The 72,089-nt window shown below is 45.6% G+C and overlaps 1 protein-coding gene across 2 annotated transcripts; it reads left to right on the top strand.

Annotated features, from left to right (window-relative positions):
* The first annotated feature begins 20,019 nt into the window (after positions 1 to 20,019).
* On the top strand, positions 20,020 to 65,560 carry LOC130126434 (leucine-rich repeat and fibronectin type-III domain-containing protein 5-like). Of its 2 annotated transcripts, XM_056295948.1 has the most exons (9): positions 20,020 to 20,222; positions 32,305 to 32,433; positions 32,782 to 32,962; positions 37,892 to 38,047; positions 39,103 to 39,362; positions 42,123 to 42,590; positions 63,334 to 63,607; positions 64,559 to 64,879; positions 64,955 to 65,560. In XM_056295948.1, the coding sequence occupies exons 1-9, from the start codon at positions 20,026 to 20,028 to the stop codon at positions 65,558 to 65,560; spliced, it is 2,592 nt and encodes an 863-aa protein (XP_056151923.1). In that variant the 5' UTR covers positions 20,020 to 20,025. The 2 variants fall into 2 exon arrangements, with proteins under 2 accessions (XP_056151923.1, XP_056151924.1); XM_056295949.1 differs by having other exon boundaries at positions 64,559 to 65,560.
* Positions 65,561 to 72,089: the final 6,529 nt, after the last annotated feature.

Below are 72,089 nucleotides of genomic sequence, written 5' to 3'. Positions count from 1 at the left end.
AGGGGGGGAAAGTAGTGTTTTAGTCCATCACACACCCTCCTCGTTATGGATGCTGCACCATGTATGTGTTGGTGGATGACTGACATGCTTTGTTAACATCTAAACTGGGAGTTCATCTGAAACAAACTGCATATGGACTACTTTACATTAAAATAACTACACAAAAATAAACCCCATCATGTAGCGTATCAGCACACCCGTGCTCCGCTGCTCTATAGACAGGTGGAGGTGCTGCACTGGTAGCGAAACAACACCGCACATCAGATATTGTCTGCTGGCTCTGATGGTAGTGAAAAAAACCTATTTTCACTATTTCCTACCCGTTTTCTATTTTCCTACCCGTTTTCTATTTTCCTACCCGTTTTCTACTTTCCTACCCGTTTTCTATTTTCCTACCCGTTTTCTATTTTCCTGCCCGTTTTCTACTTTCCTACCCGTTTTCTACTTTCCTACCCGTTTTCTACTTTCCTACCCGTTTTCTGTTTTCCTACCCGTTTTCTACTTTCCTACCCGTTTTCTGTTTTCCTACCCGTTTTCTATTTTCCTACCCGTTTTCTACTTTCCTACCCGTTTTATACATGTTTTCACGGTTTCACTAGTGGCTGTGGTGGTAGTGGAAAACCCTGACGTAGCGTACCAGCACACCCGCGCTCTGCTGTTGCACAGACACAGGTGGAGGCGCTGCACCGGTAGGGAAACAACACCGCACATCGGATATTGTGTGGCGGCTGTGGTGAACGTGCCGTTGTGCGTGTTGCGGGGTGGTGGTAGAGATGTGATGTGCTGAAACAGCCTCATGAACAAGTCGTTATCGGATAGCCGGTGATGTGCGCGCTCCCGTGTGTTGTGAAGAATACTTAATGTGATGTAATGGCACAGAAATGGCTTTGCAAACCAGATATTACACCGTGCCGCTATGAATCACACACTTAATGCAGCGCCGGAAAGCTCTGGCGCTATGGATCTCCCATTACACATCCCTCTCCTCCTCCTCCTCCTCCTCCGTCTTCCTCCTTCTCCATCTTTCTCACACACATTGCCAACCTCTGCCCTCTGCTCTCACATGACAGTAATCTCTCTCTTTCTCCTCTCCCTCTCTCTCCATCTCTCCCCCTCTCTCTCGCTCCCTCTCTCCATCTCTCCCCCTCTCTCAATCTTGTTCCCTCTCACTCTCTCACTGAGTCTCTCTCTCCCTCTCTCTCTCTCTCTCTCTCTCCCTCTCTCACACACACACACGTACGTGTATTGTATGCAGAAGCGGATATGAAGTCAGTACTGGGGACTGCAGAGTGTTTACTTACACACTTTGCTGCATGTGGAAGTTCAATGCAAGTGTGTCCTCATGTGCAGATAGTGTGTGTGTGTGTGTGTGTGTGTGTGTGTGTGTGTGTGTGTGTGTGTGTGTGTGTGTGTGTACATGTTTTGCTATCCTTGTGCGGACCAAATGTCCACACAAGGATAGCAAAACCTGACAGCCCCTACCTTATGCGCACCTTTCACAAGAAAAGGGTCTATTTTAGGGTTAGGAGTTGGTTTTAGGGTTAAGGTTAGAATTAGGGTTAATATAAGGTTAGGGTTAAGGTTGGGATTACAATTAGGGTTAGGTTAAGGTTAGGGTTAAGGTTAGGATTACAATTAGGGTTAGGTTAAGGTTAGGGTTAAGGTTAGGATTACAATTAGGGTTAGGTTAAGGTTAGGGTTAAGGTTGGGGTTAGGTTAAGGTTAGAATTAGGGTTAAGATAAGGGCAGGGTTAAGGTTAGGATTAGGGTTAGGTTAAGGTTAGGGTTAGGTTAAGGTTAGGGTAAGGGTTAAGTTAAGGTTAGAGTAAGGGTAAGGGTTAAGGTTAGAGTAAGGGTTAGGGTTAGGCATGTAGTTGTGTGGGTAAGGTTAGGGTTAGAATTAGGGTTAGGTTAGGGTAAGGGTTAAGTTAAGGTTAGGGTTAGAGTTAGGGTAAGGGTTAAGTTAAGGTTAGGGTAAGGGTTAGGGTTAGGCATGTAGTTTGTGTGGGTAAGGTCAGGGTTAGGAAATGAATGTAGTCAATGAGGGGTCCACACAAGGATAGTGAAACACCACTGTGTGTGTGTGTGTGTGTGTGTTTGCCGTCCTCCCATTCCAATTGTCCCACTGACCTTGGAAGTGGCGGTGTCGTATTCCTGCCGGCTCGTGTGTCTCTAATAAATCATACACACATGCAGTGTGACCGACCGGTCTTGGTTTTGACACTCTGAAATCACGTCTGTCCCAGAGAGGAGACGCAGAACCAGGGAAGGAGACGCAGAACCGGGGAAGGAGACGCAGAACCGGGGAAGGAGACACAGAACAGGGGAAGGAGACACAGAACAGGGGAAGGAGGCGCAGAACCGGGGAAGGAGATGCAGAACAGGGGAAGGAGCCGCTGAACTGGGGAAGGAGACACACAACAGGGGAAGGAGACACAGAACAGGGGAAGGAGACGTAGAACAGGGGAAGGAGACACAGAACAGGGGAAGGAGACGTAGAACAGGGGAAGGAGACACAGAACAGGGGAAGGAGACACAGAACAGGAGAAGGAGACACAGAACAGGGGAAGGAGACACAGAACAGGGGAAGGAGACGTAGAACAGGGGAAGGAGACACAGAACAGGGGAAGGAGACACAGAACAGGGGAAGGAGACACAGAACAGGGGAAGGAGACACAGAACAGGAGAAGGAGACACAGAACAGGGGAAGGAGACACAGAACAGGGGAAGGAGACGCAGAACAGGGGAAGGAGACGCAGAACAGGGGAAGGAGACGCAGAACAGGGGAAGGAGACGCAGAACAGGGGAAGGAGACACAGAACAGGAGAAGGAGACACAGAACAGGAGAAGGAGACACAGAACAGGGGAAGGAGACACAGAACAGGGGAAGGAGACGCAGAACAGGGGAAGGAGACACAGAACAGGGGAAGGAGACACAGAACAGGGGAAGGAGACACAGAACGGGAAGGAGACGCAGAACAGGGGAAGGAGACACAGAACAGGGGAAGGAGACGTAGAACAGGGGAAGGAGACACAGAACAGGGGAAGGAGACACAGAACAGGGGAAGGAGACACAGAACAGGAGAAGGAGACACAGAACAGGGGAAGGAGACACAGAACAGGGGAAGGAGACGCAGAACAGGGGAAGGAGACGCAGAACAGGAGAAGGAGCTGGGCGGAAGAACAGACTGTTTCTTTAAGCCGCCAGGCAGCACAGACATGGGCTGGGTGAAGGAGGTGCAGCTCAGTAGGATGTGGGGGGTTTTGTGGGGGGTTTTGTGCGCTCTGTGTAATGGCTGTATGATGCGGATCTTTATTTAACTTGGAAGTCTTGGTCCGAATCTGTGGACCCAAGTCCCCATTCAGTGTCACCACATATGTGTGTAGTATATATGTACTATATTGTCACCATAGTATGTGTGTAGTATATATGTCCTATATTGTCACCATAGTATGTGTGTAGTATATATGTACTATATTGTCACCACATGTATATATGTACTATATTGTCACCACATGTATGTGTGTAGTATATTGTCACCACATGTATGTGTGTACTATATTGTCACCACATGTATGTGTGTGGTATATTGTCACCACATGTATGTGTGTGGTCTATTGTCACCACATGTATGTGTGTGTGGTATATATGTACTATATTGTCACCACATATGTGTGTAGTATATTGTCACCACATGTATGTGTGTGGTATATATGTACTATATTGTCACCACATGTATATATGTAGTATATTGTCACCACATGTATGTGTGTGGTATATATGTACTATATTGTCACCACATAGTATATATGTGTAGTATATTGTCACCATAGTATGTGTGTAGTATATTGTCACCACATATGTGTGTAGTATATATGTACTATATTGTCATCACATGTGTGTAGTATATATGTCCTATATTGTCACCATAGTATGTGTGTAGTATATTGTCACCACATATATGTGTGGTATATTGTCACCACATGTATGTGTGTGTGGTATATATGTACTACTATACTGTTCGGGGGGAGGGGGAACTGGGGGGGGGGGAGTAGTGTGATCCTCCCAGGTGCTGCTGTGGTGTCCAGTGATACAGAGAACTCTCAGCAGCACTCGGTGAGACGAGGATCCTTCAACATAAGACTTCTACTGGCGAAGCAGCAAAGTGTGAGTCAGGTGTGCAGGGTGACTGGGAATCAGACCGAAGCCTCCCCCTTGTCTTTAGACCGTCTACACATCTAGTCAACAGTCTGCTGGCGTCAGTCAGCGTCCTGCTGTTAATCAGGGACCTCGGTGATCAGGACATGTTGGCGGAGCAGGAGCCTCTCTATCGATGTCAGGAGGACATCAGGAGGTCTTCAGTCCTCCCCCTTTGACAGCCTAATGGTTGTCCTGACATGCTGCTACTCCTGCTGCCACCGTTTCCTGTGTAGTGATGGTCACACTCACATGATGGGATGTCACTTGTCCTACTTTTGGGCATAAACAAGTTTATCCTCTACCGACCTTATGTCCTGGTTATATGGCCTTGTGCTACTTGCCACACTTGTCTGTCCCTCTAGTCACATGACATGGCCGATACCCACATGTGCCCTTACGTACTACCACACTACGTCCCCCTGGGGAAATTGTCCGGATACAATTGGGGAGAAAAAAGGGGGACAATCCCCCCCCCCAAAAAAGGACACTAACTTGTAAGCATCATGTAGAAGGCTAGTGTACTGGTTTGTGTGTATATGTGTGAGGCTCATCATATATGTGTGTGTGTGTGTGTGGTTTCTTCAGTACCACATATCTGACGGGACAGACTCCATCGCCAGCATATTCAGAGTCAGTTGTGTGCAGCCAGCTGGCTCCGGGAGTGTAAATGTGTTCCTTTGAGTGTGTGGGTGTGTGGTTTTGTGCATAGGTGTGCGTTTGACACGTGTGTGTGTGCACACGGCAGCTTCTATGTGGCTTCCAAGTCTGTGTAAAAGAAGCACTTGTATAAATGACGGTCTGCAGAAGTGCATCTGCTGGTGTGTGTTGTGTGTTTGCTCGCCTCCATAGCTTTGCCTGCACGATCGCACACTAGGCATGGTTTGCGTACCTGCCTGTTTGTCTGCATGAGTGTGTACAGTGTGGTTGTGGCCACACGCCTGTGTGTGTGTGTGTGTGTGTGTGTTTGTGTGTTGGCCTTACTGTGTGTGTGTTGGCCTTTCTCTTACACCGCGGTGTGTAAACGTGCTAATTGTATAAAGAGTAATTGTGATGTATTTAGGCAGCAGCTGACCCGTTATGCATGTGAGTAAACCCATTAGCCAAGCCAGAGGCTTACTCTACTGGACACACACACACACACACACACACACACACACACACACACACACACACACACACACACACAAAAGAGCAGAACAGAAGAAGAAGAAGATGGAGAGGGAGGAGGAGGGGTTGCAGAAGTGGTTTCAGCGCTGGTGCTGCTTTGCATCAGATTCCTGTGCAAATGACTAAAGTTCATGTTTTAATGCAAAGACGACTACAAAAATTCTTAATTCATAAGAATAAATCAATATTGGATTTAAGAAAAAAATGACAGACAACATGGGCTGCAACACTGCCAGATTTTTCTAAAATTATCATACTACATGTAAGAAATATCAAGATCCAACAACAAGGAACTCGATGCTGCAGTGCCCTTCAGGTGCTTTTTTCTTGCACTGTACATAGGGCGAGGCAGTACTTCAGTATAACTATTTATTGTCCTTCAGTGGAATTAAATCATGATGAAATTCAGATATTGTCATATCCTGATACATCGTTTCCTTTTTTTTAAGTTAGTAACAATGAGAATCTATGAGTTGGAAACTCTTACAAAGTCCGGTCTGAAATATTTGAGGGAGTATTATTTGAAAACTAGTTTTAGTTGGATTGCTCCCTCCGGGTTGGGGATGAGTTGTTGCCTCAAGTGAAGGAGTTGAAGTATCTCGGGGTCTTGTTCAGCAGTGAGGGTAGGATGGAGCAGGAGATTGACAGGTGGATTGGTGCAGCATCAGCAGTAATGTGGACGTTGTACCGGACCGTTGTGGTGAAGAGGGAGCTGAGCCGGAAGGCAAAGCTCTCAATTTACCAGTCAGTCTTCGTTCCAGCCCTCACCTATGGTCATGAGCTTTGGGTAGTGACCGAAAGGGTGAGATCGCGGCTACAAGCGGCTGAAATGAGTTTCCTCCGTAGGGTGTCTGGGCTCAGCCTTAGAGATAGGGTGAGGAGCTCAGACATCCGGAGGGAGCTCGGAGTAGAGCCACTGCTCCTTCGCGTCAAAAGGAGCCAGTTGAGGTGGTTCGGGCATCTGATCAGGATGCCTCCTGGGCGCCTTCCTTTGGAGGTTTTCTGGGCACGGCCAACTGGAAGGAGACCCCGGGGTAGACCCAGAACTCGCTGGAGGGACTACATGTCCAACCTGGCCTGGGAACACCTTGGGATCCCCCAGGAGGAGCTGGAGGGTGTTGCTGGGGAGAGGGACGTCTGGAGTGTCCTACTTAGCTTGCTGCCACCGCGACCCCACCCTGGAGAAGTGGCTGATGATGAGATGAGATGAGAGAGTTTTGGTTTGATATTATACTTCCCATTACCAAACACTTCAGGGTGACGAACCTCATCTGGATTCTTAAACGTGGTACTTGGCACAAGTGGATGTTGTAATAAATAAGTATTGATATTGTGTAAAATTCCCAGTTCGTGCTGGGAATAACATCCAGCACTCCTCTTGTTTTTAAGTAATTCCACACACACACCGGCTTGTGTTTTTAATTTCACTCACTTCGAGAGTCGTGATAGATGTAGGTGCAGTAATATATGACAAATGTAATGAAATGTACATGGTAATCCTCACTCATCTCTGTATCGCATCACAGAAGGTTGAATCGGTTCGTCTGGACACGACGTGTATTGACAGATACGTTTCATCACTCATCTAAATGACCTCTCCGGTCTACCCCGTATCAGATGGAAGGAACTCCACGCGCATTAATGAAACCTGCCGGATTACGGGGAATAAAACCGGGCAAATGAAACAAGCTTCTTTTGCCCGAGATGTCGGGGATTTGGATCTGATTGCGTTCAAAGATTTTACTGTGGAAATGATCCCAAGGTGGTCTTTGTCTATAAAAGCGCCACCCTGAGGTCTTACTGATCAGGGCCGCCCATAAGGAGGAGGGGGTTGGGAATGCTTTCTGTGGCCCAGCCGCTGGGGGGGGGGGGGGGGCATGGAGGCCGGCAATTATCATCCATCCATTATCTGAACCGCTTATCCTGCTCTCAGGGTCGCGGGGATGCTGGAGCCTATCCCAGCAGCCCCTGGGCAGCAGGCAGAGAGACACCCTGGACAGGCTGCCAGGCCATCACAGGGCCCACACACACATATTTATACCTAGGGGAAATTTAGTATTGCCAATTCACCCACCTTACATGTCTTTGGACTGTGTGTGTGTGTGTGTATATATAGCCCCCATTACTGAGTAAATTTCTCTCAGATTACATGTATGTGTTTAGTAAGAGAGAGAGAGAGACTGAGCGCACATGCTGATATGAGTAAAGCAGATAGATTTGGGGGAAGGGGCCCATTCACTGGACCTTCTCAGGGGCCCAGCCATTCTGTCGGCAGGCCTGTTGCTGATGAGGGAGACTTCTCCTCGGGACAGCCTTTTGGTCTTGGTGGGAACAGATGAATACCAAGTTCACTGATGCAGAATTGATTGTTCGAGGAGTTTGGAGAGACGATGGGGAACTAGTGACCTCGCCTCAATCTTAACTGGCGATATGAGTTTCCTGAGGATGTCCTGAACCTGGCAGAAAGACCCTCTGTCCTGGAGGCAGGGCCAAGGGAGTCATAACAGTCTGAACCCACCCCCATTGGCAAGGCACCAGGGGCCTCCTTTGTCAGTCGTTCATATTCACGAATTTGTTCTTACATACTCATGGTATCCACCTGAAGAGTTTTTTTAGCCCTCGGGTTTGTTTCATAGAGAAGATGTAGAGCCCGGGTAGGTTTAGACACCAATCTGCTAACACTGATGTCTTTGCAAGCCTGGGTGATCGCTAGTTGCAAGAGGTACACAATAGATGTCAGGGGAAAGGGGTTACAAATAAGCGTCACGCTTTGTTTTCTCTCTGTAAGACGAATTTACAGGGTACACAATTCCATGAGTGTGTAATCACAATTTTGTACATACATTTGATCAATGAGGTCCCAGGTGTGGAGTACGTGTGTGTTTGGTAGAAGCAGATCAACAGCTATTTGCAGATGATGTCACCCTTTATGCGTCATCATATTTTGAATTCCAGTAAGAGTGCTGCTGAGTGTGATGACGCTAGCCTCATACAACCACCCTAAAGCTCGCCAACCTACTTCTATTCATTAACAATAGATTAGTCTTGAAAGGATCCATTGAGAATTGATTGAGCCTGACAGCTGACCAGTGAGCTAACTATGGAGAGGGTTTTAGATGACGATGGGCCAGTGAACAGCACTGAAATTGGACAACAATGGTGGCACTGTTCACCAGTCGTCATTAACTACACCCTCCTCATAGTTTGCCGATTTGCCCGATTCAAAACTAGTGCTCTAAACTCATACCAAGTAGTCTTTCCAGACCTATATCCGGACCGAAATCTGAGCTCACGAGATATAGCGGAGGTATTGGTGGAGGTGTTCAGATATTGTTAACTTTTATTCAGGGATTAAGCTAAAATGCAATCAGGAGACTGACCGCTGGAAAGCTGCAACCGCTTCAGAGATGCACCATTTGCATTGGACTGTAGTGATAATAAAACTTTTGATAAGCGGGTCAATCCTTGTTCTGAGTCTCAGCAACGGTCAATAAAGGCATGGAATAAAAAGGAGGAAGTTTCTCTCCAAAGCAGCAGGGCTCACCCTTGATGGCAGCGGGTGGTGCTTATCGTTTTTTTTTTTTTAGGATTTCAAAGTATTGCCACTAGACCTCCAAATAGAGAGATGCTGGGGGGGGGGGGGATTACATCTGCCGAAGGAAAGCCTTGGGATCACCCCAGGAGGAGTTGGAGGAGGTTAATGTGGAATATGGAAGTCAGGGCTGTTTTACAAGCCTTGCTTCAACTGCAACCCTCAAATGAGACGCAATACAAACATGGATGAATGGAAAACAGCTCAATATATTAAATATTAAAGCTGCACTGTGCTTATTTGGCACAGAGGCGCCATTTATTGGCTGCAAGCAGTCCTTCCTCAGTACCTTCAAAATATATCTACAGGCCCCAATGGCATATGGGTTTTTATGCCAAAACTACTTCTTTTTTTTGTGCCTCCACATATTGGCCTGTTCAAAACTACTGAAAACGTGTTAGCGCCTGTCCTTCCTTGGTGCCTGAAAGCCCTCTTTGTCACTAACAATATAGCAACACCAGAAATATATGGAATATGCGAGAAGGCCGGTTGCATCAGACCACTCGAGATTCTTGCAACAAAACTGCCCGGTGTATCTAACTGCTGGTGGGAGGAATTTGTTTAGGATAAACACAAGAAGGCTTCGTTACTCAGGAAAAACTGCGTTAGAGAAAACTAGCTAGTGGAACGTTGGTGCTGATATCCCGTTTCACTGCATTTCACTCGAGCTCAGCCTGCGTTGATTTAAGGCTGAAAGAAATACACGAGCTGACTCCTCCCTCTCATCTACATGTGTACATATATGTACACCAGTTTGACTGAACAGTTGTCTACAGGGGAAATTGAGGAAACAGTTTTTACCTTGATCCACCTGCACACTGGAATGCTTTCAACTATACTGCTCTGTGTTATTGTGTGTCTGTACATGCGTTCGCATTTGTGTTCACCTACCTTGGCAGCAACCGTTTTTCTCCCCAGTTGTACTTGGCCAATTACCCCACTCTTCCGAGCTGTCCCGGTCGTTGCTCCACCCCCTCTGCCGATCCGGGGAGGGCTGCAGACTACCACATGCCTCCTCCCATACATGTGGAGTCACCAGCCGCTTCTTTTCACCTGACAGTGAGGAGTTTCGCCAGGGGGACGTAGCGCATTGGAGGCTCACGGTATTCCCCCCAGTTCCCCCTCCCCCCCGAACAGGCGCCCTGACTGACCAGAGGAGGCACTAGTGTAGCGACCAGGACACATACCCACATCCAGCTTCCCACCCGCAGACACGGCCAACTGTGTCTGTAGGGCTGCTCGACCAAGCCGGAAAGCAACATGGGGATTCGAACCGGCGATTCCTGTGTTGGTAGGCAACAGAATAGAACACTACACTACCCAGACGCCCACGCTGGCAGCACCCTGGCTCATGATGTCCACATCGACAGTGAAATTGAAAACAGGCTTGCCAAGGCCAGTGAAGCTATTGGTTGTCTACGTGACGTGTTATAGGAACAGAGGAATTATAAACCCAACCAAACTTAAGGTATTTCAGCCTGTGATTACAACAAACCTCTCTTATGGTTATGAAACTTGGACAGTCTACCAGCACCACACTAGAGAGATCAATCATCTCCACCTGTGTTGTCTAGGGAAGATGCTGAGGATCAAGCAGCAGGACAAAATCCCAGATCTGAGGTCCTCATCCTTAACTGCAGACAGGTGGAGCATCCACTCTGCCAATGAAACCGTGGGTCAGCTAGGCTGGTCATGTGACTTCAATGCATGACACTCGTCTCCCGAAGAAAACCTCAAGGTCGGCGAAAGAGGCGCCACAAGGACACTCTGAAGACGTCCCGAAAGAGCTTCAGTATCGATCTGAAGTCTTGTTGGGAATCCTCGCCAAGGACTGGAGCACCAGGGGAATTCTAGTCAAGGAGGGAGCAGATACCCCAGAACGCACGGTGCCGTGTTGACCGAACAGCTCTTCCTGTGGAAAGTGTGTCACTTCCTCTGGAGTGGTTTGGTCTCACATTGGCCTGATTAGCTATCCGGGCGCTCACCAAAAAAGCCACCGTATCAACGGGCCGATGGAAGTCGTCCCGGTCTTCATCGCCATCACTGATGGACGAACATTGTGTTTGTATGTAAACACACACACTGTTGTGTTGAACTCTGTAAACACGGAGAAGTGTCGACACCTGAACATAATATTTCGACAAACTCCAGACACCAACTTGTTTAATATGGGTGGGATTTTCTGTGCGGAGCTTCTTTTTTTTTCTCCTCTGGTTCCCGGGGAGTCAGAAGTCGTTGGTGTGTAACGGAGACGCGGAGGTACGACTGGCTTTACCGAAGACCTCTGAGGAACTTTGTCGCCGGTGTCTCAGAGGTTCGGCGAAGCAGAAAAACAGCCTCTATGTGTCTGAAGTGGAATTATATTTTACACACCAGACAAAACACAGCTTGATTTGTCTTCCACTCCCATAATCCCCTCGGTGTGTTCACCCATGTATTTTATCCTATTACCTCCGCATGTCACAACGAACTACCCCGGTGGCATCGTTTTGCATGTATGCCCCGTGTGTGTGTGTGTGTGTGTGTGTGACATCTGACATGTGTGCTGTGTGTGGGTATTGTGTATGTGTCAGTGAAGGCCAACCACTTTGTGCGTCATGTATGAGCACTCTGCAGCCACGATGGTGCGATGCCTCCCCTCGTCTGCTGACACCATCCATTCTCCCTCCTCCCTCCTCCCTAAATGGAATTCATCCTCCTTTCATTTCACACCTCAGCACTCATTTTAATTAGCTCCCTTTCTCGTTTCTTTTTCCTCTGCCCCTCTTTTCTCTTTTAATTCACTCGCTTTCCATTTCTCTCGCTCTCCCTCACCCCTCTCTCTTTCTCTGTCAGTCTTTTTTATCTCTTGTTACAGTCATTTCTCGGTGTAATTAATGAGCTGATATTTGCTCCAGTGTCATGAGCTTTCCCTCTCTCTCTCACTCTCTCCTCCCCCTCTTGCTCACTCTCTCTCCCCCCTCTCTCTCTCTGCACAACCATGCATGCTGCATGACTCGCTGCGCTCTCTATTTAGCTGTGGTGCCATCTTTCTCTTCTCTTAAATGGAGAGAGCATATGACCCTGACACCTAAGCAGATTTCAACTCACTAATTAAACCGAGAAATGACGATAAAAACAAGAGACGTGGGGAGAGAGAGGAAGGACCACAGCTAGGCAAGGAGGGATTAATAAATCAGAAGATATGTATTTCCTTGAGTTGCCTAAACAGAAATAAACAGATAAATAAACGAGTGAATGAATGAATACAGTTTGTTGCATGTTTATTTGTTTGGTTTCAATCAGTTTGTAGTTTTAGAAAGGTGCCATTTACCACACCAGAACACTCAAATGGCATCTGGAAACTTTATCTGTTGTCATTTGTTTTTTCGGGGGTTTCTTTTGGGATTCCCCCCCCCCCCCCCCCCATTTTTCTCCCCAATTGTATCCGGCCAATTACCCCACTCTTCTGAGCCATCCCGGTCACTGCTCCACCCCCTCTGCCGATCCAGGGAGGGCTGCAGACTACCACATATTAACAGTATGCAGATGTGGTGTTAACAGTATATGTAGATGTGGTGTTAACAGTATATGCAGATGTGGTGTTAACAGTATATGGGGATGTGGTGTTAACAGTATATGCAGATGTGGTGTTAACAGTATATGGGGATGTGGTGTTAACAGTATATGGGGATGTGGTGTTAACAGTATATGCGGATGTGGTGTTAACAGTATATGCAGATGTGGTGTTAACAGTATATGGGGATGTGGTGTTAACAGTATATGCAGATGTGGTGTTAACAGTATATGGGGATGTGGTGTTAACAGTATATGCAGATGTGGTGTTAACAGTATGCGGATGTGGTGTTAACAGTATATGCAGATGTGGTGTTAACCGTATATGCAGATGTGGTGTTAACAGTATGCAGATGTGGTGTTAACAGTATGCGGATGTGGTGTTAACAGTATATGCAGATGTGGTGTTAACAGTATATGCAGATGTGGTGTTAACAGTATGCAGATGTGGTGTTAACAGTATATGCGGATGTGGTGTTAACAGTATGCGGATGTGGTGTTAACAGTATGCGGATGTGGTGTTAACAGTATACAGATGTGGTGTTAACAGTATGCGGATGTGGTGTTAACAGTATGCGGATGTGGTGTTAACAGTATGCGGATGTGGTGTTAACAGTATATGCAGATGTGGTGTTAACAGTATGCAGATGTGGTGTTAACAGTATATGCGGATGTGGTGTTAACAGTATGCAGATGTGGTGTTAACAGTATATGCAGATGTGGTGTTAACAGTATATGCAGATGTGGTGTTAACAGTATATGCAGATGTGGTGTTAACAGTATATGCAGATGTGGTGTTAACAGTATGCGGATGTGGTGTTAACAGTATATGCGGATGTGGTGTTAACAGTATGCGGATGTGGTGTTAACAGTATGCGGACGTGGTGTTGAACAGTATGCGGATGTGGTGTTAACAGTATGCGGATGTGGTGTTAACAGTATATGCAGATGTGGTGTTAACAGTATATGCAGATGTGGTGTTAACAGTATGCGGATGTGGTGTTAACAGTATATGCGGATGTGGTGTTAACAGTATATGCAGATGTGGTGTTAACAGTATGCGGATGTGGTGTTAACAGTATGCGGATGTGGTGTTAACAGTATGCGGATGTGGTGTTAACAGTATATGCAGATGTGGTGTTAACAGTATGCGGATGTGGTGTTAACAGTATATGCGGATGTGGTGTTAACAGTATATGCGGATGTGGTGTTAACAGTATGCGGACGTGGTGTTGAACAGTATATGCAGATGTGGTGTTAACAGTATGCGGATGTGGTGTTAACAGTATATGGGGATGTGGTGTTAACAGTATGCGGATGTGGTGTTAACAGTATACAGATGTGGCGTTAACAGTATGCAGATGTGGTGTTAACAGTATATGGGGATGTGGTGTTAACAGTATGCGGATGTGTTAACAGTATATGCAGATGTGGTGTTAACAGTATATGCAGATGTGGTGTTAACAGTATGCGGATGTGTTAACAGTATGCAGATGTGGTGTTAACAGTATGCGGATGTGGTGTTAACAGTATATGCGGATGTGGTGTTAACAGTATACAGATGTGGTGTTAACAGTATATGCAGATGTGGTGTGAACAGTATGTGGATGTGGTGTTAACAGTATGCGGATGTGTTAACAGTATGCGGATGTGGTGTTAACAGTATGCGGATGTGGTGTTAACAGTATGCGGATGTGGTGTTAACAGTATATGCGGATGTGGTGTTAACAGTATACAGATGTGGTGTTAACAGTATGCGGATGTGTTAACAGTATGCGGATGTGGTATTAACAGTATGCGGATGTGGTGTTAACAGTATGCGGATGTGGTGTTAACAGTATGCGGATGTGGTGTTAACAGTATGTGGATGTGGTGTTAACAGTATGCGGATGTGGTGTTAACAGTATATGCAGATGTGGTGTTAACAGTATATGCAGATGTGGTGTTAACAGTATGCAGGGTTAAGATTCTGGAGTTTACTTCAGTTTTCATTTGTGTGGCCTCCAGATTTCTGGGAGGGATTTGTCACTTATATACGGTAGTAACATTTTCAAACATTTCACGGCTTTTCGGATATTTGTGAATATAAATAATCTTCTGGGAAAATGTCTGACATTCAACGTCATTGAAATTCAACCCCCACTCGGAAAAAGTTGGGCTGGTATATTAAATTGAAATCAAAACTGAAAACAGTGATTTGTAAATTGTCTTTGACCTGTATTACACTGAAAACAATACACATTATTTGATGTTTTACCTCATGATATTTTTTTTCTAAATAAACACTAGTTTTAGTTTTGATTCTTGCAATATATTTAAAAGAAAGCTGGGGCAGTAACATATTTACCACTTTGTATTGTCGCCATTCCTTTTTACAATGCTTAAAAGACATTTAGGGACTGAAGACATCAAGTGATGAAGCGTTTCAGGTGTAATTTTGCCCCATTTTCCCCGCAAACAAGTCTTAAGGTGTGCAGCAATACAGGGTCTTCATTGTCACACTTTGTGCCTCACATTGTGTATTGGGGACCGGTCGGGACTGCAGGCAGGCCAGTCAGCACCCTCTTCTTCTGCAGCCTTGCCTTTGTGCTGTGTGTAGAATGTGGTTTTGCATTGTGTTGTTGAAATATGCATGGGTGTCCCTGGAAGAGATGTCGTCTTGAAGGCAGCATATGTTGCTCCAAAATCTCTGTGTCCTTCTCGGCATCCATGGTGCTGTCACACAAGTGTAAGCTAACTTTGCCAAGGGCACTGACACAACCCATGACAGACCCCGGCTTCTGGACTTGTTGCTGGTAACAACAAGTCCAAAATCAATATTTCAGGTCTTCCAAAAACAACCTGAAATATTGATTCATGTGACCACAATACACGTGTCCACCGTGTGACGGTCCATCCCGGATGCCTCCAGCCCAGAGAAGTCCACGGCACTTCTGGACACGGTTAACACAGGGCTTCCTTTTGGCACAGTGACGTTTTAACTGACATGTGTGGATGTAACTGTGTATTGTAGTGCTTGACAAAGGTTTGCTGAAGTAATCCTGAGCCCGCGTGGTTATATTGCTAATGCCCGGATCAGACTACACAATATATTGTCTTTCACGATGGCACCATGCCAGACTACTGCTATAAATTCATGTCTTGTCTTGGCCGCCAGACTGCAAGTATGAGCCCGACCCATCATCGTATGCTGCCGTCATCGTGTCATCTGCTGTCATCACGACCGTACGCGAGTTCATAGGTTGTTGGGGAGGCGGGTCAAAAAGTGTCAATCATGGAAGAAGCACGATGTGATGCTGGCGCCAGTGTTCTGTTATCCTATTGGTCAGCATCAGGAACACATCCGTGAGCGTCGGGTCAGGGGGTCAAACTAGACGGAAAATGCAAAAAAGTTCTGACATGCTAGACTTGTCGAGTCGGGGTCATGGGGCGTCTGACGCTGGTCATGGATTACGTCACACTACAGGAGTATTTGTCGTTCCCAACGTTCATATTCGGGCCCGACACTGAACGATGGTCGGCAGCGACGCCATCGGGTCAACATCGGCCTGAATTCGTGTAGTTTGAGCCGGGCCTAACAGATGGATGACGGTTCCTGACACAGTCTGAGGGATGGGAGAGCATGGTTATTCAGCTTAGGCTTGAACCCTCGCCCTTTACGCACTGAAATCCCTCCAGATTCCTTGAGTCTTTTAATTATGTTATGCACTATAGAGGGTGAAATGTCCAAATCCCTTCCTGTCCTTCTTTAAGGAACTTTGTTTTTAAACATTTCAGTAACGTTCTCACATTCGGTGACAAACTGGTGATCCTCTGCCCGTCTCACTAGACCTTTCCTGGATGCTGCTTTTGTACCAAATCACGATTACAATCACATCATTACTTTACCTCCTTACTAGCCCTACATTGCCCCCGTCCCAACTTATTTTGGAATGTGTTGCAGGCCTGAATGGAGGGAGTGGATGAATATCTACAAATGAAATGAAGTTGACCAGCCAAAACATGAAATGTGTTGTGTTCATGCTGTCTGCAATGAAATACAAGTCAGAGTAAATCGAGAAATCAATTATTTCTTTTTAATTTGCATTTTCCATACCGTCCCAGCTTTTTACCAGTTGGGAAAGTGATGAAATAGCAATGGTTTGAATCGAGTTACTTTCAGTTCACGTGTGCACTGTAAAGACTCCAAAACTTTGACTGTTTTAGTGCATTTTCAGAGTGTTTTAGCTTTCCATACTGTATAAAATGAATATTACTTCTGCTTCCAGTGTGGGAAGATGGCCGCGCGAATTCATGTTTGCAGCGGCCTCACCCAGTACCGGTGTGGGAAGATGGCGACGTGAACTTACATTTATGGCGGCCTCACCCAGTACTGTCCATGCAGTGTCTTTGTCCACGTCTGCATCTAAGTTTGTGTGTTTGTTCGGTGGCTGGGAGAGCTTGGTCTGCTGCGTCCTGTGGGCCCAGGGACCACGGCCCTGCCTGGCGCTGCGACCGAAAAGGAAACTCTGAGGGCGGTCTGACAGGACGCGGAAGCGGGGCAGGCTAAGCTAACTGCTAGCCCATGCAGACCGGCAGTTCTGACAGTCATCCTTGTGCTCGCTCTCTTGGACAGTGATTTTGTAGTTTGGATGTGTTTTTCTCTTTGTGTTGCACTGCTGTGGGCTGGGGAAAATTATATTTCGTTTCATTTCATGTGCACACGTGCGCAGAATGAAATGACAAATTCATGTCCCTGATTCTTGATTACAAAAACACGCAACATTGTTGACAGATTGGACGCATTGCGAATACAATAATTAAAAACTTTATACTGTCTGCTGCACATATCTTGTTTTTTTATTGGATGTTCTGTTGAATATCTGCACGTTTTAGTCCAGGCTATCTGTTTTACTGTCTCCTTGGAGTTTAGCTGATAGCTGTTTGAGATTCTCCTTTTCATGTAAAGTATGTTATGAATGTAATGCATTATTATTATAATTATCATTACTAATAATAAAAACATTGGTCGGGCATCCCTGCAGACACAATTGGCCGTGTCTGCAGGTGGGAAGCCGGATGTGGGTACGTGTCCTGGTCGCTGCACTAGCGCCTCCTCTGGTTGGTCGGGGCACCTGTTCGGGGGGGGGGGGACTGGGAGGAATAGCGTGATCCTCCTACACGCTACATCCCCCTGGTGAAACTCCTCACTGTCAGGTGAAAAGAGGCAGCTGGCGACTCCACATGTATCAGAGGAGTCATATGGTAGTCTGCAGCCTTCCCTGGGGCCTCATGTATCAATTGTTACTATGGGCAAATTTGTGCGTACACACCTATGGAATTTCTTTAGCCCTCAAGATTGTCTGACAGTCAGCTGCAAAGCATGATGGTTATTTGTAATTCCTTCCTCCTGACATCTGTTGTCTACCTCTTGTAGCGAGCCATCACCCAGGCCTGCAAGACATCAGTGTGAGCCAGCCGGTGTCTAAATTCAGGGGTGACCCAGGTTCTACACTGGTCTCTTGAGACAAACTTCAGGGCTAAAAAATCCCATGGGTGTGTACGCACAAATTTGCCCATAGTAACGATTGACATGAGGCCCCAGATCAGCAGAGGGGGTGCAGCAGCAACTGGGATGGCTCTGAAGAATGGGGTAATTGGCCAAGTCAGTGTTGTAGTCAAGTCACTAAACCTAGAGTCAGAGTCGAGTCTCGAGTCCCCAGTGTTCGAGTCCAAGTCCCCAAAGAAGAATCCGAGTCGGGTCCGAGTCAAGTCCCCATTACCTGAGTCCGAGTCATCAAGGTTGAGTCTGAGTTGAGTTCCAAGATGGGCTCCAGTGCTCCGCTCTGGCACCGTATAGAAGCCGACATACAAATAAAAAAGGTCGACAGGAAACAAAATGACTGTCACCACTTCAGAGGGAGTTTAGTTACTTTATCACACAACAGCCAAACAAGTGCACTCGCAAGCATGTGCACACATACCAGTGTTGTAGTCGAGTCACTAAACCTTGAGTCCGAGTTGAGTCTCGAGTCCCCAGTGTTCGAGTCCGAGTCATCAGTGCTCAAGTCCAAGTTGAGTCACGAATCCTGAAAATCACTCGAGTCCAGGACTCGGACTTGAGTACTACAACACTGGGCAAAGTACAATTGGGGAGAAAGGGGGGGGGGTGGAAACATTTTTTTAGTGATTGTATTTGGCCAGGTTTCATTTACTGTGGACTAAATGTGACCAAATGTGGTGTTGGCCATCACCCAGTTTGTAATTGGATATATGTTTGTGTGTGTACGTGTGTGCAGAAGTGCTTGTACTTGTGTATTTAGGCATGCATGCGTGAGTACATGCACATATGTGATCCTCTTAATCCTGGTTCTCCTCTTTCCTTCAATCCCTCATCAAGGTCGTCATTAATGAGCGCCCCCCTCCCCTCTATAGTTGCTCTCTATTTACCTTCTCCAGCTAACCACAAGGACTAATCATGACTGTATGTGTACGTGTGTGTGTTGCTGAGTAAATAACTCATTAAAGCCCCTCCTCTGGTTTGATTAGTCATGCCTGATGCTGGGTTTGTGGTTCAGGTCCTGCCCCTCTTGGTCCATCTGGTCACGTCACCTCGTTAATAACGTTGGCTGAGAATCGTTTCAGTTGCCGAATAAAACGAAATGTCCGACAGTGTGTCTGGTGATACTGGAGGAGCGATCTGTTGAATCGTTTTTACGCTGCAGGATGAAAGACTCGGGCCATGACGGCCGCACCTGAAATACAGTGCAGAAGGACATCAGAACCAGAATCAGAAACACTATTTGTCGTTTCCCTCAGCCCACAGCAGTGCAACACAAACACAAAAACACATCCAAAAACTACAAGTACACATATACGTAAACTAACAAATATATCTAAACTAAACGACAACAACAAAAAAAAACTGTCCAGGAGAGCAAACGCCAGTCAGGATGACTGTCGGAACTACCAGTCCACATGGGCTAGCAGTTAGCTTAGCCTGCCCCGCTTCCGTGTCCTGTCAGACTACCCTCGGTGTTTCCTCTTCGGGCACAGCTCCAAGCAGGGCCGTGGTCCCTAGGACCACAGGATGCAGCAGACCAAGCTCTCCCAGCAGACCCAGCACAGCTCTCCCGGCCATCAAACGAACACAAACTTAGACGTAGACGTGGACAAAGACACTGCATGGACGGTATTGGGCGAGGACGCCGAAAACATGATTTCGTGCCGCCATCTTCCCACAACGATACTGTGTGAAGCCGCTGCAAATGTGAATTTGTGCTGCCATCAACATCAGCCTACGGTTACATTGCTATAAAGCTGTTATAATGGATATAATGTACAGCTTCTGTAGCATCATACAGTCACGTGTAACGTCTGAAGTTCACCGGGGCATCTCTATTTCACTGTAAATGGCACTTGAACATTTAAAAAGAGAACCTCATGAGCATTTCGTCATCGGTGTAATTAACAGCCCCCCTCCCCCCTCCCCTCTCTCTCTCAGGTGTTGTATCCAGGTAGGGTGGTAACCATGGAGAGGCTGTTGCTGTGTGTGATGCTGGCAGTTGCCATGGCAGTGCGGGCACAGATCTGTCCGAAGCGCTGCGTATGCCAGATCCTGTCACCCAACCTGGCAACCCTCTGTGCCAAGAAGGGTCTGCTGTTCGTGCCGCCAAACATCGACAGACATACCGTGGAGCTACGGCTGGCCGACAACTTCGTCACAAGGTAATATAAGCAACATTAATACCGCCGCTGCAACATTTATGATACATTTACTCGTTCAGCAGAGGCTTTTATGCAGAGTGCCAGTCAGCATTTAGCAGACACGTGTGAAGGTTACCAGCTGGCGTCACAGAGCTACATAGCAATCAGGCCATAGCCAAGACCGCGTGTCATGTTGAGTGCATTTATTGTAAGCGTGTCTTAGAGCATCAAGAGGCGGGTGAATATGAGAATCAACGCACAAAGTAGATCAGTCAATCAAGTTGCATTTTGTACAGCGCTTTGCTAGCTGCAACAGCCACTCAGAGCTCTTTACAATTAATAAATTCACACACACACACAAATCCTCTCATATATTATCAATACCACAATGGGAAAGATCTTTTGATTTTACTATGGCAAGCAGATGAATAGCAGCAAGTAAAATAGAGTAGCAGAAAATAAAATAGCAGCATTAAAGTCAACACTTGCATTACAACCGTTGTACAAAAAAGAAAATAAGGTCGAACATGGTCCTCATATCAAGACAACCATCTTAGCTGGTCTAAATATAATATACCAGGCTTTACTTGCGGTCATGCTTGCTGTCAACACGAGCGTGGTGTTGCCAGTTACATTTCCTCCTGTAAGGTTTTCACTTGATCTGTGCTACCGTCGAGTGAGCACTATAATTTTCACTGGCAGAAATACTGTGCCTCAGTATTACTGGATCATGCATAATGGAAAACACACGTACATGTACACTGGCACACGTCAGAAGACAGGCTGCAAATCATGCTGTCAAGTGCAGCTCGATAGGTGTCAATAGTAAATAGTAATGATGTAGTTAAGTATGGGTCCAGCAGTACCAGCCAGCGCCAGAACATATTTAACAACTTTATTTATAGGTTTATAGTTTGTTTTTTTTTCTTAAGAATATACACACAACCCCCCCCTCCCCTGGATACCCAAATATGCAAGCAATACTTACTGAAATAAAAATACTCCTGTTTTTAAAACTGTTACTTTTACTACTACTGCTACATTAACTTGTAATTTTGAAACTAACTGTACATCATTTTGGAGACGGTGGCACTGATGAAAAGACAGGAGCTGGAGGTGGCAGAGTTGAAGATGATAAGATTTTCATTGGGAGTGACGAAGAAGGACAGGATTAGGAACGAGTATATTAGAGGGACCGCTCAGGTTGGACGGTTTGGAGACAAAGCAAGAGAGGCAAGATTGAGATGGTTTGGACATGTGTGGAGGAGAGATGCTGGGTATGTTGGGAGAAGGATGCTGAATATGGAGCTGCCAGGGAAGAGGAGAAGAGGAAGGCCAAAGAGGAGGTTTATGGATGTGGTGAGGGAGGACATGCAGGTGGCTGGTGGGACAAAGGAAGATGCAGAGGACAGGAAGAGATGGAAATGGATGATCCACTTTGGCGCCCCCTAACGGGGGCAGCTGAAAGAAGAAGTAGTAGTAGTAGTAGTAGTAGTACATAATTTTTGAATGGTTACAGTTCTTTTTTTCTTTTTTGGGGGGATGAAAAATACACAACGGTAGGATAAAACTGGATTACTATCGGTAAACCAAAATGAGTCTGGGGGCTGGGCAGCAAGCAGCGGGTCACTGCTGGTCAGCAGCTGTGACGATGGAGTGGACAGATAGTCAGTCGCTGTGCTAAGGCTCAATACGGGTTAAAACAAGATGTCACGTCAAGTCAAAGCTTAAAACGCACCAATCTCATTTTCGATTCAATCCTTCGGTGCTGCCATTGCATTGAGTGGTGGTTTTGTTTGGTAGTTTCACCACAGTCATTGTTGTTAATGGCACGGAGGTATTACTGCCGTGTCCCGTGCACTTGAGAGTGCTTTGATACAATCTACCAAAGCAATTAGCACAAACTACTGGCCTTGTTATAGTACAGTAGCCTCTTTTCACAGCCACCAAATATGAGTCTCATTGTACAAAGCATTCACCAATTAGAAATCAATATACTGAGGCACTTATTTGTCCACTTTCAACTAACACATGCTTACCGTAAAGCTTCTCATGTGGCCTACAGAGGGATTTGTTTGAATAAGACACTGTGTCAATTTGGACACGATGGCATGGAAATGTTAGCAGAAAGTGAGGCTGGCAAGAGAAATGTCAGAATACCATACCAGTAGTATTCACATTATACCTTTATAGGAACAGAACCACTAAATAAGTGCACCTCAAGTGCTGGATAATGGAACAAAGATTGTCAGGTGATCGATAGCCACATGTCCAGTGATGTAGTATTCTGAGTTTTTAAACTGTGATGCCATAACAAGATTAAATGATAATTCCAGTATTTTTACAGTGTTTGTCATTCCTCATATTGGTTATGACATCCTTTTACTCAGCTTAATTCAGTAGATGTTGGACAGGGGATCACCGCTGGACTCAGCTTTACATCGGTGTCTTATGGGACAAGTGAACAGGAGTCTTTAACCCCCCCCCCCCCCCAGTGTCTCGGTCAGACTGTGTCGATGACTGTCCATTATCTATGACTTCTCTGTGGTGCTGGCCGGCTAGTTGTTTATGGACGGTTACTACTCATGGATGTATAATAGTTGAACTGGATACTGGACCTAAAAATGGCGCCTGTTCATTCCTATGAGACTTGCTGTTCTGGCACATATGCCAGAAAAGTTTCTGGCTTCCGGGTTACTTCCGGGTACACGGGGCCCACTGAATATGCGCAGTATGCCTGTATGCTATGAGAACAAGCGAACCACATTCAGGATCCGGCGCTGCGTGTTCATGAATGCTATGCTAGCGGCCTTCATGGATGAATAAGACTACTACGGGGCATGTTCAAAACAAGGTCTAACAAGGGACCAATAAATCCGACGCAAAACCACAAACTCAAAATATCTTGATGTGTGAAAGAGAAGCTCAGCTCTGTGTCATATATTCACCTTTACCTCCGATTTGTGTTCATCCGAGCAGCGTCTGTTTAACCTGGCAAAGATCCTCGCTCCCGAGACACATGACCACGCGTAGAGGGCTCGCACACAGCCGTGACGTCATGCAGGGAAAAAAAGAGATTTTTCTGGGCTTCAGAAAATTATTAAAACCCCATGGCTTAAAAACATACAATACAAAGAGTGATAATTGACCATGATTATAGCTGCAGGTGTCCTGTCAACAGTTTTACAGGCGTCTCTTTTACAGTGGTGGTCTATGGGGAAAATGCTTTTTGGGCCGCAGGGGATTTTTTTCACTGCAATACCACGAGTGACCACTGGAAAGAAATTGGCTGCAAGGCTGAGCGGCGGTGGCGTATCCAGTTCTACTATAATAACATCCATGTTACTACAACCTACGGTAAGTTTTAGGCTGCCAGGAAGTAGATCAGCAGTGTCATCCACCAGTGATCATGTGGGACGTTTCAGGTGATAATTTTTAACCTTCACTTCCAAATACATGCTGTGGACAATTGGGTTAAAGGGGACTTGCTTAAATACGTATGATGCTCGTGTTTTGTGGCACCGAGAGACGCCATTGTAAAGCCGAGTCCTGTGGTGGGCCTGTGTCCAAAATCTCAAAAAGGAAGCCGGTGAGTAAAACAATATCATAACCAACATGCAAGATGGTTAAAAACTACAAAAATGAGACCCAGATTGAAAAAAAAAAGAACGTTAATAAAAAGTATTAGAAACAGATTTTGTTAAATTTCAGCGGTAAATAATCCTTAACCGTTATATCTTGAATGTTAATGACGTGGTCGTACGGCAACCTGCACACAAAAACTGAGCAAAGCAAATGTAACAAAACATTTTCGCTTTGATTCTTTTTTAAATCTATTTAAACGTTGCCTTCCGCTCATTAAGAGGGACTGCATGATGTGCTAATGTGTCCAGGAGAATAGCGCCACGGCTGCCTGGTCAGGTGATGCTCATGATGGTGCACCGTCTCCCCACTGGGGCTTCGCGAAGTCTGTCTTTGCTTTTAAGCTCCTCTCAAACCCAGCTCTCCGTTTTCAAGGCTGCAAGGTCAGCTTGGTGACGTTCTGTCTGTGCCTGCCTTTTAGCTGCTGCCAGCCCCCATAATCACCCCCAGCATACTGTTGTTCTCCAAGTATGTGAGTCATCACACGTGTGAATTAGTTTCACGGCACTTGTAAGTTGGAATAGGATGGCCATTCAAGTTTAGAACAGCATGCTGTAAAGGAGAGAGAGAAAGAAAGCGAGACACAGGTCAGGGAAAATTACATTGAATATTATTAATAACGTCACCCTAACCCTAACCAGATCATGCAGTGTATTAATCATGCAGGACTTAATATTTAAGTAACAGTATCTTGTCCGGCAGCCATGGCGTGCGGTGGATTTATATTAAACATACTGTAAGGCACAGTGGACAAAAATGCACCAAGAGTCCATACAGTTTTGGATAAACCCTTTTTAATTTGTGTTTTGGAAACTTGATATAAGCCACCTGACATTTTTGACTCACGTTTCATTAGGTATATGTGAATTATGTCCATTTTGAGTTACTTGAATCATGTACAGTATCTTGATAATCCATCAGTTATTTAAGTTTGTTCAGTGTTTAACCTTTTTGGCCAAACACGCACCAATGAAGTACTGACACAACTCTCTATTGCTCTGCATATGCCCACATGGATCTCTACATAGTTTAACTTACATTTACGCATAAGCACTACTACTGCTATGACTACACACAACTAAAACTGCTACCATTATCATCATTAAGGAAACAAATAATTTAAATAAAGTAATGATGATAATAATCATACATTTTATTGACATAGCAATTTTTCAGAGCTCAAGGACATTTTCCCAAGTGTGAGGAGAACAGAGGCAACCCCCCCCCCCAAAAAAAATCAGACAGTAACAGGCATAAAGGAAAAAGGATTTAAAAAGTATAGCTGCAAGCAGCGGTTCTGGGGTTCAAGCCAACACAGACCACTAAACACTTGAAAGCTTCAACAGCTTAATTAAAAATACCCACCGAGTTTGATGGTGTCTGGACAGACTGGCAGGCCTATGCACGTGTTTGGAACTGGCGGTACCCCTTTTCAGCGATATCAAAATAGCCTTACACGTGACTCAACATTGGCATGAAACATAGCCTGCGAGTTTTGTAATGTTTGGACAAAGAATTTCTTATTTATAGTATGATTTTTGTTATGCCACAGCCATTTTCTGCATTTATACCCCCCCAGTGGTAGATTTGAATGAAACTTTCAGAGAATGACTCGGGTACCTATGTAGACATATCCTGCAAGTTTAATAATGATTGGCCTGACAGACGTTGACTTTGGTCTCTTTGTGCTAAGCCACGCCTTTTTGAAGTTCATTGGTCAATATCTTGAAAACTAAATGAGATATCACACATCTTTATACAATATTGCTACGCTTGGTCCAATAATGATCCACAGAAAATTTGGTAGAAATTGGACCAATGGTTTAGGAGGAGATGTCAAAATTAGTTTTTCAGGGGCGTCCGGGTAGCGTAGCAGCCTATTCCCTTGCTTACCAACACGGGGATTGCAGGTTCGAATCCCCATGTTACCACCGGCTTGGTCGGGCGTCCCTACAGACAGAATTGGCCATGTCTGCGGGTGGGAAGTCGGATGTGGGTATGTGTCCTTGTCGCTGCATTAGCGCCTCCTCTGGTGGGTCGGGGTGCCTGTTCGTGGGGGGGGGGGATAGCATGATCCTCGTATGCGCTACATCCCCCTGGCGAAACTCCTCACTGTCAGGTGAAAAAGAAGCGGCTGGTGACTCCACATGTATGGGAGGAGGCATGTGGTAGTCTGCAGCCTTCCCTGGATTGGCAGAGGGGGTGGAGCAGCGACCGGGACGGCTCAGAAGAGTGGGGTAATTGGCCAAGTACAATAGGGGAGAAAAGGGGGGAATTTTTTTTTCAAAGAATTCAAAACAACAGAAAATCTAGTCAGACGGACTTTAGTAGTTCTTGGCAGCAATTTATATTGAGGGTAGATGGATATCTGTACCAAATTTCATGTAAATGGGACTTAGGGCATAGGAGTTATGACTTTAAGTTAAGCTTTAATTATAGTGCCACCATCAGGCTGATAAGGGTTATGTTTCTTGGGCAGCACTGGCACACATGTTCCAATTAATGGGCAAAAAAATCTCATGTCTACCATTTACCATCTCACAGGAATTTGTGCAAATATTTCTGAAGAAGAAAAATAATAAACTAGCACTAAAACAATAATAAAGAAAACATTACAGCAAATAAGCAGTTAAATTAAAAAAAAAACATGACAGAGGACGAGAGTTTAGCAGCTACTCCTGCTTGGACAGCTCGGTCTTTAAATATTCTGATGATCATTTCTCACGTAAAGCGGAAAAAGTCAAGACACTAATCTGTGATGCCATCAAGAGACAAAGCCTGGAGCTGCTCCACTGACGATGAACAAGAGACCCGATTTTGTGGAAATGGAAACGGCACCCAGGGTGAATTTTTGGGAATATGAGCACAGTATCTGGCACCACAACTGCAATGTAGTGAAACTCGTGTGGCGTAAAGAACAGTTTATTTTGGGCTGAAAAGAACGTTTTGTTTCTTTGACAGTCGGGCGACTCAAGGCTGTGTCCTGATGACATCACAGATGAGTATTCATTACTTCATTTCTAGCCTTCAGCAAGCATTTTTCATGCTGACAAATATTAAATGGGATGCTCAAAATACAAGGAATAAACATGCAAAATCGTTTTTACCATTTCTGTTGCCTTTGAATATTTAAGCCCACTGCCTTTAACAAAGTGTTGTAAATGGTTTGTACTGCTGATTGATGCTTTAAGGAAAATTCCAGTTTTTTTTTTTGTGGGTCTTATTTTCATAGTATTTTACATCATTCCTATCGATTGTTGTCGTATTTATAGTATATGTACCTGCCTCATTGTGGAGGTTTTTGGAGGTGAGCCCTGACACCCTGCTTTACAACGGCATTGGTGGGGTAAACTTACACAGACAAGTCCAGTCCATCTAAAAATCTCTAATTTGCAAGTGAAAGTGGAAAAAGTTGAAATTATAAATTGATTAGACAAAATTAAAAGTAAAACTAGTTAAATACTGCAACTAGAACTTGCAGAAATGAGCTAATACACTTAACCTATTCTGCACGCACACAAAATTTGTTTAGGCTACATTGGTGAGTCTCACATGGAAAATCCACATCTTATAGTGGTATAGTGGTATATAAAGTATAGTAAGTTCCTGTAAGTTGTCGTTCCTGTCTTTTAGATGAAAATCTTTTAGATGTCTGTATTGCTTTTGATAATATTCACTGACCATTTCAACTTAAATTCAAATTGGTATCAGTGACACAGTGCTAAATTTCTTACCTCTCACATGGAGCTTTCTCTGCTATGAAAGAAAACTTTCTGCTTCAATACTTTTTACTTGTGGCGTTCTTCAAGGTTCAATTTCAGGCCCCACCCATGTTTTCACTTGGCTATAGACCTCAAATGCAGTGTCACAAATAACATTTTACCAAGTGCCGCTAATTATCATTAGAGATTGAATGTCAGCTTCATAGCAAAAAGGATCAAGTATTGCAAATGGATTTGTCTGGCTCAAATTATTTTTATTTAACCTTTATTTAATCAGGAAGGTCTCATTGAGATAAGGAGTCTCGTTTTCGAGTCCTGACCAAGACAGCAGCTACACACAGACATTTAGGTTGCACAAAATACAAGGAACACAACATAGATAATCAAGGCAGTGCTGTTGAAACAATATTAAAGGCTACCGTGTAGACATGCAAGTGCTAGCAGGATCCATCACCAGTAAATTGGTGGGTTTCTTAAAGACTCCCGGTGGAATCACATTAGGCCGTTTCAGGCTCTTTTGTAGTGAGTGCCAAGCATTTGGTGTAAAAAAAAAAAAGCCTTTTTGCCAAGCTCAGTACGTACGGACTGTGGGGACCGACAACATCAAATAGTCCTGACACCGTAGCCACTGAGATTACAGGAGATGCAAACACATAGATAAGAAGGCAGCAAACCAAGGAGGGACTTGAAAATAAATGTAAACCGAAGAACAGTTGGCTAAGGAATAGAGTACAGTGATGAGTGAGGGGCCTACACCCAGTGGTGAAACTCAAGAGCACTGTGGTAAGCCGTAGCCAACATATGAAGACAATAAGCAGGGGCATTCATATAGAGCACATCACTGCAATCAAGTAGGGGTAGGAAAGTTGTATCAGCTAGTCTTTTTCTAGATTTAAAAGAGGAACAAGATTTATTTGTAAAGTAGAAGTGCAGCGTTCGCTTCATATTTTTTTTAAAAGCTGTTCAGTATGACATTTAAAAGTCAAGTGGTCACCAATGATGATACTGAGGTACTTGTTACTAGACACAAGAACAACTGCAGTGCCTCGAGCAGAGGTCACACTAGGAAGCACAGGCGGCAACTTCTTGGCATTTGTAAACATCATTTTTGTTTTGTCAACATTCATCAAGTTAAAGATCAACTTTATTGTCATGTGTTTAGAATACAATGAAATTCTTGTGCTGTGGCTCTCTCTGCCTTAACCTAGGGGACACAAGGACAAAAAAAAACAGACTATGTACAAAGAATTCATACATTATGTACACAATAACACAACAGTGTAAGGTGCATATGCATGCATCAGCTGTTCAGCAACCTGACTGCCTGTGGAAAGAAACTTGCTGAGATGGGTGGTGTGTGATTTGAGGCATCAGTCGCATTTTTTAGATGGAAAGCTCAAGAAGAGAAAATGAGCAGTGGGATGTTTTGGGCTTTCCTTTTGCAGTAAGTGGTATAAATATTATTAAGTTGTGGTAGTTCCATGGCAATGATTTGGTACTCATTTTAAAACTCTTGAGACGCCTCAGAAAATACAGTCTCTGCTGTGCCCTGTTGACAATGCAGTTGGTGTTAGGGTGTCTGTGATGTGTAAACTGAGAAATCTATAACTGTCTACAATTTCAACAGATGAAGCATTGATGGAAATAGGAATGTGTTTTCCTCTGATCTTTCTAAAGTGAAAAATGATTTATTTTGTCTTCTTGGCATTTAGAGAGAGGTTGTTATCATGGCACACCATATGGTTAAATCTTCCACTTCCCTCCCATAGGTCCTCTCATCATTGTCACTCCTAAGTCCAATTACTGTGGTGTCATCTGTGAATTTAATGATGCCATTGTCATATTTAGCAACACAGTCATGTGTAAACAGACTGTACAATAGGGGACTGAGACAGCAGCCCTGAGGTGCGCCGGTCTTAAGAACTAATGTAGATGAGTATGTTTTACCTATTCTCACAGGATGGGGCCTGCCTGTCAGGAAATCAAATAGCCAATCACAGATAGAGTTACTCAGACCAAGACCCCTGAGTTTCAACAGCAGTTTGGATGATACAATTGTATTAAAAGTGAGAGTAGCTTGTAGCAAGTCCCCATAATACAGTGCCATCTTCAAAGGAGTCATACATTGAGTACACCAATTTGAGTTGCTGTGAGTGCATGATGTTAAAAGCAGTCAACAATGACTCTAGGGCTTGAGTTCCCGTACTAGCACAACAATATACAAGTCATCAGCATATAAATACAGAGAAGTATTAGGTAAATCCAGGCCTACGCCATTTACGTAGATAGTGAATAGTGTTGGCCCCAAAACGGAAACCTGAGGCACAGCCTTGTTGACACCAAGCATACATGAAAACAAACCCTCATTTTTTACATAATGATTTTGTTCATTGAGATAATTTTCAAACAGTATGGTTAGTCAGACCAATGCTTTATAGTCTCTGTTTTAAGATAATATGGTCCACTGTACAAAAGCATTATGAAGATCAATGAAAACAGCAGCACAATGCTTTCAGAGTCCAGGGCTTCTGTAATGTCATTCACCACTTTTTGTGCAAGAGTGACGATACTGTGCTGCTCTCCGAATTCAGACTGATGGACTGATAAAATATCATTGGTGCATAGAAATTCCTTAATCTGGTTATTAACCAGTTTTTCCATAACCTTAGCTAAAACATAAATTGGAAATAGGTCAATAATTGTTCAGCACTGAGAGGTCCCCTCATTTTAGGGAGCACATGTGCAGTTTTCCAAATAGGTGGGGTAGTACTTGTTTCAGAAGTATGATTACAAATGTGGGTGACTGGAACAGTGATAAAATCTGCAGCAAGTTTTAAAAAGAATGGATGTAGATTATCTGGACCTGCTGACTTTCTAGAATCCAGTCCTTTTAAAGTTTTATGGACCTCCCCAAGGGAGGAAAGAGAGAAGGTCTGAGAAGCACCATCACGAGCACAGCTGATTGAGGAGGTCTCATGGTCAGAGTAGGCCAGTGAGTTGAACAACGGGGAGGAGTCAAACAGGGAGCTAGAGGCAATAAAATGTCTGTTAAAACAGTCTAACGTCTCAGCTATATCTGACACTGGTCCTGAATCAGCAGTAATGCATGGTGGAAGCTTATTGGTGCTTCAGAGGCTGAATCAGTTCATCTGGATACAGCGTTTATTGACAGATATGTTTTTCATCACTCAGCTAAGTGAAATCTTCAGTCTAAACTGACTGCAGGTATCCCCACCCCTTGTAGACAATTCAGTTGCATAACGACCGAAACCAACAACCGCTATCATGATCAAATTTGGGTGTGACCATTAACTAGCGTTTCGATGGCTATGTGTACTATTCACAGAGGATTGGGGAATAGTTGCAATCATAGTATTGTAAGATGGTGACAGATGTACTCTTAGCCCCCCCGGTTCAGGGATGGTCGTTCCCTCTTCACATAGATGGCCTCTTTGGCTACCTGTTCAAACCATTGTTTGTAGTACACGACCTTTGAAACTCTAGTTAAAGGTCACACCCATACTTGCATATGAAACTGGTTGTTGGTTTCAGTCGTCATGCAACTGTATTGTTAATAAGGGGTGGATACCTGCAGTCAGTTCAGACTGAAGCTGTCACTTAGTCGAGTGATGAAACATGTCAAACGTATCCAGATGAACTGATTCAACCGTCTTTAATTTTCTTACCTGGATTATTGAGCATGCATCAAGACTTATTGGTGCTTGAGTTAGCGGAGGGTGATTTTATCATTTTCCAGAATTTCCTAGGGTCATTTCTGGGCAGCCAACGAGAGATAAAAATCGGATTTAGCACTTTTAATAAGAGCTGTGCTGCAGTTGCACAGCTGCTTGAACAGAAGCCAGTCAGCCTCAGCCACTGACTTCCTGGCCTTTGCCCAGGTTTTATTTTTCCTATGAAGCAGGTCCGCGAGTTCAGGAGTAAACAAAAGGCTGTCACGACCCTGAACTCTAAATGTACATGTTTGTCAAAAAATAGATCAAGCCATCATAAGGGAATTTCTAGACCAGTTAAACATCATTAAATACATTCCCAATCCCAAAGTCGTGTAGGAAACCCTATCCAACGAACTGTTTTATGTTGCTTTTTTGTAGAAAGCAGGGTTTGGCTCTGGGAATTTTACTGTCTCTGATGGTGGCAATAATACAATGATCGCTCAAATGGATGAGTCTGAACTTTTCCAGTGAAAGAAAACCATGCATACCGCAAATTTTCCCTGAGAGTTTTATGAAAACTCACTGCTGACATCCAGATATAACAAAACAACGGGCACCACCCACATCTGTGCTAGTTGCACTTTTAATTAACTATCAAGTGTTGGCTAATCATAGTGTAAACAGCTTGCCACTAGTACACCCACTAACTAGTGGAGGTGGAGGGGCACAAGCTAAGCTGAACTATGAAAGATCCAAGTAAACAAAATTTACAAAATGTGTCATGGTTTTTTTCCCCCAATTACAAAGGCAACATTGTGGATCCTCCTCTGTTAGGTGCACATTTTAACATACAAACATGTTTAAACATATAATCTGACACCTCAAAGTTCTCATATTTAATCACTCACAAACATACACCCAAAATGTCCCAAACCACCTGAATAGCTTCATGTGTAACGAAGCCTTATAGCTGACAATGATAGATGAATGAGCTGGTGGACTCAACATGCTCAGACTTAATGCAGTTTGCCTTGTCTGATATAATCTCCATATCTATGTGTCTAGTGTGAAAAGGAAAGATTTTGCGAACATGACACGGCTGGTGGACCTAACGCTGTCGAGAAACACCATCTCCTACATCACACCTCATGCCTTCGCTGATCTTGAGAACCTCAGAGCCCTACATCTCAACAGGTATGGTGTAGATTGGTATGGGCAGAGGTGGGAGATATAGTGACATAAAATTGATCTGGTGATATGAGACTACATATGTGTGGGACTTTGGTTATGGTAGTAGCATTACAGTAAAGTGAGACAATTTTATTTAACTGTTTTAGCTGAGTGATATGAACAATGACTGTCTACCTGCTTGGTCGTCATATCCACACTACTAATGATCATTTATCAACATGTTCATTTGTGTGAATATCTAATGAAAGCACCAATAGTCATCCACAAAATATTGTCACATTATGAATATTGAGATAGCCAGTCAAAAATATTGTGCTGTTCTTTCTCTCTCTTTTATAACCCTCTTCCTAGTAACCGGTTGACAAGAATAGCCAATGACACTTTCAGTGGGATGTCAAAGCTTCACCACCTCATTCTGAACAACAACCAGCTGGTTCTGATCCACCAGGGAGCATTCAATGACCTGCTGGCCCTGGAAGAACTGGATCTCAGTTACAACAACCTGGACTCCATCCCATGGGAGGCCATTCAGGTTTGCATCACGAGGGAACTGCAGAGAGTAGCTTCAGGGTTCCCGCTCTTTTTAGGAAATAATTTTTCAGGACTTTTCAAGGACACTTTCCACGACTTTTACTTGGATATACATAACAGCTATTACTCACAGAAGGTCGTCTTATTCAGTATTAATCTCAACAGTCTCTTAATGGACTGTGTGACTTTTTGCATCTTACTGAAAATACCGACCGAAACTTCACAAACTGATATAACACCTCAACAGATAAGAACATGGATAAAAATATGCAATCTCAGTAAAAAAAATCATGCTAAAAATACACCATCTTAGTGGATAAAATTAAGATTTTATAATCAGACTACAATTTGCTCTCACCTCACTGACCACCCAGACATTTGATCAGTTGACGGGATTTTCAATCACGTTTTCCACGATGCATGGGAACCCTGAGGCTGTCCTAATCCTGTGCTCAAAGCTGCATGTGTGGTACCCCGATATTAAGTTGTTAAGTTCAAATGAACCTAAAATGACTGTAATTACATCTTCCCATTAGCTGGGGGGTTTATTTTAAAGGCTTTTCAACTGAACATAAGCCAATATAAAGAGAGAGGCTGTGTGGCTTTCAGTTATCATTGAGCCACCTGCAAATTTTTGGAAAACCCCCTGAGTAACAAAACCATTGCCATTTTTTGAAATACATCACTCCCACGCTAATGTAAAATGTTCACTTCTTTGCAACTGTAATTGCCTGAGCTATCTCTTGACCTCAATATGGGGGTCAAAAGTTAAAATACAAGGAACCCCATATACAGAGAGTATGTTTTATCAGCAATTAGAGTCACACTTCAAAATTCATGTATGACAGAATGTACTGTAGTTGCCTCGGGCCTATTAAACAGCATACACTGTAAACAGATTATCTAAGTGAAATATTTAAAGAGGATGAAATCAGTTGATGACTGCGTGGTTTCTCCTATTAGATTTAATTGGTTTTGGTTTTACAACACTGACGTTTCTAGTTCTAGATCATACAGAAAGCTGACACGCCTTGTAGCAGTCCCTCATGGGTTTCAGCATACGCAACAATCTATCCATCCATCCATTATCTGTGCCGCTTATCCTGCTCTCAGGGTTGCGGGCAACAATCTGTTGTTGGCTAAATTACTAGCTATTACCTTTACCAGACAATTTACAAGTTTCTGATTCTAAGAAAAGGCAGACTGTATTTTCAATAATTTCTATTTCTGTCAAATTGGGGTTAACGCCACCATTTCTTTGTTTTATTTATGTATTCATTTATTTTGGTTTGTTTTGAGGAGGCTATGTGGTCACTTAAATCAAATTTGATCCTAAGAAGTATTAATTTCTTCGATCAAGAAAAAGTACCAAAAAAAAAAAAAAAGCATATCAAATATACGGATCATAAATCAGATTTCCATTCCGGATTACCAAGGACCACCACCGGTACTATTAGGAGAAGGAAAGGAGAAAGGAATGTCCAGAGGCAGCAGGAGAGGAAGAAGGGTAGGAGTGTGGAGGTGAGAGTCGGAACTTTGAATGTTGGCACTATGACCGGTTGAAGAAGAGAGCTGGCTGATATGATGGAGAGAAGAAAGGTAGGTATACTGTGTGTGCAAGAGACCAGGTGGAAGGGGAGTAAGACCAGGAACATAGGAGGTGGGTTCAAACTCTTGTACCATGGTGCAAATGGGAGGAGAAATGGGGTAGGGGTAATTCTGACGGAAGAGTGTCGGACAGAGTGATGAGTATGAAGCTGGAAATCGAAGGTGTATTGATGAATGTTGGGTGTGAGGTGGAAGAGAAAGATACATTCTGGAGGAAGTTGGAGGAAGTGGTGGAGTGTACCCAAGGAGAAGAGTGGTGATTGGAGCGGACTTCAATGGGCGTGTTGGTGAAAGGAAAAGAGGTGATGAGGAGGTGATGGGTAGGTATGGTGTCAAGGAGAGGAATGTGGAAGGACAGATGGTGGCGGAATTTGCGAAAAGGATGGAAATGGCTGTAGTGAATACATACATATTTCAAGAAGAGGGAGGAACACAGGGTGACAAATAAGAGTGGAGGAAAGTGCAAAGAGGTGGACTACATCTTACGTAGAAGGCACGATTTCTGAAAGACATTGGAGTCTGTAAGGTGGTGACAGTGGAGAGCGTAGCTAGGCAGCCTCCGATGGTGGTCTGTAGGATGACTTTGGAAACCAAGACAGGAAAGAGAGTGAAGGCAGAGCCAAGGATCAAATGGTGGAAGTTGAAGAAGGGAGATTGTTGTGTGGAGTTCAGGCAGGAGTTAAGACAGGCACTGGGTGGTAGTGAAGAGTTGCTGGATGGCTGGGCAACCACTGCAGAAGTAGTGAGGGAGACAGCTAGGAAGGTACTTGGTGTGTCATCAGGACAGAGGAAGGAAGACAAGGAGACTAAGTGGTGGAATGAGAAAGTACAGCAAAGTATACAGAGGAAGAGGTTGGCAAAGAAGAAGTGGGATAGTCAGAGAGATGAAGAAAGTAGACAGGAGTACAAGGAGATGCAGAGTAAAGCAAAGAGAGATGTGGCAAAGGAAAAGGCGTATGGTGAGTTGTATCACAGGTTAGACACTAAGGAAGGAGAAAAGGACTTGTACCGATTGGCTAAACAGAGGGACCGAGCTCTGGTCCCTCTGAGGTAGAAATGTACTGAAAAGTGAGGTGAATGTGTTGAGAAGGTGGAAGGAGTACTTTGAGGGGCTGATGAATGAAGAAAATTAGAGAGAGGAGGTTGGATGATGTGGGGATAGTGAATCAGGAAATGCAGTGGATTAGCATGGAGGAAGTGAGGGCAGCTATGAAGAGTGGAAAGGCAGTTGGTCCTGATGACATACTTGTGGACGCATGGAGATGTTTAGGAGAGATGCCAGTGGAGTTTTTAACTAGATTGTTTAACACGATCTTGGAAAATGAGAGGATACCTGAGGAGTGGAGAAGGAGCATACTGGTACTGATTTTCAAGAATAAGGGCGATGTGCAGAACCATAGCAACTACATAGTAGGTATACAGTTGATCAGCCAGAGCATGAAAATATGGGAAGGAATAATAGAAGCTAGGTTAAGAGGAGAGGTGATGATTAGCGAGCAGCAGTACGGTGTCATGCCATGAAAGAGCACCACAGATGCGATGTTTGCTTTGAGAATGTTGATTGAGAAGTATAGAGAAGGTCAGAAGGAGTTACATTGTGTCTTTGTGGATTTAGAGAACGCATACGACAGGGTGCCGAGAGAGGAGGTGTGGTATTGTATGAGGAAGTCAGGAGTTGCAGAGAAGTATGTAGGAGTAGTGCAGTACATGTATGAGGGTAGTGTTACAGTGGTGAGGTGTGCGGTTGGAATGACAGATGGGTTCAAGGTGGAGGTGGGATTACATCAAGGATCGGCTCTGAGCCCTTTCTTGTTTGCAATGGTGATGGACAGTTTGACGGACATGATCAGGCAGGAGTCTCCGTGGACGATGATGTTTGCAGATGACATTGTGATCTATAGCGAGAGTAGGGTGCAGGTTGAGGAGAGCCTGGAGAGGTGGAGGCATGCACTGGAGAGAAGAGGAATGAAAGTCAGTAGGAGCAAGACAGAATACCTATGCGTGAATGAGAGAGAGGACAGCAGAATGGTGAGGATGCAAGGAGTAGAGGTGATGAAGGTGAATGAGTTTAAATACTTGGTGTCGACTGTCCAAAGTAACGGGGAGTGCAGGCAGGGTGGAGAAGAGTGTCAAGAGTGATTTGCCACAGAAGGGTACCAGCAAGAGTTAAAGGGAAGGTTTACAAGATGGTTGTAAGACCAGCTATGTTATATGGTTTGGAGACGGTGGCACTGACGGAAAGACAGGAGGCGGAGCTGGAGGTGGCAGAGTTGAAGATGCTCAGATTTTCATTGGGGGTGACGAAGAAGGACAGGATTAGGAACGAGTATATTAGAGGAACAGTTCAGGTTGGACGGTTTGGAGACAAAGCAAGAGAGGCAAGATTGAGATGGCTTGGACATGTGTGGAGGAGAGATGCTGGGTATATTGGGAGAAGGATGCTGAATATGGAGCTGCCAGGGAAGAGGAAAAGAGGAAGACTAAAGAGGAGGTTTATGGATGTGGTGAGGGAGGACATGCAGGTGGCTGGTGTGACAGAGGAAGATGCAGAGGACTGGAAGAAATGGAAATGGATGATCCGCTGTGGCACCCCCTAACGGGAGCAGCCAGAAGTAGTAGTAGAATCAGCAAACAGTACAACTCCCAAAATTTACCAGAAATAAGCCAACAACTATCACCGTTTTCTTTTTCCTTTTTCCATCTGTTTTCATCTCTGGTTACTTCTGTAAACTGTCAGCTGCCTACACAGTAGAAAAACTGTCATGATTGGCTGTATTACGGAATAAATTCTGTGATGTTTGCACCTATAAAAAGCTGCCTTTTTCTCAATGTCTGGAGGCTGAAATAAAAATACAGACACACTTTTGTTTCCAAAGCAGCCTCACTGTGCCCACCTTTTGTAAAAAAGATGCTCAGATTGGGAAACAAAGAACATTTGTCTGAGTAAAGCCTGGGGGGAATTTACCGTGTTGTCAAGACTGACTCCTCATATAGGCTTATGCTCTCGCCGAGTAGGTTTAGTCATAAAATCTAAAAAGGAAATACAAGAAAAGAAAATATAGTTACAGTAACCTGGAATACACCTTTGGATAGCCCTCCATGAGCAGTGTAAACTCTAACTCCACCCTATTACTTTACAGTCTCACTATTTTAGCGCTTCTTCTGCAGAAGTTTGACCCAGAGTAATCTCCACATCTGATCACACCATCAAGGTTATGTGGCCAAGCCAAGAATACGTTGTGATTCCACAAGTCTGTAGGAAGAATAACAATTTAATCATAAATAATGTGTCTTTCATTATCTACCTCTCTCCCACTAATAGAAAATGACAAGTCTCCATACCCTGAGTTTGGACCACAACATGTTGGACTTTATCCCAGAGGGAACCTTTTCACTGCTTCAGAAACTTAACCGTTTAGATGTCACCTCAAACAAACTCCAGAAACTACCGCCGGACCCACTTTTCCAACGAGCGCAGGTATCCGTCTGGGTTTATGACTCCAATCGGAAATAATTCGATTCATATTTTGAGTTTATGTTGGAAACCACCAACAACCTCAGGAAACCATATCCAGACCTGCTCTTCCAATGAGCTTTAGTGTGCATAACAAATATTTATCGTTTGCATATAGCTTAATTTTTAGATATTTTTTTCTGAATTTGTCAAGAGACTGGTTGATACACAAGGGCGATATATTGACATAGGTTATGTATTCACATTTGTTCCTCGTGATAATCGAGGTTAAGACCCTTCTGCAGGCCTGCTAATTAAGAGTTTATTCTGCCTTTACTGGAACTCTACTGTGTTTAAACTAAAGGGAAATGAATACACTGGGTAGTATGTCACTCAGCAACTAACAATAAGCAGATTTTAACTTTTTAAGTTATTGACATATTGTTGTCATGCTCCTTAATAAGCAAACTGTATGTGAACCTGACAGCATTAAGCAATAAAATGGAGCGGGGTAATCAACAAATGAAGCTGCTGTATATGCTGGATTAGTAAAAGTCAAAACTTGATGATTTAAAACATTCTCTTCACAAACGTTACATGAAAGAGGAACATTTTACAACTTCAGAATATATCAGCAACTCCAAACTGCACTATAAACAAGGATGAAACCATCCAGACCCACAATGCACCTGTACTGCATGTGTAGGCAAGGGAGTGTTCAAAGGGGCAACAGCAGACATCCCTCACAGGTCATCCATGAGTGAGTGACCACAATTTGCCACACATAGCCCACGGTGGCAGTTACTCGTGTGCCATGGGAAAAAAGAACTGCTCTATTTCCATGTGGTGGTAATGCATGGCTTGACACTTAAGAGCGACAGCAAAATTTTCCAACCTCTAATGCTAAATTAATATTGGGGGCAATCTGAATACGCTCAACAATTCATATTTTGAAATGAAAAGGAACAATTTGCTTTTTCACCATATTGGGTTTATTTTTCCCAAAATTGGAAACATGCCTGCAAGTCACTCAGTCAGCCTGTCCACCAACTAATCTAACTATATTTCTTGTGATACAGGTCCTTGCTACATCAGGGGTAATGACACCCTCATCTTTTGCACTGTCATTTGGAGGTAACCCGCTCCACTGCAATTGTGAGTTATTATGGCTACGGAGGCTAAGCCGGGAAGACGACCTGGAGACATGCGCCTCGCCGCCGCATCTCTCTGGACGTTATTTCTGGTCCATTCCTGAGGAGGAGTTTCTCTGTGAGCCGCCGCTCATTACCAGACACTCCCATGAGATGAGGGTCCTTGAAGGGCAGAGAGTTGCCCTAAGGTAACAATGCTATTTGGAATTTGGGGATTTACTCTTATTTTGATATGTTCCAACTCAGATCAGAACCTTGCAAAACAGACATTTTAAACTGACATTTATCAATGCAAATAGGAAAACACAATAGTGACTATATGATTAAAGCATAGTATTGTAGTGACCTACTTTAAGCAGGTTAGACAGTCACCATGTTTACCAGAGCTTGTCCCTTTAAGACAGTGGGTTTAGAAGTTAGCAGAAGGGGATTGTAGGTAGACGCGAGGGAGGGGTTTTGCTGTGTGAGCTAGCATGTCGAGCAGCCCAAAGTGATAACTGTGCACTTTGACTCCCCGTTCAAACCAGCATTCCTCCCTATCAAGGGTGTACACATCCTCATCCATGAAAGTGTGACCACTGGTCTGTAGATGGTGTAGACTGTGGAGTCCTGGCCTGACGTGTTAGCTCTCCAGTGTGGTGCCATTCTTTTGGCCAGCGTCTGTTTAGTTTTCCCAATCTACAAGTCACCGCAATCCTCCTGGCACTTAACAGCGTACACTATATTGCTCTGTTTGTGCCGGGGGACCTGATCCTCTGGATAGACCAACTTCTGGCACAGTGTGGTTTGAAAACGCGCGTCTCAGCTTTTCCGACACTCCCGCCACATACAGAATCACCACTGGTTTACTTTTAGGCAGCTGTTGTCCTTCTCCTCTCTTCGATTGGCTGGTGCACTGTTTGGGCGTCTTCCTGGCTTTGACAAATGCCCAGTTAGGGTAACCACACTTAACCAGGGCCTGTTTAATGTGGGATTTCTCCCCTGCCCCAACCGCTGCGTCGCGTACGCAGTTAAGTGCCAGGAAGATCGCAGTGACTTGTACACTGGGGAAACTAAATAGATGCTGGCCAAAAGAATGCCGCAACACAGGAGAGCTAACACGTCAGGCCAATGGCCACTCTCTCAGGGATGAGGCCATCCCTGAACCGGGGGGGGGGGGGGGGCTAAGAGTACATCTGTCCCCATCTTACAATGCTGTAATTGCAACTGTTCCCCAATTCTCTGTGAATAGTACACATGGCCATCGAAATACTAGTTAATGGTCACACCCATATTTGCATATGAAACTGGTCGATGGTTTCGGTCGTTTGGTACTGTATTGTTTATAAGGGTGGGGACACCTGCAGTCAGTTTAGACTGAAGAGGTCACTTAGCTGAGTGATGAAACATATCGTTCAGTAAACGTTGTGTCCAGATGAACTGATTCAACCTTCTTTGATTTTCTTACCGAGATTACTGAGAATGCATCAAGACAATCCTTGTTAACCCTTCACCGTTATATCTTGAATGTTAATGACACTGTCGTCTGGCGACCTGCACACAAAAACTGGGCGAAGCAAATATAACAAAACATTTTTGTTTTGAATCTTTTTTTAACATTTGTTTAAATTCTGCTTTCCACTGAAACTGTATCGTTAAAAAGGACTGCATAAAGTACTGATGTGTACAGGAGAATAGAGCCATGGCTGCCTGGTCAAGTGATGCTCATGATGGTGCACTGCGTCTCCACTGGGGCTTCGCAAAGTCTGTCTTTGATTTTAAGATCCTCAAAACTTTGCATGTTTAGTGGAGGAAATAAACGACCCCACAGCTGTGTGGTCAAAAGGAGAAGTGGTGTCCGCGGTGGTGTAGCGGTCTAAGCATCGGCTTGGTGTCGATACAGTTGCCCACTGGGGACAGGGGTTCGCGCCCCGGTCTCGTCAGATCCGACTATGGCCGGACTCGATGAAGCAGCGATCATTGGCAACGCTGTCTTCGGGAGGGGGGCGGAGTCGGCTTGTGTTCGTCATGTGAATGCGTCTCTGTGTGTGTCGGAAAAACAGTGGTTCGGCCTGGAGTCGCCTTGTCACGAAAGTGGGGAGGTGCTTTCCTTCGAGACTGCCGGCCGGAGAGATGCAGTTGGCGAACGCATGCAATACGAGGGTGGGTGTTTGAATTAAAATAGGGATCAATTGGCCACTAAATTGGGAGAAAAAAGGGAAAAATCAGAAATAAATTTAAAAAAAAAAAAAGGAGAAGTGGTCTCGTCTCCTTTCCGTCATCCTCCACAGTATGATAATAATATAAAGCACGATATACATGTAATCCATTATTATTATTAATATATGGAAAATATTCTGGCATTCTTCATTAAAGCTCTTCGGTGGAATCATGTTCCTCTATTCATCACATTTTTAATCTACTGTTAAATTGTCAAGCTCATGGGAGACAAAATTTCCTTTCATGTTTGATAAATGTCCTAAATATGATGAACGTAAAACGTCTGTCTACTCATACACATCCATTAGATTATTTGGACTAAATTCTCATTACTGTGTAATACCCCAATGTGGTTAATCAACTTTACCCCCCCCCCCACACACACACACCGCTCCACATTTCTGTTTCATGACTAAAATGGTTTTAATAAAGTTAAAAATGGATTATAAAGCACAGCCTGTCCTGAAATTTTGCTGACCCAGCGAAGGAGAATTTTTACAAGATGAAACTCGTTTTGTCTTTTTTTGGTGTGTTTTTACTCCCCAATTAATTTGCACTGGCTAAAATGGGAAAATGCCCTTAAATAGTATGAATGAAATATGGTGACAACAGCTGATTAAATGACGGCTGAATACAACTGCTGCGTCATGGATCTGTCTTCGTTTGGTCTTGGAACGTTTCAGTGTATTTAGACGTAATCGGTCTCTCCTCTAATGTTGGTCCACTTTCCTGGTTTTCTCCATCCAAAGGTGCAAGGCGCGGGGTGATCCAGAACCAGTGATCCACTGGATCTCTCCAGAGGGCAAACTGGTATCCAACACCTCCAGGACTTTGGTCTTCACAAACGGAACACTGGACATCCTCATAAGCACCGTCAAGGACACCGGCTCCTTCAGCTGCATCTCCTCCAACCCTGCGGGCGAGGCTCACCAAACCGTGGATCTGGTGATCATAAAGCTCCCCCATATCACCAACAACACCAACAACATCCAGGAACCGGACCCGGGTTCATCGGACATATCCACGTCCACCCGGGGCGGCGCCAACGGGAGCAACGTGACGGGGGATGTGAAAAGCGGGGTGGATAAGCGGGTGGTGATCGCGGAGGCCACGTCGTCGACCGCGCTGATCAAGTTTAACTTTCAGAGGAATATTCCGGGCATCAGAATGTTCCAGATTCAGTACAATGGCAGCCAGGACGACTCGCTGGTTTACAGGTAAGACTTAAAAAAAACCACACTGTTCAGTATTTTGCAGAACTGTCAGATGAGTCATCATTCAAGGGCGAAAGAAAGACGGGATGTCTTGACTAGAGGTAGGAACTTCCCCTGGACAGGGGAGAAAACATAAAACGTACTTTTATCTCATGTACTTTGCCTCGATATAACAAGTGAGATCCACATTAAGTTCTGATACTTCTTGAATAATGCTCCTGAGAGGAAGAAAAAAATGTCCATCTCACTCAAATCCAAATATAAACTCAAAATGATCTTGATTTAGTGGCACTCAAGCAGTTTTTATTTGTCTCGAAACCACTCAGTCGATAACACTAAGAGCTAAAAACAGATTTTATGGTCTTAAAGCTGACACAACACGTAAGATGTTCTCCTGAATCCTTTTGAAATTGCCCCTTTTGAGAAAAATGTGTCTGAAGCCGTGGTATAGGAGATGCAGTGTAGAGTTCAGTCATCCCTAGATAATATCTGCTGTATTACTCCAGATGGAAAAAGACCCATTAGAAGGAGGATAGTCTTCCTCTTGTGAGTGACAGGAAGAGAGAGAACATGAGGTAGTGCTGAGCAACATGGAAAATATCATGATATCTGCTTACTACTACTACTACTATTTTTAGCTGCTCCCGCTAGGGGTCGCCACAGCGGATCCTCCATTTCCATTTCTTCCTGTCTTCTGCATCTTCCTCTGCATCATGAATATGCAAAAATACCACATTCAACAATCCAACTGAAGTTGGTCACATTGTTTGTTAATGTAAAGTATAATTGCAAACCATAACTAGTTTTCCAATAAAACTCCCTCAAATAGCGGGGCGGTCTATTCCATTGCCTGCCAGTACGGGGATCACCGGTTCGAATCCCCGTGTTGCCTCTGGCTTGGTCGGGCATCCCTACAGGCACAATTGGCCGTGTCTGAGGGTGGGAAGCAGGATGTGGATGTGTCCTGGTCGCTGCACTAGCGCCTCCTCTGGTCATACAGGGGGGAGGGGGAACAGCGTGATCCTCCCACGCGCTATGTCCCCCTGGTGAAACTCCTCACTGTCAGGTGAAAAGAAGCGGCTGGTGACTCCACATGTATCGGAGGAGGCATGTGGTAGTCTGCAGCCCTCCCCGGATTGGAAGAGGGGGGGTAATTGGCCGGATACAATTGGGGAGAAAATCCCCCCCAAAAAAAACTCCCTCAAATATTTCACCCCAAATTTTGTGCGAAATAGTCTATTTATCGTTAAGTTGGCCAACAAAATACTGTACCATATGGCAATATTCAAATTTCATCCCAATACCATACCATTGAAAGACGATAAAAGACATTATTTATATATTCCCCAGGCTTACATCGAGGGCAAATGAGACAAGTGAGAACAGACTTAAGTTGCATTAATGCACAGAAATGCAAATTGCACGGTCTGTGTCTTCGCCTGCTTAGTCACTGGGATGGCCTTTACAGAAAGCAGTTCTCCACCAGTCTTTCTTGACTTTTGCCATTTATTCAGGATTATCCAGATTACATCTATCCCGCTGAGCATGATTGTTATTTGAACTAAATATTTACAGAGATGGGAGGGGATAGTGGGAATTAAAAACCACGTAGGCCATTCATAGGAACCCGGGGAGGGGGGGGGTATTATCTTCCTCTCGTATCGCTGGTAATCCTTATACATATTTCATCAATACGCATCATCAACAAGAGACAGTGAATGCAGGGGGATCAACAGTCAGTCACATGATGACGATTATGTCGTATAGGCTGTTGGAATAGTTAAGACTGCAGAAAAAAACCCACTTAGATAAAGTCAGAGTGCATGTAGCATACTTTATCCCTCTTTTTCTTTCCCTGTCAATACACAAATATATAATCACCCAACAAAGAGATGGTTTTCTAGTTGAATCCGACGCCATTATCCGGTTTTCAAATCATCCCTAATCTCCGTACATAATTCAGCCATTAACATCATTCAGAGTACACATCATCGAAAGACGGGTGCCAATGGGATTTATAGCCGTCTACCTAGTCCACATGACGTCGTAGGTTTTTAACTGCATCGAAGAGACGTGGGGGTGCATGGGAAGAAACGTCTCCCCGTCCGATACCAAAGCCAAATCAGACTCGCTGCTCAGCCAAAATACAATCAACTTAGGCTCGAAAATGTTGCACCAGTGAGCAATGCACATAAAACCCCCAGCCCCCCCCCCTCCAAAAAGCAAAGTAGTGCATTTGTATGGTGAGAAGGCCTTGTTTGTCAAATGTTATGGTCTATTTCATTAACTAAGTCATAAAACACAGCTAATTATGCCAACTCTCTCATATCTCGTACTTTAATATGACGCATCTGCACACTTGCCATTTTTATGAGCAAAGTAAACCTCCATATGATGAAAAGGATAGATGAGGGGCGTCTGGGTGGCGTGGCGGACTATTCCGTTGCCTACCAACACGGGGATGGCCGGTTCGAATCCCCGTGTTACCTCCGGCTTGGTCGGGCATCCCTACAGACACAATTGGCTGTGTCTGCGGGTGGGAAGCCGGATGAGGGTATGTGTCCTAGTCGCTGCACTAGCACCTCCTCTGGTCGGTCGGGGTGGGGGGTTGAGGATGAGGAACTGGGGGGAATAGCGCGATCCTCCCACGTGCTACATCCCCCTGGTGAAACTCCTCACTGTCAGGTGAAAAGAAGCGGCTGGCGACTCCACATGTATGGGAGGAAGCATGGGGTAGTCTGCAGCCCTCCCCGTCTCGGCACGGGTTGGAGGAGCAACCAGGACAGCTCGGAAGAGTGGGCTAATCGGCCGGGTATAATTGGGGAGAAAAAAAAAGGGGGGGGGGTAGATGAGAGAACTGCCATAATGACCCTGCATGGATTTCCAGTGTTGGAAACCTGCCGCACTGCTGAAGAAGCGTTGTTTAGCGAGACGTTGAGACCTGAGCGGCACCACAGGTCCTGCTGAGCCTGCACTCTGCCAGTCTCGGAAACGCAGCGAATGAAACCAGAGTTTCCGCACGAGAATCGATAAAATACCATTTCACTGCCACACCTTGCCCCCCTCCTCTCCATCACTCAAACTCTCGCTCTCTCTCAGCCCTCGGTCTCCGCGGAGCTGTAAGAGTTGGCCTCTCATTCTCTACATTATATTTTCTTCCACTCTATCCTCTTTTTTTCTCTGACCCAAATGGCAGGCCGTGCTTATTAGGCCCAGATGACGTGCCGCCCACAAAGCAACCTCTTCAAAATAACCAATGAACAAAGCGTCAGTATAGGAAACCGTGGGATGAGAATGCACAGGGTCCTCTTTCGTGTCTGTGTAGAGACACGCTGGGTGTTCACAGTCCCCATTGTTAACCCCCCTACAGAAGTGTTGCACACCTGCAGCTGGTTTTACCTGGCGTAAGCAGCTTTCCTGCTACAGTGGTTCGGCCTGATGTGACATCCAGGTTAAGATGGTTAAGATTAGGTCGTGGTCGACCCAGTGCATGTCCTTACAGACGGGGAAGGTTACTTTGCACGTCACATTTCCACGCTTTGGCAAAAATGTTGATATTTTACATACCAGGATGAGGATGGGCTCGAACATCATCGACAAACCAACACAGCAACGCCGCCTTCTGTCACAGGGGTCATGTGGGACTCGTCACACCTTGTCTGCCAATGCAAAGACAGAGGTGTTTGCTCCCAACCCGGAGTCCAAAGTGCACAAACAACACAGAATATATTATGAACAAACTTAACTGATAGGTGTCCGGGTAGCATAGCAGTCTATTCCGTTGCCTACCAACACAGGGATCGTCGGTTCAAATCCCTGTGTTACCTCTGGCTTGGTCGGGCATCTCTACAGACACAATTGGCCGAGTCTGCGGGTGGGAAGCCAGATGTGGGTATGTGGTCGGTCAGGGCGCCTGTTCAGGGGGGAGGGGGAACTGGGGGGAATAGCGTGATCCTCCCACGCGCTACGTCTCCCTGGGGAAACTCCTCACTGTCAAGTGAAAAGCGGCTGGCGACTCCACATGTATCGGAGGAGACATGTGGTAGTCTGCAGCCCTCCCCGGATCGGCAGAGTGGGTGGAGCAGCAACTGGGACGGCTCCGAAGAGTGGGGTAATTGGCTGGGTATGATTGGGGAGAAAAAAATCCAACTACCAAACACAAAGGTCAAGGCTGTTGTGTGTCCGCCAACAAAAGGCAACCAATTCAAGAAGCATTTCTGATAAGCATAACCATCAGTTAAGTTTGGGGTTGTTTTGGGGGGGGGGGGGTTCCCTTTTTCTCCCGTATCGTATCTGGCCAAGTACCCCACTCTTCCGAGCCATCCTGGTCTCTGCTCCACCCTCTCTGCCGATCGGGGGAGGGTTGCAGACTACCACGTCTCCTCCGATACATGTGGAGTCGCCAGCTGCTTCTTTTCCCCTGACAGTGAGGAGTTTCACCAGGAGGACGTAGTGTATGGGAGGATCACACTATTCCCCCCAGTCCCCCCCCCCGAACATGCGCCCCAACCGACCAGAGGAGGTGCTACTGCAGCGATCAGGACACGCCCACATCCGGCTTCCCACCCGCAGACACGGCCAATTGTGTCTGTAGGGATGCCCGACCAAGCCGGAGGTAACACAGGGATTCGAACTGACGATCCCTGTGTTGGTAGGCAACGGAATAGACTGCTATGCTACCCGGACACCTATCAGTTAAGTTTGTTATGCAACACTGAACAAGAAAGGGGGATCAGTTGGTTGTGTATGTTCAGTATGGGTGGCAACATCCATATTGTTATTTTCGTATGTGACATGTCTGGAGACAAAGTACTCGGATGTGTACGCGTTCAGTACTCCATACTTATGGCTCAGTTCAACCAGCAAGGGAGCAAATGTTGGCAGACTTATAACAGGAAATGCGTATATATTATCACATTTGCACAGAAGTGTTGACTTTTCATCTACTGGGACTGATGTCCTTCATTGAAATGAAGCCATACGTTTAGTAAAAAATAGTCACCGAAGTGTGCAGTTAGCGTTGAGGCACCGCAGCTGTCGGTATTTCTTGGAGTTGTTTTGCAGTCAAGAGGAGCCGATTCCCTCGTCTTTAGATAGCAGATTGATTTCCATTCGACGCCTCTGCCCGCGCAAAGCAACAACCCATTGATCCTGTTTTCATTACCAAAACACAGGGAAGGGGGGGGGGGCAAACGAGAGAGGTGAAGAGACGAGGAGCTCAAGAGAGAAGGAAAGTCAAAGAAAGAGTTGGAAAAAGAAGAAAGAGGATAGAGAGAAACAAGCCAGATGGAGCGGAAGCAATGGCGAGAACAGAAAGGGGGAGATGGAGCAGCTCTGTTGTTCTCCACAGAGCAGATATTGTACAAGTTTCACTCGGTGCTTATTGATTTCCAGCATATTGATATTTCTCAGCTTTAGTCCAGCCCTGTTCAACATAATGCGCCGACACACCTCCGAGGCCGACCGTTTGTTTCCTTTGTTCACACTATGAATTCCCTCAGCGGCTGATTGACAGTTTAAAGCTTTTCAAAAGGCACGGCGGCGTGGTCGGGGTAACTTCTCAGCGGCACACGGCGGTTGTGAACAGCACAGTGTACGGGGAACATGGCGGAAGAATTGCTGAGTATTTTATACTTCGGTTCTGGTGAAATCGCATCAGCGTTGGCAACTGCGCCACCGAGTGACGGCGGCCCTAGCTAACCTCACAACTTCACAAGCGACGTAATGCAGAAGTCCCATAGAAATGTCATGTGAAGAGGTTACCACGTTATAAAACACTGTACGCTATGTTAATGATTACTTCATGATACTTATATCTTTGTTTAGCAAGCTAAAGATTCCAGGCCGTAACGAAGGAAGGTTTTGAGAGCCAGAAATCTCAGCAGCTAGCATAGTTAGCACAGATACACAACTATTTCCAAACACATCGTTTCAAATGATGCCATTCAGCCATCCTTACCGGTATTCATTGGCCAAATGAAGAAAGTTAAACTAATACATATATTTAAATTAAGATGTCCATCATCTTATAAATCTGACATGTACTCGTGCAGAACAACGCAAAGCAAAAATGTTAACACATTTTTTTTAAAGGTCCATCTAGCAGATGGTTAAAACTGAGCTATGCTTTTTGTTTTTGAAATAAATCTGTAAAATTAGAGACTTTCAGTCCGCTGATTTCTTTTGTGGCCTCATCTTTTCCTGATCAGTTACCTCAGCTCCAACCATCCATTTGTTTAAGCACTTTTGTTATTTTGAACTTTTTTTTCTGCTAGATTTTTCCCCCCCAATTGTATCCGACCAATTACCCCACTCTTCCGAGCTGTCCCGGTCGCTGCTCCACCCCTTCTGCCAATCCCGGGAGGGCTGCAGACTACCACATTCCTCCTCCGATATATGTGGAGTCACCAGCCGCTTCTTTTCACCTGACAGTGAGGAGTTTCACCAGGGGGACGTAGCGGGTGGGAGGATCACACTATTCCCCCCAGTTCCCCCTCCCCCCTGAACAGGCGCCCTGACCAACCAGAGGAGATGCTAGTGCAGCGACTAGGACACACCCACATCCGGCTTCCCACCTGCAGACACGGCCGATTGTGTCTGTAGGGACACCTGACCAAGCCGGAGGTAACATGGGGATTTGATCCGGCGATCCCCGTGTTGGTAGGCAACGGAATAGACCGCTATGCTACCCAGACGCCCTTGCTGCCATGTTTTTTTTGTTGCAGGATGCGTGGTGTATGTGTTTAGTAAAGGGCTGTGAACATGATGGGAGGATGAGGAAACTGATATTTTGAAGGCAGTTTTGCAGACAATTCTACCTGCTGTACAATCTCAATGGGCAAAAAATTAAACAAAAAAACTATTAGTTTTAATCCTTTGAAGCTGCTCAAACTGAGCAAAACTTTTAGTGTTGTTTTGCTCCTTCTTCTTTTCCTTTAAAGCCACTTGATAGAAACTTGAGCCTCTGCCCGTTTCTTACGGGAGGGGAAGGAGGCCCAGATAAACTGGCATGGCTCTTGACGTTCACTGACCTTTTGCACTTGACCTCTACAACGGGGGGAAGACACGCTGTCTTTGGGTTTTACACAGCAGTGGTTTAATTGACATGTTTGGCGACGGGGCGGCAATGACAGTTAAACTCAGACGACAGCATGTCCACAACGATGGCCATAAAATGGCCACAAAAGAAAATGTCCCCCCATTCTGATGGAGTGCCGTTTATTATCCTGAGTTAAAGACTGGATGAGAGGAAGCCTGTAATGACTGAGCGAAAGAGGAAATCAATGGATGGATGGCTTAACTGATTAGTGGATGACTAGATGAAGCAACGATGGCCATAAAATGACTATAAAGGAAATGTGACCTCACACAAATAGTCATTTCTTACCTGAAAGAAAGCAGGAGGGAGAATAGGAAGGGATGCATGATGGAAATAAAGACTGGCGGATAAATAAAAACGTACATCCATACATGTATTTTTCTTTTTTCCTGCACACTCGCTCCTTTTCGAGGTCTCGTCCCGTCAGCAGTCCCTGCACATACTGGGAATAAATTTTGAATCTCGACTTCACCTCAAAGATGAATAGATCTGCAGCTGAATCATGTCCACAAGTATGAAATTAAAATGAATTTCAAAAATAGATGAAGGGAGAAACCGATCAATGTGCCATCTGAATTTCTCAACGAAGAAGAAAAAAATGGAGGAAAGGATGAAGAAAGGGGGACAAGTCAAACATTGTCTTAGCTCACAATCAGTTTTATGGGGGCGTCCGGATAGCATAGCGGTATATTTCGTTGCCTACCAACACGGGGATCGCCGGTTCGAATCCCCGTGTTGCCTCCGGCTTGGTCGGGCATCCCTGCAGACACAATGGCCGTATCTGCAGGTGGGAAGCCAGATGTGGGTATGTGTCCTGGTCGCTCCACTAGCGCCTCCTCTGGTCGACTGGGGCGCCTGTTAAGGGGGGAGGGGGAATTTGGGGGAATAGCGTGATCCTCCCACACGCTACGTCCCCCTGGTGAAACTCCTCACTGTCAGGTGAAAAAAAGCGGCTGGCGACTAGTCTGCGGCCCTCCCCCGATCAGCAGAGGGGGTGGAGCAGCGACCAGGACGGCTCGGAACACTGGAGTGTTTGGCCAATTACAATTGGGGAGAAGGGGGGGGGGGATAAAAATAAATAATCAGTTTTATGAATCGAGTACCTTATATATATATATATGTGTGTGTGTGTGTGTAAAACAGGCATCCATAACTTTCTATCAGAGTAAATTTTTCTAAATGTCACCACATTTACTTGTTTGTGTGTGACTGGCATCCATGGCTTCTCATCAGTGTGGTGGCACAATTATCTGGTTTAAAGAGACATGTTGTACGGAAGACCCACATATCATTATCTGACTCACTCTCATTTCTCTGTTTACTCAGGTTCACAGAATGAAGCAGCTTTTGTAATATTGATGGGCTGAATTTGATTTGTCTGAGCAGCCCAATGTAGGAAAATTATTCATATTTTCACTCTTTATGCAAAGCAAATCCCTCAGTCTAAGCATGATCTCCAGAATAATCAGTGGTACAGGATTCACACACACACACACACACACACAAAACTATCCATCCCTCTGTTTGTCCTCATCCAGGTTCTCATCTCTTCTTCCCATTGTTTGATTATGATTCTTTGTTCATTTGGAGGTCATTTTCCCCTCCAGTAGATCCGGTAAGCCATGGGGGCTTGTTGCCATTTGTCCAAAAAGAAAAAAAAGGCACTGAGCAAATTGTGTTATGAACTTTTTTATGAGCCATACGAGGAGTGGGGGATGAGTCTCGAGTTTTTATAATGTATACACCGGGGGGCGGGGGATGCTTCCGTCTTGCCAGTGGTCCCTGCGGCCCGGGTATAACACCTAGTTCAGCTGTGCTTAAAGGGTAAAAAAAAATATCTGCCTTTATCCTGTTGTAACGCTGCAATTCTTCTTTTATGGTGTCATAAACACTGTGAGGCAAGCATAACAGTGCCAGCGCTCTAAGTGGCCTACAGGGTTTTGGAAGTCGACTGAAGCACAGCATTAAGGAGAGATTTAGATGACTCGGCTAAACAAGGAAGGAAGGAAGGAGATGCAGCAATAAAAAAGGAAGACATGAAGAACAGAACACAGAAAAATGAAAAAAGAGTGTGCATGTGAGAGAGAGAGAATGACACATCAGTGCCGCTGTTGAAATTGTGCTTGTAAACATCAAATGTAAAGGGCACAAGACAATCATTAAGAATCATTTTAAGTGAGTCAGCTAAACTAGAGGAGTGAGGAGGAGGAAGGACGGAACAAAGAAGAGAAGGTGACAGCCATGCCATTACAGAGAGATGTAGGTGACTTATTTTAGTGGAGGAAAGAGACCTAGTAAAACAAGGAAGGAAGGAAAGAATACATGCAGCAAAGGTGTGAACAAACACCAGGTTTATGACTGGACCGTGTATGGCCATTGTTGTGGCCTGTTGGTTACCGGGACAGTCGGTGGTAATGTCTATAATGTGAATATTAAATGTTCATCTTTAATTTTCTGTAGTGGTCCCCAGTGATATTTGTTGTTAAGTGTTCCACTCTTATTGGTTCGGTAGTATCCAGGAGCAGCAACATATTCCATTCGTTAGCGCTGCACCGATTCAATTCGAAAGACCATCAGCCAATAGGGAAACTGCCACTTCTGTGTTTAGCAGCGACGTCGTTGGTCATCTGATCCAGCGGCCCAATAGTGTAACTTGCTCACTCAGCCACTCTAAACATGATCACCGACAGACAGTCACGGGTGTAGGGCTGGCCCCGCTGGCCGGTCCAGCCAAACAACAGGAAGGAATGAAGGCATGCGAGCTAAAGAAAGATCGGCATGGTGGCGCAGTGGTTAGCGCTGTCGCCTCACAGCAAGAAGGTCCTGGGTTCGAAACCCAGGGTAGTCCAACCTTGGGGGTCATCCCAGTTCCTTTCGGTGTGGAGTTTGCAGGTTCTCCCTGTGTCTGCGGTGGGTTTTCTCCTGGTGCTCCGGTTTCCCCCACCATCAAAAAGACATGCATGTCCCCGGGTGCTGCACGGCAGCTGCCCACTGCTCGTAGCTACACAGCTAGGATGGGTTAAATGCAGAGAGGAATTTCCCTACAGGGATCAATAAAGCATCTCAAAATCTCTCTCAAAATCTCTCAATGAAAGAGCAAAGACAAAGTCAGGGACATTATGTCGAAAAACCAAAAGAAATAAAATGAGGGCAAAAGATAGATCGAGAGAAAATGGAACGTGCCAGTGTAATCTTTAAAAATCAAGGTTTTAAACATGTACACAAAGCTTTAAGGAAACAGCTAAATCATTACGGATGAATTTAAGTGACTCAGCTTAACTGAAGGAGTGCAATCAGAAGGGAGAAAGGGGAGAGATTCACATCGATCCATTAAGAAGAGAGAGATGACCAGGCTAAAGTGAAATAATGAGACCTGGTAAAACAAGGATGGAAGGGAGGAGGGAGACTCTGGCTTGCTAGAGATACAGAAACTTCTGGAACACTTTAGCATCCATCCTATTTGGTGTATTTGTACTGAAGTAAGCACTAAAAAGGATCCTGGGGTCTCGCTCATAAAATGTTCTTTGGCATCAAATTTGTTCCCACACCCTCATGGAATTTTGTAGCCCTTGGGTTTGTCTGACAGGAAGCAGCAAAGCCTGATGGTTATTTGTAACTCCTTCCCCCGACATCTACTGTCCACCCGTTGCAACCAACAGTCACCCAGGTTTACAAAGACGCTAACGTTAGCCAGCTGGTGTGTGAATTTAGAAGTTACCCAGGCTTTACATCTTCTCTGAGACAAAGTTGAGCACTAAAAAAGTCCATGGGTGTGTCAAAACAAAACTGTGTGAACATTTTAAAGGTTAAATGAGGCCTCTAATGAGTGTGGGTGCCCTCTATTTTTTTCTAACATGCACCTTTTTTTGCAGTAATTTGACATGAACCCTATAAAGACTCTTCCACAAAAATAGCTTTTGAATAGAAAGACGAGGTTGTAAACCATAATTATTTTGAGTGGAAATGGAATTCTGTTTTTCTTTTCAATTATTTTGTGTAAGGAGTAATACTTTAATATAAAATGTGGAGATGTTAAGCCTTTGCTTGCTGAGCTTTAAGAACTAGAGGACCTCTCCTTCACCATATCCATTCTGTATGTTCTCTGTTAAAACGTGAGTAGATGAAGCTGCGTTATGCGCAGCATCACAACCGTGATGGAGAGCTCATTTAATTATTTTAATTTTGAGCATATCAATATAGACTCGTGTGGAAATGCGACAGGCATGGGCGCAAGTCCATGATTACTGGGATGGCATCCAACGCTTTACCTGTGCCCCCGTCCATAGGGTTAGTGGTTGTGTCAGGAAGGGCATCTGATGTAAAATTTTGCCAAATCAGTATGCGGATTGACAAGACCATACCGGATCGGTTGAGGCCCGGGTTAACAATGGCCGCCATTGGTGCTGTGCCCTCACATGGTACCAATGGAAACAGTAAAATTCACTGTACTGACCCCTGAAAAACAGGGAACAAGCCGAAAGAAGAAGAAAAAAGAATACAGAGTGATGAGGGTTGAGACAGTAGAGAAAACTCCTATGTTCCACCTCCATCTTGACTGAATGTTGGAGGTTTATATGAAAAAGGAGTCACAGTAAAACAGACATTTAGATTGGTCTTAAAACTGATGCAGGGTTTTTTTCTCTTCCTGAGCAGCTCAGATCCATTAGCACAGTGCTCTGCAAGATGCTGTGTTAGGCATTTTAACCATGACATCAGCAATAACACAGCAGGGGGGAACTAACAGTACCAACCACAATTTAATGTATATTTATAAATATATCTGTGACTATATGTATATTTATATCTGTGTTTCTGCCTATCTATCTGTGTGTATATTCCAAACACAAAGACATAATTTGCCATCCCGCTAAGCTTTATCTTTATTCCCCACTCTCCACTATATATATATATATATATATATATATATATATATAGAGAGAGAGAGAGAGAGAGAGGGGGGGGGGTTCCACCCGAAGTCCAGCAACCTGAGACTGCACGATAAGCGAAAAGATGGGGGCCGAGGGTCAGTGAGTGTCAGAGCCATTATCCAGGATGAAACCAGGAACATCCACGAGTGCATCAGAAAGAGGCACCCCCAGAACAAACTGCTGAGTGAGTACGTCAGGCAGCAGAAGACAGAGTAGGGAGGAAGAAAAGAGGAAGTATCATGGAAGACTAAGCCCCTCCATGGGATGTATCATTGTACCATCAACAGATAGAAGACGTGGCTGATAGAGAAGTCCTACCAGTGGCTAGAAAAGGCTGGACTGAAGGATAGCACAGAGGCTATGATCTTAGCAGCACAAGAACAGGCACTCAGGACCAGATCGGTTGAGGCAGGGGTCTACCATACCAAACAAGATCCAAGATGCAGGCTGTGCAAAAACACTCCTGAGACAGTCCAACACTTAGTAGCAGGGTGTAAAATGCTAGCTGGGAAAGCGTACACTGAAAGGCATAAGTGGCTGGGATAGTGTGCAGGGTCATCCATGCTGAATACAAACTGGAAGTCCCCAAGTCCAAATGGGAGACACTGCCAAAGGTGGTTAAGAATGGCAGAGCTAAGATCCTGTGGGACTTCAAGTTCCAGACTGACAAGCAGGTACTGGCTAACCAACCAGACATTGTGGTGGTCGACAAGGAACAGAAGACAGCCGTAATGACTGATGTAGCAATCCGGAGAGACAGCAACATCAAGAAGAAAGTGCACGAGAAGCTAGAGAAATACCAAGGGCCTGAGGGAAGAACTGTGGAAGGTTAATTCCACAGTAGTCCCAGTGGTAACAGCAGCACTAGGGACTGTGACCCCCAAACTGGGAGAGTGGGTCCAGCAGATTCCAAGAACAACATCTGAGGCCTCTGTACAGAAGAGTGCAGTCCTAGGAACAGCTAAGATACTGCACAGAACCTTTAAACTACCAGGCCTCCAGTAGAAGACCCGAGCTGTTGGTTGCCTCACAGCAAGAAGGTCCTGGATTCAAACCCGAGTATGTCCCAGGTCCTTTCTGTGTGGAGTTTGCATGTTCTCACCGAGTTTTCACCAGGTGCTCTGGTTTCCTCCCACCATCAAAAAGACATGCATGGTAGGGTTAATACTCCTATCTGTGCCCCTGACCAAGGCAATGGAAACAAGAACTGGAGTTGGTCCCATGGCGCTGCAGCTGCCCACTGCTCCTGGCTACACAGTTAGGATGGGTTAAATGCAGAAAATGAATTTCCCCAAGGGGATTAATAAAAGTATATCTAGAGATATTTAATGTATGAGGGGTCCTTAAAACGCAAAAGACATTAGAACACAAGGTAAATATTTTATTCATCAATGTGTGTGTATCTTTTCTTAAGGCCTTCAGTCCTAAACATCTCCGGTAGTGCTCCTAGCTGTGTGAGTAGTTTGATTTTTATTTTTGGTTTAGCAAAAAACATCAATTTGGGGGAAAATAAAGTGTGAACATCGGAATTACTTCAAAGGGAAACATGGCCAATTATCATTTAACACTGACGCAAACAGAAAGAGATGCTGGCTGCTCCACCATTCAGCCACTCTGCAACAATGAAAAAGAACCTCTTTTGCTATTGAGCATTTGCTACTGTAGACTGGGGCATCTGCAGTTAACTAATACACCAAATAAATACATTAACAAAGTGTAAATACAAAATCAATATTCATTCCCACACTTGGACTATGTCAGTAAACAGTGGCTGTGTGGATCTGACTTGGCTGCCGTGTGCCTCGGCTCCCCCACACTGATCAATCAGCCGCTAATAGTCGTAATTAGAACCAGTGTGAACAACAGCTTTACTATGATGTCTGCGTATCCTGTGCCGCGGCAGAATTTATGAAATATGTATTTTTATCCAAACGTTTAGGTGAAATATATGAATACTAAATCAGTGTTTTCACCACTTGCAAGCCAAGAATAGAGGGTATCACTGAAACACTGGAGGTTGGAACCTGTCCAGTCGAGTCCCCAAGGACCCTGATGCAGGTCGACACAGCTCTGACCTCCCGAGGGCGACAAGAGGGCCGAGGGAGGGGGCAACTGAGCACGGGATACACTTGTATTAATTCAGCCCTCATTCGCAATTACACGTGTTTAACTTGACCCAGGAGTACTGGTAGGATCTTTGCCAGTTCAATGCCTTTTCCTTCTGGAATAGGGCACATTTGTTGCTTGTGGAGTTTCTACAGTAGTTAGTCAAGTTAAAGGCCTGAAAGGGGACAATCTGATATCAGAGGAGAATGATCTCAGCACTGAAACAATGAAAGACAAAGAACAACTAAGAGATCATTTTGGCCTCCTGGCTTTGTCCTGACCCCTGTATTAAAAAAAAAAAAAGATTAGAGGCTGATTAAAACACACACACACACCGTCCGGGTAGCATAGCGGTCTATTCCGTTGCCTACCAATACGGGGATCGCCGGTTCGAATACCCGTGTTACCTCCGGCTTGGTGTCCCTACAGACACAATTGGCTGTGTCTGCGAGTGGGAAGCCGGGTGTGGGTATGTGTCCGGGTCGCTGCACTAGCACCTCCTCTGGTCAGTCGGGGCGCCTGTTCTGGGGGTGAGGGGTAACTGGAGGGAATAGCGTGATCCTCCCACGCCCTACATCTCCATGGTGAAACTCCTCACTGTCAGGGGAAAAGAAGCGGCTGGTGAGTCCACATGTATCTGCGGAGGCATGCGGTAGTCTGCAGCCCTCCCCGGATCAGCAGAGGGGGTGGAGCAGCGACCGGGACGGCTCGGAAATGTTGGATAGTTGGCCAGATACAATTGAGGAGAAAAAAGGGGGACACACACACTCTCTCTCAGAGGCAGAGGTGTAAAAGCTAGTCTAGTTAACACCACTCCTCAACTAGGTAGGGGAAACTAGCTAATGAAATCATCTGGTTTAGTAACATGGTTGGAGCAAATACACGGTTTGGACATTTACTTTCTGGATCTGGTTTTTACAACTCTGCTCAGAGGCACACAATGGGTTAAGGGGGCGGCTGCTGGTCTAAACGCTTGGTTTACTGCTGTCGGTGATGGGAACTGGCAGAATGCCAGATGTGAGCGACAAGACAAGCCACAGAGAGGATGAGGCTGGTGTGGGGGGGGGGCGACGACTGGTGTAACAAGCAAATATGCATCCTCTCATAAGTGGGAGCACACACACACAGACTGAAGAGCATGCACAGAGGGATGTGCATTCTCACCCAAAAACAGTCGTACCCACACACTCACACAATGTGTACACCACCCTTTTTTTTATTATTTTTTTTACAGAAACAAATTATCCCTCACACACTCTTTTTGTAATAACAGCCAGACACTTGCACACACAAGAACAGGCAAACACAAGGATGTACAAACACGCATGCAGACGTGCACAATGTACACACACACAAGGACGTGCAAACACACATCTAAAACGTGACTTGCCAACATGCCGATGCACGACACGCAAACAGTATTGCGCGCACACCCCCCCCCCTGCTGGGTGGGGGGCTTGGCAGAGTGCTGCAGATAGATTAGTGTAATGATCTCAGCAATCATCGGCCCACTGTAGGATTTGAAGTACTGGCAGCAAGACTCAGCCGAGACACACAAATGATCAGTGCCGAATGAGCCGGCCCGGCGGACTTCACCGAGCCGGCCCGGCGGACTTCACCACGCTGACTGAGCCGGCCCGGCTGACATCACCACGCTGACTGAGCCAGCCCGGCGGACGTCACCGAGCCGGCCCGGCTGACATCACCACGCTGACTGAGCCGGCCCGGCGGACTTCACCACGCTGACTGAGCCGGCCCGGCGGACTTCACCACGCGGACTGAGCCGGCCCGGCTGACATCACCACGCTGACTGAGCCGGCCCGGCTGACATCACCACGCTGACTGAGCCGGCCCGGCTGACTTCACCACGCGGACTGAGCCGGCCCGGCGGACGTCACCGAGCCGGCCCGGCTGACATCACCACGCTGACTGAGCCGGCCCGGCGGACTTCACCACGCTGACTGAGCCGGCCCTGCGGACTTCACCACGCTGACTGAGCCGGCCCGGCGGACGTCACCGAGCCGGCCCGGCTGACATCACCACGCTCACAGCTCTCGTAGTTATCGACGAGGTGTCGTATGTGTGTGAAAAAACTCAACACCGTACTTGGTGAATTTGCCAGAACGCAGACAGAAACGCGCCGTCAGTACCCTGCTGTGAATCCGCCTCCTTGAATTAGGAATTGCCGCAGCTTGCATTTCAAATGGAGAACAAAAACTCGCTGTGAAATTTAAATTCCTTTGTGCTAAAGTGACAAAACAAACAAACCCCAGAGGGAACGGGATGGCTTGTGAACAGTCATCCCAGACTGGTGTGTGTCCAGCAGCGTCTGGCGTGGAGAGTTTGTTCGGGGGGAGAGGTTTCGGGGGAGAGAAATGGATGGAGCGTCATTATGGTGGTAATTCACACACAAACTGGTCTGCTCTGGTTATTAGCTGACTGCGCCGGGGTTGTAAACGCTGACTCTGGACCGCCAACGGAGACGAAGAGCAGCCGCTGGTGCTCGCGGTTCACACCGCCACAGCAACCAGGACCTGCTTCTCTTGTCCGTTTGGTTTTTTTGTTAATGTGGTTTGTAAGGTCTGAGCTGCCATCAGTACAGCACAATACACACACACATGCCTGTATTACTGACGCCTCCCTCAAGACTACCATTTGTAGATTTGTACTGTTGCCAGGCAGCATGCCCCCCCCCTTTTCTCCCCAATTGTACCCGGCCAATTGCCCCACTCTTCTGAGCCGTACCGGTCGCTGCTCCACCCCCTCTGCCGATCCGGGGAGGGCTGCAGACTACCACATGCCTCCTCCCATACATGTGGAGTCACCAGCCGCTTCTTTTCACCTGACAGTGAGGAGTTTCACCAGGGGGAAGTACTGCGTGGGAGGTTCACACTATTCCCCCTAGTCCCCTGTGCCCCAACTGACCAGAGGAGGCGCTAGTGCGGCTACCAGGGCACACACATCCGGTTTCTCACCGGCAGACACGGCCAATTGTGTCTGTAGGGACGCCCGACCAAGCCGGAGGCAACACGGGGATTCGAACCGGCGATCCCCGTGTTGGTAGGCAACGGAACAGACCGCCATGCCACCCGGACACCTGCAGTATGACTTTTTGTTTGTTTGTTTTTTGGTGAATAATGAAGTACTTTCAGATTGTTTGGCTGGAGTAAACCTCTTCCAGACAGGACAAACATCAGACTTGAATGACGCCCATTTAATTACAATATTAAGATAAATCACTGGGACCAGATGTTGTGTGTGCCAGCTGCAGATGTGCGAGATAGAAATCAGCTGCACGGCCTTTTCACTTCATCTTATAGGGCAGTGGTTGATCTACCCTGAGGACCCCTCCACCTGATCTTGGGGGAGGGGGGTTGCAATTTGTAGAAACAGCAGAAACTGCATTTTAAATTGCATTATAGCATTTATTCACTCTTTGGGGCAAAAATAAGAGCTTTCAGTTGTACCTTAGATATAGTTAACAAAACAGAATTCTTATGCAGTAACTTTCAGATATATGTAACAAAACAGAATATGTATTCAGTAACTTTCAGATATATGTAACAAAACAGAATATGCATTCAGTAACTTTCAGATATATGTAACAAAACAGAATATGTATTCAGTAACTTTCAGATATATGTAACAACAGCATTTTTATGCAGTAACTTTTAACAATGCAAACGGGAGCGAGATCTCTTATTAAAATACAATAAATTACACTTGTGAAACAGATGTAATTAGAGAAAAAAGTCCTGTTACCCTTTATAGTTTAGGTAGATAAGGGTCTCAGTCACATTTGAGTGAAATAATCCTATTTCTATAAATGTCATAGGATCTTTTTTTTTTAAAGATATTTTATTTTCACGGACCCCTTGCAATTACACCAGGGGTCCGCGGACCCCCGGTTGAGAAACACTGGTATAGGGTATACGGTGCAGCTTCCCACTACAGATGGAAAGACTGAAAAACATCCCGTTTCCTCGGCATCCTCACACTTCTGAAATCCATCTGTCAGGTTTGTTTTTCAAACCATCAGTCACAGACAGACTTTCCTCTCGCTGGGTTTTCAGACAGATATGTATGAGTTGCCCAAAATGTTTGACGTTTCTCATAGGAAACTTTAAAAACTTCAATTTAATCTAATGCAAGTTCAAGTACTTTTTACAACGCCGTTCTCACGCGACATTGATAACGTTAGAAAAAATAAAAAATAATTATTGTAATAATAATCTACTATTACTATTATTACTTTTGGCTGCTCCCATTAGGAAGTTATTATTATTCAATATATATATATATATATAACGTTTTTTTCCGAAACAGACAATGGTGTTATAAGTGCTCAACCAATGATGAGCGGAATATCAACACAGATACAGGAAAAAACTTTATTAAACTGTATTAAAACTTTTTTACTGACAGCTGACGGTTGCTTATAGCATGAAACAGGCTTGTACTGTCTCGTAAAGGATTTCCTTGACTCACTGGATTATTTTGCTCCTTATTTGTTGAGCACTTTCCCTACCGTTGAGTGTTTCTTTTAACTAAGTTATATATATAAAATATTATATAAGTTAGGGAGTTATTATATTATCCAATTAGGGGTTATTAATAATAATAATAATAGTAATATCTCAGCCATAAATGGTTAAAGTATTTAATAGGTTTAATTTCTGACAGTTTAGTGTACAGGCACTTATGCAGATGACACCCTGTAAATGGGACGTGTGTTGCTGCAAGTGTGACTGGCTGTTTACACTCGCAAGCGTGCTTATGTCAGTGCACGTATTGATTTGATTTCCCGTGTGTGTGTGTCTGTGTGTGTGTGTGTGTGTGTGTAGCAGGGAAAGCTCACCGCAATAATAATGAAATCATCAAAGAAGCAGCACTGAAAGCATTCAGGGTCAAATAAGAAAATAACTGAATAATTAAAACCACATATATAGTCGCACACACACACCATCCATCCATCCATCCATCCACAGCGTGTGTGTGTGTGAGAGAGAGACTCCTGTGGCCGGGGTTCATCACTGTAACGATGGAAACATTGAGAGGGGCAGAGAGGAGAATAGTCAGGGTCAGAACGTCCACAGTCTCATTAGTCCACTTCGGCCATTTAAATGCTCACACTATACCAAACGCACACGCACACACACAGCGGGGGCACTTTAGTGACTTACACTCATCCGCTAACCTTTCCCTGCAGAGCCCCTCTTCTTAACCTTCACCCACCACTAATTCCAGCCTGGATTAGAACCCGGCCCGGCCGGCCGGCCCTCCCTCGGAACACCGGGCCGGCCACAAGCTTCGAGCTGCACCCTGGCTTTGATTTTAATGAGGAATCCGATTAGCATTTTAATGGGAAACTTGAGAAAAGCTGACAAGCTATTTTTGGAAAAGTGAAGGACGAACGTTGTGCACCGCTATTCCCAAAACGTGGCGAGTGTCAGGTGAAGAATTACAACGTGACCGACGGAAATCCAAAACGAACAAGTACCGCTTTCCAAGGCCGAGCTGAATGCTAAACACACCAGTATTTCATACAACTGAAACCCTTCTGGACCCGGTGTAAATAAACAAAACCGCCAGACATAAACTCACTGTTGTTCATGTTGTACCTGATGACTTGTTTTCCCATTTCTTGCTTGATTTCTGAAATATTTACCCATATTTAATCCTTACTCAGGCGGCTCGGTGGTTAAGTCAAGTCGAGTTAATTCTGTGTGTATAAACCAGTATCACAAACTACAACATTTCCTCAAGGCGCTTTACAGCAATGCAACAGTCAGCACTGTTGCCTGACAGCAAGAAGGTGCCGGGTTCGAACCCCAGGCCGTTTCTGTGTGGAGTTTTCATGTTCTCCCCGTGTCTGCGTGGGCCCCCAGTTTCCTCCCGCCATCAAAAAGACACGCACGTTAGGGTTGATACTCCTGCCTGTGCCCCTGAGCAAGGCAATGGAAAGAAGAGCTGGAGCTGGTCCCTGGGTGCTGCAGCTGCCCGCTGCTCCTATCCAACAGGACGGGTTACATGTACAGAACATGTGTCACTGTAAGCTGTACAATGACAAAATAAAGTGGCTTTCTTCCTCTTTTCCATGTTTTCTTTTATCCTTTATTCGGTCAGTGTTGTTGTCTTCTGTGCTCCTACAGCTGCCATTAGTAAGCCGGCTCTGGGCCGCTGCATTATAAAAGTGCTGAGGTTTCAGGCCTGGGTACAGCTCTGTACCTGTCGAGCTCCTCTCTCATTATAATGTATTCATTACTGCAACGAGGAATTTATCATTTAGCACGGCACTTCATAACATTAACCCACATTACTGTCGTAGGGCATTAAGACCGAGGTTAGAGCACAGTTAAAGGAACATTCTGGTTTTTCTGCAGGTATTATAACACCCGTTTACTACGTATTGTGTGTCCTTTGTGTTGCTCACAACCATATCCAAACCATATTGGAGGCTTTGGTTTGTTTTGAATGAGGTTGTCCGGTTTTTCATTTGTGTACCAGCTTCACGGAAGGTGTCCGAGTCCGGTCTGTCCATTCTCAGAGAATATTAACGTCCATCTTTCCCTCCCGACCCCATCTCCATCTTGCCCATCCTCTCCCTCCACAGAATGATCCCGCCCACCAGCAAGAACTTCCTGGTCAACAACCTGGCGGCGGGAACGCAGTACGACCTTTGCGTGCTGGCCATCTACGACGACGCCATCACCTCGCTGACGGCGACGCGCGTGGTCGGCTGTGTGCAGTTCTCCACCGAGTCCGAGTACATGAGGTGTCACTTCATGCAGTCCCAGTTCCTCGGTGGCACCATGATCATCATCATCGGAGGGATAATAGTGGCCTCGGTGCTCGTGTTCATCATCATACTGATGATACGATACAAGGTGCGTGTGACTGTCTGTCTGTCCACCTACCAGTCTGTCTGTCTCTTCATATGTCTGTCCATCGTCTATCTATCTGTGTCTGTCTGTCTGTGTTTACGTAAGTCTATGTATTCATCTAGCCACTGTCTGTTTGTCAATGTATATCTATTTTGTTGCCGTCTGCCATCTGTCTATCCACTCCGGCCATGAAAGCGAGGTTTAAGTTAAAGAAGGACAAGTTCAGATATTTGACAATATATTCTCGTTTTTGGATTTGGTCGGATTGGTGCAGCATCAGCAGTAATGTGGACGTTGTACCGCACCGTTGTGGTGAAGAGGGAGCTGAGCCGGAAGGCAAAGCTCTCAATTTACCAGTCAATCTTCGTTCCAAACCCTCACCTATGGTCATGAGCTTTGGGTGGTGACTGAAAGGGTGAGATCACAAATACAAGCGGCTGAAATGAGTTTCCTCCGTAGGGTGTCTGGGCTCAGCCTTAGAGATAGGGTGAGGAGCTCAGACATCCGGAGGGAGCTCGGAGTAGAGCCGCTGCTCCTTCGCGTCGAAAGGAGCCAGTTGAGGTGGTTCAGGCATCTGATGAGGATGCCTCCTGGGCGCCTTCCTTTGGAGGTTTACCAGGCAGGTCCAACTGGGAAGAGACCCCGAGTAGACCCAGAACTCGCTGGAGGGACTACATGTCCAATCTGGCCTGGCAATGTCTTGGGATCCCCCAGGAGGAGCTGGAGGATGTGCCCTACTTAGCTTGCTGCCACCGCGACCCGACCCCGGAGAAGCGGCTGATGATGAATGAGTGAATTCTCATTTTTAGCTTTATTTTTAATCTTCATCTGTACATCGCCCCCCCCCCCCACCCCCCCAAGAACTCCATCCTAACCATTATATAGAGGTGGAGTGTGTTTTCAAAAGCAATATGGACAAACAATCGAAACCTCTCTTTCTCTTTTGTTCCTCAGGTGTGTAACCAAGGTGAGGGTGGAAAAGGGGTTTCCATGGCGATGACCAACGTCCACTCGCAGACCAATGGACAGCAGCAGTCGCAGGGATGCACTGTGACTCCGAGTGCGTCAAAACACGGTGTGCTCGGATTGGACGACCTCTCAGGGGGCGGGAAGAAGAGGGGCGGAGAAGGTGGAGGGGGGAGGCAGGACACCATGACCAACTCCTCCGATATTTCGCTGCCTGATTGCTCCACGGCGACGTCAGTCCTCAGCAAGCCCTGGGCGGCGAGCGGCCCGACCGCAGGCTTCGAAGCCGCCATCGGGGATAGGGAAAAAGTGGCAGGGGAGAGAGGGTCGCGAGAGAGAGGCTCAGCGGTAGGAGAAAGAGCTCTTTCATCAGCAGGTGGCGAGCGGTCGGTCAGCGCCGCGTCGTCGGCCGCCACCGGCTCACTGGGCAAGCCCAAGAGAAAACCCACTCCCATTAAGCCCGGCCCCGCAGGTGCCAATGCCTCCTCTTCCTCTTCAGCCACAGCCACCCCGGACAGCACCATCTCCCCCTTGCCTCGCTCGCCCTCTGCCGCCTCCTCTGCGCACATGTCCTCCATCGTTCCCCTGGAACACCTCAACACCAACCGCAACAACTCCACCTCGCTCAACCAGCCGCCACCTCCCTTCCCTCCCCCGTTCTCCAGCCACACGCCCTCTCCGAGCCCCCACCCCTCACTGCGGTTTAAAGACACCCCCATCCTGCGTCGTGCTCCCCGCGTCACCGCCAAGTACCAGACTCTCCCCACGGAGGAGGGAGGGAGGGGCAAGGCCAGGAGGTACTCGCTTAGCGAGGAAGGCTCAAAGACTCCTTGCCCCTCCCAACAGGGCGGAGGGCCGCCCAAATTAGGACGCATGATGCGGAACAAACGGAGCCAATCCATGAGTGGTATGCTAATCCCTAAGGAGGAAGGGGAGGAGTGTAACAAAGGGCGGTGCGGGTCTGACTGGATCCTGGAGAGCACCGTCTGAAACGACCTCACCGGCTGTGTTCCACGTTTATTTGTTATCGTTGTTTGTAGGCGTGAGTGTGGGTTCTCCGGGGCTGCGCGTGCATGTGTGCGTGTGCGTTACTTTCCAACATTTGTTCCAAGGTGCATGAGACACTGTCGGTGTGTGTACGTGTGTTTTGATGCGCCGTGTGTTTGCGAAGAAACTGACCGAGTGTGTATTTGTGCTCCTGTTGATTTGAACATTTTGTTTCGTAGCTGCACGACGGGGCGTGTGTGAATAACTGCAACTTCGGCTAGTTGTGCGTTAGTACGTGTGTGTGTGTGAATACAAGAACGTGTGGACATCTTTCAAATGTGTGTTTTTGTCATAATTTTTTAACCGCCATTTTTTTTTTTCAGTTACCACTTTCACCACAACAAATACCCCAAAGTTTTTCGTTTTCCCAGTCGGTTGTTCGGTGAGTGGGTGTTTTGCCTTGTAGGTGTCTTCTTGCGTCCACTTTATAGCACAAAAACCAAGATGGCGGGGGCCACGCGCTTTCCCAACTCACATTCGCTCCTTCCGGAAGCACCACACACAGAGAAAGGGAAGTAAAAGAAGTAGCGAGTGACGACCCTGAACAAGCACACCATTTTACCTACACACACACGCCCCCAACGTGTGCGTGTGTGTTGTGTTGCGTGTGTGCGTTTTCAACCGTGGCAAGAGAATAGCAGTCGGTGCCTTCTTTTGCGCTACCACTCGTTCAGTCCGTCTTTCTGCCGGAAACCCGCCGGGATGGAGACCGCGGGGGCGCTCGGCGGACAAGCGATTGGGACGGAGGAGTGAAACTGAGAGAGTTCACACACCGCCTTTCTTACCGAGCAAGACGGGACTTCTCTCGACGCGGAGACGGTCACAAACTGAGACACAATAAGACAAACAGCAACAAGCGATGAGGAAGACTCATTATCGGACCTCTGACGAAGTTGATATTTTTTAAAGGGAGACTGAAAGAATAAAAAAGGAGTATAATAATAAAACCACGCGAGCGAGCTTTTCGGCGGCGCCGCTGCGAGACTGCCCGCGCCCGTCACGCGCTCCTGGAAAGCTTCTGTACAGAAAACAACAACATGTACCGTGTTGTTATGTTGTGTAAAATAAAAACAAAAAAGATAAAACCGATGGAAATGGTGGCACAAGTGTGTTTTGTTTGGAATGTGAAAAAGTCAAAATGTGAATCTGAGTAAAGCGGCGTCCGCACTTTCCGCAGAAACTGGAAAAGGCTTGTTTTCGTGTTGATTTGCCTTCAGTTTTGAAAAGTTTCTTGTCCACATGAAATGCCAAAACAACAGAAATATGCTGCTGCTGCTAGGCATGCGCAAACCAGGAGAGGGCTGGAGCCTCGGTAACTTTACAATCATATTTTCTAAAAGCTCCTTTGTTTTGCCATCCACGCGATAACATCATCTGCTACTAATAGTACTACTCCCGGCTGCTCCCGTTAGGGGGCGCCACAGCAGATCATCTGTTTCCATCTCTTCCTGTCCTCTGCATCTTCCTCTGTCACACCAGCCACCTGCATGTCCTCCCTCACCACATCCATAAACCTCCTCTTTGGCCTTCCTCTTCTCCTCTTCTCTGTCAGCTCCATATTCAGCATCCTTCTCCCAATATACCCAGCATCTCTCCTCCACACATGTCCAAACCATCTCAATCTTGCCTCTCTTGCTTTGTCTCCAAACCGTCCAACCTGAGCTGTCCCTGTAATACTATACTCATTCCTAATCCTGTCCTTCTTCGTCACTCCCAATGGAAATCTTAGCATCTTCAACTCTGCCACCTCCAGCTCCACCTCCTGTCTTTTTGTCAGTGCCACTGTCTCCAGACCATACAACATAGCTGGTCTCACAGCCATCTTGTAAACCTTCTCTTTAACTCTGGCTGGTACCCTCCTGTCACAAATCACTCCTGACACTCTTCTCCACCCTGCCTACACTCTCTTCTGCACTCCCCGTTACTTTGGACAGTTGACCCCAAGTATTTAAACTCATATGCCTTCGTCACCTCTACTCCTTGCATCCTCACCATTCCAGTCCTTCCTCTCATTCATGCATAGGTATTTTGTCTTGTTCCTACTGACTTTCATTCCTCTTCTCTCCAGTGCATACCTCCACCTCTCCAGGTTCTCCTCAACCTGCATCCTATTCTCGCTATAGATCACAATGTCATCCGCAAACATCATCGTCCACGGAGACTCCTGCCTGATCTCGTCCGTCAACCTGTCCATCACCATTGCAAACAAGAAAGGGCTCAGAGCCGATCCTTGATGTAATCCCACCCCCACCTTGAACCCATCTGTCATTCTAACTGCACACCTCACTGTCACTCCTCCCTCATACTTCTCTGCAACTCCCAACTTCCTCATACAATACCACACCTCCTCTCTCGGCACCCTGTCGTATGCTTTCTCTAAATACACAAAGACACAATGCAACTCCTTCTGGCCTTCTCTATACTTCTCTATCAACACTCTCAAAGCAAACATCACATCTGTGGTGCTCTTTCATGGCATGAAATCATACTGCTGCTCGCTAATCGTCAACTCTCCTCTTAACCTAGCTTTTATTACTCTTTCCCATATCTTCCTGCTGTGGCTGATCAACTTTATACCTCTGTAGTTGCTACAGTTCTGCACTTCGCCCTTGTTATTGAAAATCAGTACCAGTATGCTGCTTCTCCACTCCCCAGGCATCCTCTCACTTTCCAAGATTGTGTTAAACAATCTTGTTAAAAACTCCACTGCCATCTCTCCTAAACACCTCCATGCCTCCACAGGTATGTCATCTGGATAAATGGCCTTTCCACTCTTCATCCTCTTCATAGCTGCCCTCACTTCCTCCTTGCTAATCCACTGCACTTCCTGATTCACTATCCCCACATCATCCAACCTTCTCTCTCTCTCATTTTCTTCATTCATCAGCCCCTCAAAATACTCCTTCCACCTTCTCAACACACTCTCCTCCCTTGTCAGCACATTTCCATCTCTATCCTTGACACAATAACAAAATCCTGGGGTTAAATATGCAAAGGCACGTACGCATAAAAATGACTTCCAAAATATGCATACAGCCGTTTATACAGTTTCAGATTTATGAAAAAAAAAAAAAACACTTGGCACGAGAATCTGCGTACCTCTGCGCAGTTTAGAAACCATATGTACGCCATGTTTTGAGTCAATGTGATATAGTGCCACTGTGGTCGAAAGGCAAAGACAGAAAGTGCATCCATAACAATGGACAGTTTAATTGGTCTAAATTGGCAGTAAATTGTATATCTATAAATTAAGTCAATGATCTTGCCTCAGCCTATTTAGCCTGAAAGAAGACGTGTGAATTTGGGCCACTAATGAATGATGCCACAAATTCAAGTTCACTTCGTCATTTACATATTAAAAGTACCGTGTACCTTCAATTGCAATGAAATGCATATGCCCTGGCTCTCTCAGCCCTTAAAACTATATATAAGGAAATAATACATAACAGAAATCAGAAATCCCACAAAGAAAAAGGAAAGTTATGCAAGGCGCCTACTGTTCATTATTCTGACCCCCTTGGGGTAAAAACAGTCTTTGATGCAGCTGGTTGGAGCTCTGATGCTCTGTAAGCGTCCTGAGGGAAGGAGGAGATCAGACCATGTGCTGGGTGGATGGTGCCCTCCATGATACTTAGGGCCTTCCTTCTGCTACGGGGGGTGTACATGTCCTGAAGCTGTGGCAGTGCTGTTCCTATGACGTCTGAAGCCATTTTTACCATCCTTCTCAGTTGTCTGTGGTCCTGTTCAGTCAAGTTGCCAAACCACACCAGTATGCTTCCAGTAAGAATGCTCTCTATGGTAGTCTGGTAGAAACTGACCAGGGTTTTTATGGACATTGGACTCTTCCAGACATCTCAGAAAATCTCTGTTGTGCCTTCTAAATGACACAACTGATGTTTAGAGACCTGGAGAGTGAATCTGTGATCTAAATTCCTAAAAATCCAAAATGCTTCACAATTTCAACAGGGAAATTGTTGATATAAACTGGTGTCTGAACCATTTTGGACTTCTTAAAATCAAAGACTATCTCCTTTGTTTTCTCAACATTTAGGGAGAGTTTATTATCTTGACACCATATGGATAGGTCCCTCACCTCTTTCCTATAGGCATCTTCATTGTTGTAATCCATCAGTCCAATTACTGTGTGGTGTCATCTGTGAATGTCACTATGCTGTTATGATATCTGGCAACACATTCATGTGTGAACAGACTGTAGAGTAAGGGACTAAGACAACAACCCAGTGGTGCTCCTGTGTGGAGAACTATGGTACGTGAGTAGCTGGTACCTGCTCTCATTGTCTGAGGTCTGCCTGTTAATAGGTCATATAACCACTTACAGATGGAATTACAAAGACCGAGGTCCCCAACCTTTAACAGATGGTACAATGGTATTATTATGGCAGCGCTATAATCAATGATGAACATTCTGACATGTGTTTTTTCCTTCAAGGTGTTTTAACACAGTATGCAAATCCAATGATACAACATCTTCCGCAAACCTATCTGAACGATAAGCAAACTGCAGCAGATTAAGGTTGGCAGGAATGTTAAGATTTATTATGTCTTAACTAAATTGTCAAAGCTTTTCATTATTACTGAGGTCAAAGCAACATGTCTGTATTTATCAAGACAGGATACAGGTCATTTGTTGGGTACAGGCACAATAAAGGTTTTCTTAAAGCTTTTAGGAAGCACGCATAGTGACAGTGACAGATTGAAAATATCTGTAAACGCGCATCCCTGCAGACACAACTGGCCGTGTCTGCGAGTGGGGAGCCAGATGTGGGTATGTGTCCTGGTCGCTGCACTAGTGCCTCCTCTGGTTGGTCAGGGCACCTGTTCAGGGGGGGCGCGGGAACTGGGGGGAATAGCGTGATCCTCCCACCCGCTACGTCCCCCTGGCGAAACTCCTCACTGTCAGGTGAAAAGAAGCGGGGCTGGCGACTCCACATGTGTCAGAGGAGGCATGTGGTAGTCTGCAGCGCTCCCCGGATCGGCAGAGGGGGTGGAGCAGCGACTGGGACGGCTCGGAAGAGCGGGGTAATTGGCCGGATACAGTTGGGAAGAAAAAGGGGGGGGGGGGCATCCCAAAATAAATAAATAAATGACATTTCTGTAAAAACATTTGATAGCTGACTAGAACAGGTCTTCAGGACACAACACGGGATGCCATCTGGGTCGGCAGCTTTGTGTACTTTGACAGATTTAAAAGCCTAACCCACATCAGCCTCTGTCACTTGATGTGTTACCTCATTGAGTGAGTGCCCAATGAGGTTCTGTGTATTGTCTGGTGGTCCCGAGTCAAACTCAAAGTGGACATAGAACCTGTTCATGTTATCCGGGAGCGAAGCGGTGGTGTTGGTAAAACCGCCCGGCATGGGTTTGTAGTCCGTTATCCCTTGCAGTCCCTGCCACATGCGCCTAGAGTCCCTGCCTTTGTAATGCTGTTCTATTTTATCCCAGTATTGTTTTTTTGGATGACTTGATGCCTTTCCTCAGCGTGTACCTGGCTTCCTTGTAGTGGTCCTTATCGCCTGCTTTGAAAGCAGCAGTCCTTTCTTTTAGTCTCAGCCAATTGTCGCTATTAATCCAAGAGTTCTGATTCGGATAGGAGCGGACAGTTATTTATTGAAATTGAGATTGAAATGGGTGATGTAGGAGACGCTGTGGGCACCGCGGCCACATGAGGGGATGGGACACGTAAATGTGCCTCACAGATCTCTTTAGTGAGCAGAACAAGTGCAAAAAGTCACTTTTCAGTAGTTCAGACTGCTCCTTATGGATGCCCTTCATACCTACGTCTACAATGACCTTGGTAATATCTGTGTTGTCCGTAACCTAGAAGGTGTTAATATGTGGTTGTACAGGTACTAAGGTCATGACGTACAGGCCAGTAAAAAGTGCATCACTGCGTAGCGCAGGAATGGAGACTGGCAAATCTGAATGAATAAAAGTAGAAAATGCATAATATAACGAATGAAAGCCATATTTTTTTCATGTTCATTTCCTATATTAATCCCCATGGGGAACTTCCTCTCTGCATTTAACCCATCCTAGCAGTGTAGCTAAGAGCAGTGGGCAGCCACCATGCAGTGCCCAGGGACCAACTCCAGTTCGTCTTGCCATGCCTCCGTCAGGGGCACAGACAGGAGTATTAACGCTAACATGCATGTGTTTTTGATGGTGGGGGAAACCAGAGAAACCCCACCGCAGAAATGGGGAGAACATGCAAACCCCATACAAAGGATGACTTGGGACAACCCCCAAGGTTGGACAACACCAGGGTTCAAACCCAGGACCTTCTTGCTGTGAGGCGATAGCACTAACCACTGGGCCACTGTGACAACCTAATGTTTTCTAAATTGATGTTCATCAAAATGTATAGGGGATTCATAGGCCTAATCACAGTAAAACATAATAAATGTACTATTAACAAGATTTGTTGGCATCCGGGTAGCGTAGCGGTCTATTC

Source organism: Lampris incognitus, chromosome 16 (assembly GCF_029633865.1).
Source record: "Lampris incognitus isolate fLamInc1 chromosome 16, fLamInc1.hap2, whole genome shotgun sequence".
NCBI classification, from domain to species: domain Eukaryota; kingdom Metazoa; phylum Chordata; class Actinopteri; order Lampriformes; family Lampridae; genus Lampris; species Lampris incognitus.
The sequence above is the reverse complement of the archived record's forward strand: the minus strand, read 5'-3'. Positions and strand labels throughout refer to the sequence as shown.

What these genes read in the sequence shown, in the direction of transcription:
- LOC130126434 (XM_056295949.1), top strand. Translation starts at nt 20,026, where the DNA reads ATGGAGAGGCTGTTGCTGTGTGTGATGCTGGCAGTTGCCATGGCAGTG. An exon ending in AGAGCCCTACATCTCAACAG is followed by an intron (nt 32,434 to 32,781) that starts GTATGGTGTAGA and finishes CCCTCTTCCTAG; the next exon opens with TAACCGGTTGACAAGAATAG. An exon ending in TACTGATGATACGATACAAG is followed by an intron (nt 63,608 to 64,558) that starts GTGCGTGTGACT and finishes TTTGTTCCTCAG; the next exon opens with GTGTGTAACCAAGGTGAGGG.